The sequence below is a fragment of the Rhinoraja longicauda genome, chromosome 11 (genome assembly GCF_053455715.1).
Source record: "Rhinoraja longicauda isolate Sanriku21f chromosome 11, sRhiLon1.1, whole genome shotgun sequence".
Classification (NCBI taxonomy): domain Eukaryota; kingdom Metazoa; phylum Chordata; class Chondrichthyes; order Rajiformes; family Arhynchobatidae; genus Rhinoraja; species Rhinoraja longicauda.
In genome coordinates, this window is record NC_135963.1 from 11,397,525 (window position 1) to 11,469,613 (window position 72,089).

The 72,089-nt window shown below is 46.0% G+C and overlaps 1 protein-coding gene across 1 annotated transcript; it reads right to left on the reverse strand.

The window, feature by feature from the left end:
- Positions 1 to 7,315: 7,315 nt before the first annotated feature.
- f3a (coagulation factor III, tissue factor a) lies at positions 7,316 to 37,323 on the reverse strand. Its single transcript, XM_078407909.1, has 6 exons — positions 37,000 to 37,323; positions 32,168 to 32,279; positions 15,060 to 15,250; positions 12,270 to 12,451; positions 10,166 to 10,322; positions 7,316 to 8,176 (listed from the first exon to the last, which is right to left on the reverse strand). Exons 1-6 carry the CDS (start codon positions 37,097 to 37,099, stop codon positions 8,040 to 8,042), a joined length of 879 nt encoding a protein of 292 aa, XP_078264035.1. The 5' UTR covers positions 37,100 to 37,323; the 3' UTR covers positions 7,316 to 8,039.
- Between the last annotated feature and the right edge of the window lie 34,766 nt (positions 37,324 to 72,089).

A 72,089-nucleotide genomic window follows, 5' to 3' on the forward strand; every position in this document is an offset into this window, starting at 1 on the left:
GGAGGGCGTGCAGCGTAGGTTCACTAGGTTAATTCCCGGAATGGCGGGACTGTCGTATGTTGAAAGGCTGGAGCGATTGGGCTTGTATACACTGGAATTTAGAAGGATGAGGGGGGATCTTATTGAAACATATAAGATAATTAGGGGATTGGACACATTAGAGGCAGGAAACATGTTCCCAATGTTGGGGGAGTCCAGAACAAGGGGCCACAGTTTAAGAATAAGGGGTAGGCCATTTAGAACGGAGATGAGGAAGAACTTTTTCAGTCAGAGAGTGGTGAAAGTGTGGAATTCTCTGCCTCAGAAGGCAGTGGAGGCCAGTTTGTTGGATGCTTTCAAGAGAGAGCTGGATAGAGCTCTTAAGGATAGCGGAGTGAGGGGGTATGGGGAGAAGGCAGGAACGGGGTACTGATTGAGAGTGATCAGCCATGATCGCATTGAATGGCGGTGCTGGCTCGAAGGGCTGAATGGCCTACTCCTGCACCTATTGTCTATTGTCTATTGTCATGTTCCTCGTCCACAGCCTCCTCCCAGGGCACCGTCAGCTCAATGATGTAAACACGCCGACAGGAGTTGGACCAGAGGGAGAGGTCTGGTCGCAGGTTGGTAGCTGCGATTTCAACTGGGAAGGAAAGCCTCTGGCCTAGGTCAACCCGCATTTCCCAGTCTCTGGCTGCGATCGGTGGGCATGAGTTGAGAGGTGAGGTGGTAGTCTTCCGTTTCTCTCCTTCCCGGATGAATGATTGGATTTGCGGGAATGTTAACTGGGCATTGATAGGCATGGCGTTGGTGGGAACTCTTTTGCACTCTAATGCAGCTGCCAAACACCTCAGCACCTGGTTTGTGTCGCCAGGTGTATCTGCCTTGTGTTAGGCTAACACAAAAGTAACGCTAAATCTTCGTAGGCTAATTGGCTTGGTATAATTGTAAATTGTGTAGGATAGTGTGGGGGGGGGGGGGGGGGTGGCTGGTCGGCACGGACTCAGTGGGATGAATGGCCTCTTTCTGTGCTGTATCCCTAAACAAAACTAAACTAAACTAAATAGATTGCAGTATTCCATATTAAAGCAGAGACTATACACAGAGACTATACACAGAGACTATACACAGAGACTATACACAGAGACTATACTCCATTTGCTTCCAAGAGCTGTGAGGATCCTTGAACAAAAGGGCGGTCACGGTGGTGCAGCGGTAGAGTTGCTGCCTCACAGCGCCGGGTTCGATCCCGACTACGGGCGCCGTTTGTACGGAGTTTGTACGTTCTCTCCCTGCGTGACCTGCGTGGGTTTTCTCCGAGAACTTCGGTTTCCTCCCACACTCCAAAGACGTACAGGTATGTAGGTTAATTGGCTTGGTGTATGTGTAAATTGTCCCTCGTGTGTGTAGGGGCATCGCTGTGTGGGGCATCGCTGGTCGGTGCGGACTCGGTGGGCCGAAGGGCCTGTTTCCACGCTGTATCTCTAAACTAAACTAAACTAAATTGAAACCACCCAGAGAGTTGTGAATCTGTGGAATTCTCTGCCACAGAAGGCAGTGGAGGCCAATTCACTGGATGTTTTCAAGAGAGAGTTAGATTTAGCTCTAAGGGCTAACGGAATCAAGGGATATGGGGAGAAAGCAGGAACGGGGTACTGATTTAGGATGATCAGCCATGATCATATTGAATGCTTCGAATGGCCTACTCCTGCACCTACTTTCTACGTTTCTATGTCTAAAACCCCTGAATTTAGAAGGATGAGAGGAGATCTTATCGAAACATATAAGATTATTAAGGGGTTGGACACGTTAGAGGCAGGAAACATGTTCCCAATGTTGGTGGAGTCCAGAACAAGGGGCCACAGTTTAAGAATAAGGGGTAGGCCACTTAGAACTGAGATGAGGAAAAACTTTTTCAGTCAGAGAGTTGTGAATCTGTGGAATTCTCTGCCTCAGAAGGCAGTGGAGGCCAATTCTCTGAATGCATTCAAGAGAGAGCTAGATAGAGCTCTTAAGGATAGCGGAGTCAGGGAGTATGGGAAGAAGGCAGGAACGGGGGTACTGATTGAGAATGATCAGCCATGATCATATTGAATGGCGGTGCTGGCTCGAAGGGGCCGAACGGCCTCCTCCTGCACCTATTGTCTATTGTTATTTGTGGAATGCACGACCAGAGATGTGATGGCTGTTCACTGCAGGCAACTGTATGCCCCCCGCTGAGAAGCGGTCTCCCCTGTCAGAGGGCATTGTGCACGGGTATATAGGGCAAGCATTCGCCGGTGAAGTGTGCCCGTGGAGATACCTGGTGCTATCTTCAGCCTAGTCAGCTGTGGGCAACAATCTTTGTGCACTTGCACATTGTGAACCCGGTCACGCATCATTTCAACGGCACTGGTAACGAACAAGAACTGGTGCAGTTCTCACACAGTGCTGTAGCACTGGCAGTGTGCTACTGAAATACTGTTGGGAAGGTTGTCGTGGCAGAACCATCTCATTAGCCGTTACTTATCTCCGTACAAAAACATTCCCACAGTGTGTCACCACACCACATTCCCCGAGGGATCAGTTATAATCTTTAAAGCTGTGATAACCAGCAGTCCCTCTCGACATATGAAAGGGAGACAGTCACAGTGTGCTGAGGGGCTCTTTGTCAGGACAGGTTTAAGTCGCATAGCTGACGATGCACTCTGACCATGGGAATGCGCTGTGCTGGCAAAGCTGTGTTCTTTCTCAGCGCGAGTGAGCATGTTTCCTCTTGAGCACCAGATTCTCTTAAAGAATAGGCTTTTCATCAGGAAATGAATCCAACTTCAAAGGTTGGCTTTCATGGAGTCATTCAGTGTGAAAACGGGCCCATCGGCCCAACTTGCACACACCTACCAGCATGTCCAATTTACACTGGTCCCACCAGCCTGCATTTGGCCCATATCTCTCTAAACCTGTCCTATCCATGTACCTGTCTAAATGTTTCTTAAACATTGCGATAGAACCTGCCTCAACTGCGTCCTGCGGCATAGAAACATAGAAAGTAGGTGCAGGAGTAGGCCATTCGGCCCTTCGAGCCTGCACCGCCATTCAATATGATCGTAGCTGATCATCCAACTCAGTATCCCGTACCTGCCTTCTCTCCATACCCCCTGATCCCTTTAGCCACAAGGGCCACATCTAACTCCCTCATAAATATAGCCAATGAACTGGCCTCAACTACCTTCTGTGGCAGAGAATTCCACAGATTCATCACTCTGTGTGAAAAAAAACGTTCTCATCTCGGTCCTAAAAGACTTCCCCCTTATCCTTAAACTGTGACCCCTTGTTCTGGACTTCCCCAACATCGGGAACAATCTTCCTGCATCTAGCCTGTCCAACCCCTTAAGAATTTTGTACGTTTCTATAAGATCCCCCCTCAATCTTCTAAATTCCAGCGAGTACAAGCCGAGTCTATCCAGTCTTTCTTCATATGAAAGTCCTGCCATCCTAGGAATCAATCTGGTGAACCTTCTCTGTACTCCCTCTATGGCAAGAATGTCTTTCCTCAGATTAGGGGACCAAAACTGTACGCAATACTCCAGGTGTGGTCTCACCAATGCCCTGTACAACTCGTCCGTTCTATATACACCAACCATCCTTTGTGTGAAAGAATTACCCCTCAAGTTTCTATTTCAGTTTAGTTAAGGTTAGAGATACAGCGCGGAGACAGGCTCTTTGGCCCACCGGGTCCGCACTGACCACCGATCCTCGCACATTAACACGATCCTACACACACTAGAGACATTTAAAAAAATCATTTTTACACCAAGCCAATTAACCTACAAACCTGTACATCTTTGGAGTGTGGAGGAAACCGAAGATCTCGGCGGCGCAGTGGTAGAGTTGCTGCCTTCCAACGCCGGATTCGCGGGTTCGATCCCGACTACGGGTGCTGTCTGTACGGAGTTTGTACGTTCTCCCTGCGATCGCGTGGGTTTTCTCCGAGGTCTTCGGTTTCCTCCCCACAGGATAGTGTTAATGTTTGGGGATTGCTGGTTGGCGCGGACCCATCTGCCCTCATTTGGCCCATATCCCTCTCAACCTTTCCTGTCCATGTACCTGTCCAAGTGTCTTTTATATGGTGTTATTGTATCTGCCTCAACTACCTCCTCTGGCATCACATTCCACATACCCTTCACCCTCTGTGTGAAAAAGTTGCCTCTTAGGTTTCTATTAAATCTTCCTCCTCTCACCTCCAACCTGTCCTTTTTATCCATAAACTATCTTATGTCCTCTGGTTCTTGATTCTCCTACTCTGGGCAAAAGACTGCACAACTACACGAGCTATTCCCCTCTTGATCTTAAAACATCTCTGGAAGATTACCCCTCATCTGCCTGCACTCCGAGGAATAAAGACCTATCCTGCCCAACCTATCCCCAAAGCTCAGGCCCTCAGTATCCTGGCAGCATCATTATATTGTCTGCTCTCTTTCCAGCTTCACAACGTGTTTCCTATACCAAGGAGACCAAAACTGAACACAATTCTCCAAATGCGGCCTCACCAACGTCTTGTACAATTGTATCATATCACCCCAGCTTCTATTCTCAATACCCTGACTTATGAAGGCCAATGTGCTGAAAGCCTACTTGCCACTCGTCCCTTGCTACCCAAACCACCCCAACCCCGGGCACTTTCCCCTGCAACCGCACGAGATGCAACACCTGTCCCTTTACCTCCCCCTCAACTCCATCCAAGTACCCAAACAGTCTTTCCAGGTGAGACAAAGGTTCACCTGCACCTCCTCCAACCTCATCTATTGCATCCGCTGCTCTAGATGTCAACTTATTTACATCGGCGAAACCAAGCGCAGGCTCGGCGATCGCTTCGCTGAACACCTGCGCTCGGTCCGCATTGACCAAACTGATCTCCCGGTGGCCGAGCACTTCAACTCCCCCTCCCATTCCCAGTCTGACCTTTCTGTCATGGGCCTCCTCCAGTGCCATAGTGAGACCCATCGAACTTCTCCAACTTTAGTTAGTTCCTCTGTCCCTCCCTTCCCCATCTCCTTCCCAGATCTCCCTCTATCTTCCTGTCTCCACCTATATCCTTCCTTTGTCCCGCCCCCCTGACATCAGTCTGAGGAAGGGTCTCGACCCGAAACGTCACCCATTCCTTCTCTCCCTAGATGCTGCCTGACCTGCTGAGTTACTCCAGCATTTTGTGAATAAATACCTTCGATTTGTACCAGCATCTGCAGTTATTTTCTTATAGCCTTCTTGCCACGCTATCTTACCTGTAATTTCACTTCCAAAGAACTATGCATCTGTACTAACGGGGCCCACTGCTCTACAACAAACTCCCAGACCCCTGCCGTTCACTATGAAGATCCCGCCCTGGTTTGACTTCCCAAAATGCAACACCTCACACTTATCTGCATTCAACTCCATTGGCCATAATCTTTGATAACCATCTTTGCTATCGGCAATGCCAACTGCTTTAGTGTCATCAACAAATTTACTAATCCTGCCTTCCACATTCTCATCAAAATCGTTGATGTAAAACCACAGAGAGCAATGGGCCCAGCACTGATTCCTGAAGCACATCATTCACGGGACTCCAGTCAGAAAAACAGCTTTCCACCATCACAATAGACAATAGGTGCAGGAGGAGGCCATTCGGCCCTTCGAGCCAGCACTGCCATTCAATGTGATCATGGCTGATCATTCTCAATCAGTACCCTGTTCCTGCCTTCTCCCCATACCCCCTGACTCCGCTATCCTTAAGAGCCTTCTGCTTCCTTCCATGAAGCCAATTTTCTATCCAGTGGACTAGCTCCGACTGAATCCCATGCAACCTAACCTTCCAGAGCAGCCGACCATGCAGAAACGTATCAAATGCCTTGCCTTGCTCCAATCCATATAAACAACATCTACAGCTCTGGCCTCATCAACCTTTTTGGTTACACCTTCAAAAATCTCAATCATACTCCCGAGACACGATCACCCAAGAGACCGCAAAACCATGCTGACGATCTCTAATCAGCCCCTGTCTAGCTAAATGCATATATATTTTCTATATCTTATTCCTCAGAATATCTTATCCCTCAGGGCGGCACGGTGGCGCAGCGGTAGAGTTGCTGCCTTACAGCGAATGCAGCGCCGGAGACCCGGGTTCGATCCCGACTACGAGTGCTGTCTGTACGGAGTTTGTACGTTCTCCCCATGACCTGTGTGGGTTTTCTCCGAGATCTCCGTTTTCCTCTCACACTCCAATGACGTACAGGTTTCTAGGTTAATTGGCTTGGTAAATGTAAAAATTGTCCCTGGTGGGTGGATGATAGTGTTAACGTGCGGGGATCGCTGGTCGGCGCGGACCCGGTGGGCTGAAGGGCCTGTTTCCGCATTTTATCTCTAAACTAAAACCAGAAATGAACACAATAGTCTATATTCAGCCTCACCAGCGTCTGACTTTACTGCAACATGACCACCCAACTTCTCTGCTCATGTTTCTATACTCAACTACTGCACTCATACATCTATACTTATGGTTTTCCTCACGGTAAAAACAGAGGAGAAATACTCATGGAGGATCTTACCCATCTCTTGCAGTTTCACACAAGAAATGACCAAGATCATTTAATTTAGGAATCATTGTTCCAGACCTCTTGTGGCGTCTTTCCAATGGCAATATGTTATGCACCATGTAAATGGTTTGAAAATAAGCAGAGTTCTCATTTTATATTTGCTTAGATGTTTATAAAAGTACACAACTGTCATGTGAATCAGAAAGAGAAAAAAAATGGTATCTTCAGTAGAAGAGAGGGCAAGAGGGAGAGAGGAAAATGCCATGGATGTGTGCTCAGAAGCACTGTGATACTAAGTTACCGACAGAACTCTTTCACACAAACGTTAGTGAGTGTATGGAACGAGCTGCCAGAGGAAGTAGCTGAAGTAGTCTTGCCACTGAAGGCTGTGGAGGCCAAGTCAATGGATATTTTTAAGGCAGAGATAGATATATTCTTGATTAGTACGGGTGTCAGGGGTTATGGGGAGAAGGCAGGAGAATGGGGTTAAGAGGGAAAGATAGATCAGCTGTGATTGAATGGCGGAGTAAACTTGATGGACCAAATGGCCTAATTCTGCTCCTATCACTTATGACCTTATCAGGCAGAAACAATTAGACAGGTACATGGAGAAGAAAGGTTTGGAGGGATAAGGGCCAAGCGCAGGCAGGTGGGACTAGTGTAGAAGGGACATGTTGGTCGGTGTGGACAAGTTGGGCCGAAGGGCCTGTTTCCCCACTGTATGTATATACACACACACACTGAACTTTTATTTCTCGTTTATTATATTGTTTACAGTGTATTATGTTTACATATTCTGTTGTGCTGCTGCACGTAAGAATTTCATTGTTCTATCTGGGACATATGGCAATAAAACACTGTACCCAAATTAGCAGTACCCAAATTTAAAGCCGACCTCAGTGGATACTGTTTGTACAAATCCCTTCCAGCAAAGAGGTAACAATTTAAAGTAAGACTCAGTACATTTTCATTTTTTCACCATCACCATCATTTATTCAGTACCGTCAGTTTTTTTTTCATTAAAAAAGTTAAAAAATACTCATACAAAAGATAAAATCCCCTTTTGAAAGATATTTAAGATAAATAAACACCAATATACAAAAGATTCCTTAAGGTGCCCCATCATTGCGAAGAAAAATAATTAAGATTTAGTTATTAAATACATTTACAACATCTGTAGTTTCACATCATTACAGTACAACCCAGAAACCAACAGAGAATAATATATGAAAGTGCCTTATCAATCATTGAGAGTTTCCTTATTAGTGCTTTAGAAGATTACACAAACCGTTCTGCATGTGTTTAGTATTAGTACCTGGATAAATCCTAGGGAGTTTCACAGAAACAAATCTTTCTCTTTCTCCGTGCAGTCAGGAAGGGTCAGCCGGTAAGATGTGAATGCACAAAGAACCATTTTGCTTCCTGCCATCAGTGGAGGAACGCCCTGCCCAGCGAGTCTCCTGGAACAACGGCCGGTCTGCTCAAAGACCCACGTCCTCCACGTTCGGCCTAAGCCGTCAGAGGATTGGCTTCAGCGAGGTTATGGGGAGTCTTTCGACGGCACATACACACCGTTATCCCGATCACCACCACTACGGCCAGCAGGAATCCCAGCCCTATCAAAGCGTACGCACCGATGCCGATATCTAGATGGGGGGAGAGAGAGGGGTACAGGTGTCAGAGGTTGTGGGGAGAAGGCAGGAGAATGGGGTTAGGGGGGAGAGACAGATCAGCCATGATTGAATGGCGGGGTAGACTTGATGGGCCGAACGGCCTAATTCTACTCCTATCCCTGATGACCTTATGAAAATAATCCATACGATAACTGAGAGAGAAGGAAGTGAACTGTGAACTCTGGCAACTACAACAAAATACAGGAGAAACACGCAATGAATCCATTTATAATTGAATAGTGGGAATGGCATTTCAGGTTCTAACAAAAGGATTTTTTGGTTTAGTTCAGAGAGACAGCGCGGAAACAGGCCCTTCGGCCCACCGAGTCCGCGCTGGCCTGCGATCCCCCCCCGTACACTAACACTATCCTACACACTGGGGACAGTTTACAATTTTTCCCGAAGCCAATTAGCCTGCAAACCTGTATGTCTTTGGAGTGCGGGAGGAGACCGGAGCACCCGGAGAAAACCCACGCAGTCATAGGGAAAGTGTGCAAACTCCGTACAGACAGCAGCCGAGGGCAGGATCAAACCCGGGTCTCTGTTGGTGTATGGCAGCAACTCTACCGCTGCACCACTGTGCTTCCCTATTGACCATAATATTAACTTTCATGAATCCTGGCCTCCCAGTAATCTGGCTTTCATTAAGTAAATGGAGATACCCTTTCACAAAATTAACCCGGTGAATGCTGGTTTTGTATTTAGATATATGCACAGGAGTCACTTTGGCATTGATATATTCATTGGTTATTAGTCTAGGGTCTGAGGTTTATTAGTACTGCAACCACCATGCTACAGCCACTCTCACTACTGAAGCAGAGTTTCTATTTACCAAAGATTCTTCAGCACTACAAACAGTGAAAGGCCTGGATAGACTGGATGTGGAGAGGATGTTTTCACTGGCGGGAGAGTCTAGGACCAGAGGTCACAGCCTCAGAATTCAAGGAGGTTCCTTTAGGAAGGAGATGGAGAGGAATTTATTTACTCAGAGGGTGGTGAATATGTGGAATTAATAGACAATAGGTGCAGGAGTAGGCCATTCGGCCCTTCGAGCCAGCACCGCCATTCAATGTCTGATCATGGCTGATCATTCTCAATCAGTACCCCGTTCCTGCCTTCTCCCCATACCCCCTGACTCCGCTATCCTTAAGAGCTCTATCGAGCTCTCACTTGAATGCATTCGGAGAATTGGCCTCCACTGCCTTCTGAGGCAGAGAATTCCACAGATTCACAACCTCTCTGACTGACTTCTTGATTAGTACAGGTGTCAAGGGTGATGGGGAGAAGGCAGGAGAATGGGGTTAGGAGGGAGAGATAGGTCAGCCACGATTGAATGGCGGAGTAGACTCGATGGGCCGAATGGCCTAATTCTGCTCCTATCACTTATGACCCAATGGCCATCTCTCAATGCCCTGATTACTACCACCTAGATTAATGAAATCAGAGGGTACTTGGCAATGAAGCGGTCTAAAAGCTGCTGTGTGGGGTGGGAGAAACTCCTAGGAAACCACACAGGGTAACAGGAGCTCCCGGTGAGCCACGGCCATCAACAGTAGGCCTGCATCGCCTGTCACGGGGGTCGAGATTGACCTCCGCTAAACTGAATAATCTGTCATGCTGAAGGAGATTATATATTTGTTTAAACCTATTATTTTTTCCCGTCATGTGCCATGCTGATTCCAGCTAATACAAAGCAGGTGAATGGGATTGTGAAAATCTAAAAGCTGCTGTGAAGAGATTTTGATTTCCCCTGTAGGTCAAAGGGGGACCTCACAGAGTCAGAGTCAGAAGAAGGGTCTCGGCCCAAAGTTCCTTTCTACACTTCAAAAGTACTTAATTGGCCACAAAGACAATGTTTAACAGCACCTTTTCAGGGGAAATTTGTATTGCAAGTGCAATCATTATTTCATTACGCAGAAAAGACGGTTTTCTGACTAAAGACAATCTCAATGAGAAACATACCTTCAAAAGGAGAATTCCCTTCAGAGGATGAGCATTTGGACGCACTTTCTTGGCCATACTTAAAAGGTGATATGATATGGGGTTGAATGGAGAAACAGTAATTAACGCCAGAGTCAGCATCCATTAACACCACTTGCTCTTTTGTAATATTAGTTTTCTGTTAAAGAAAGAAATATTATTTATGAGTACATACTTCCTCATCCATTTTCCAATATATTGGAATTTATCCATTATCATTCATTTTCCAACATGTTGGAATTTATCCATTATCATCCATTTTCCAACATGTTGGAATTTATCCATTATCATTCATTTTCCAATATATTGGAATTTATCCATTATCATCAATTTTCCAATATATTGGAATATATGCATTATCATCCATTTTCCAACATATTGGAATAGATGCATTATCATCCATTTTCCAATATATTTTTCCAATATATTGTTAATGGGATTGAATACGAGTCAAATATGGGCAAATGGGACCATATAAATGGAATAATTTACACGTAACGTGAATGATGGTTTACTTTTTTATTTGCAGTAACTTGTCAGACAAGGACCACATTTTTGTGCCTTCCTCTCCCCTGACTCTCCGTCTGAAGAAGGGTCTCGACCTGAAACGACACCCATTCCTTCTATCCAGAGATGCTGCCCGTCCCGCTGAGTTACTCCAGCATTTTGTGTCTATCTTCTAGTCAATCAAGATACTGCTTTACAGATGCAAAGCATGCAGCATTTTATATCATTTTTTCATAGCATAAATGCACGTTTGGTCATGTTCACTTGTTTATAAAGTTAACTATTGTGATCCAGCATTCTTAGTTTAGTTTAGTTTAGAGATGCAGCGCGGAAACAGACCCTTTGGCCCAGAGTCCGCACCGACCAGCGATTCCCGCACACTAACACTATCCTACACACACCGGGGACAATTTACACTTATACTAAGCCAATTAATCTACAAACCTGTACGTCTTTGGAGTGTGGGAGGAAACCAAAACCAAAGATCTCGGAGAAATCGCACGCGGCCACGGGGAGAACGTAGAAACTCCTTACAGACAGCACCATTAGTCGGGATCGAACCCGGGTCTCTGGCGCTGCAAGCGCTGTAAGGCAGCAACTCTACCGCTGAGCCTCCGCGGCCACCCATTCTGTAATTTCCCCCTCAAAAACATGTCCCTATCACCAAAAGGTCGAGTTAACCGGACATGTTAAGCCTAGCGCAGAATGGAAATTTCACTAGAGAAAAGTTTGATTCCCACAGAATGAAGTGCTGCCCGTGTTCATGGCAATATGGAAGAACAGTGAGGCTGCCTGTAGAGTATTGTGTTCAGTTCTGGGCACCATATTATAGGAATGATGTTGTCAAGCAGGAAAAGGTACAAAGAAGATTTACGAGGATGTTGCCAGGATTCAAGGGTGTGAGCTATAGGGAGAGGTTGAGTAGGCTGGGTCTCTATTCCTTGGAGCGCAGGAGGATGACGGGATAATATCTCACAAAGGTGTATAAAATCATGAGAGGAACAGATCGTGTAGATGGACAGTCTCTTGCCCAGAGGAGAACTGAGGACCAGAGGACATAGATTTAAGGTGAATGAGAAAAACTTGAATCGGAATCTAAGGGGTAATTTTTTCACACAAATGGTGGTGGGTGTCTGGAACAAGCTGCCAGAGGAGGTAGTTGAGGCTGGGACTATCGTGACTTTTAAGAAACAGTTACATGGTTAGGACAGGTTTGGAGGGATATGGGCCAAACGCAGGCAGGCGGGACTAGTGTAGCTGGGACATGTCGGCTGGTGTGGGTAAGTTAGGCTGAAGGTCCCGTTTCCACGCTATGACTCTAACAGTACAGTTCTCTCCACAATTCCCACCCTAGCTTTAGCTCGACATCTATGCCAGCATGCTCGAGTTGGGCTGAAGGGCCTGTTTCCATGATGTATGACTCTTACGACCTGAAACCTTTACCCTGTCTTTCTCTCAGAATCCACGCTGCCTGGCCTGTTAAGGATTCCCAGCATCTGCAGTAATTTCTGGCCATTTTAAATAATGATGCCACTATTTGGTCCTCGATCTATCGGTGGAGTATTTTCCAAATCTTTACCTTGCCACTTGTGCGATCCTTCCAATAAAACACTTTGTACTCGAGCTCAGACCCATAGATATCCCGTAGTGTTTTTCGAGTGTGATTTGAAAATCGGATGTATGTGAATGGATCGTCTATTTTCAGTTGAATTTTCGTAGCACTCTTCCGAGTGACTTTGAAGGCCGCTTGCCCGATCTTGGCTAGAGTACAAACAGAAGCCAATGTTTTAAATAGAAACAAGGCGAGAATACTCTTTTATTGGTTTTATAATGTGTCCTAAAATAATATCGCATATTTGCACACGATTATACATTTAAACAATACTGATATCAGTGTCACACACTGATTTTTTTTCCCTTTCCTCTTCGGTAGACACTTCACTGAAACTCTCAAACCTTGTGTTTTCCACCATCAATGGCTTAACTGCACACACTTAAACCTCCACACTGGCTTCAAGTCCAACATTCAAATGTATAAACTTTGAAGAAAAAGCCCCCAGAGATCCTAATTTCCAGGCAATATTGTCCTATTATTATTAGAGTAGGGGGTTTCGAGATACAGCGTGGAAACAGGCCCTCTGGTCCACCAAGACCACTGGCCATCGGTCACCCGTTCACACTAGTTCCATATTATCCCACTTTCACACCTACTCCCTGCACACTAGGAGCAATTTGCAGAGGCCAATCAAGTTTACAGCGGTACAAAGCTGCACGTTTTTGGGATGTGGGAGGAAAGCAGAGCACCTGTGCAGGTGACAGGGAGAAAGCCCACAGGGTCACATGCAGAACCTGCAAACTCCACACACACACAGCACCCGAGGTCAGGATCGAACCCGGGTCTCTGGCGAGTTCTACCAGCCGCACCACCATGCGCCCTCATTGGATAAGAAGCAATTCTTCTTTATAGACAATAGGTGCAGGAGGAGGCCATTCGGCCCTTCGAGCCAGCACCGCCATTCAATGTGATCACGGCTGATCATTCTCAATCAGTACCCCGTTCCTGCCTTCTCCCCATAACCCCTGACTCCGCTATCCTTAAGAGCTCTATCTAGCTCTCTCTTGAATGCATTCAGAGAATTGGCCTCCACTGCCTTCTGAGGCAGAGAATTCCACACATTCGATATGTAAAATTGCCAGCTGTTAACTTTCTTTGGTCATTCCTTTCTGCAGGAGTTTAGAAAACAGAACAATTGATCATTCAGTCACCCAAGCACGTTCAACCATTCAATGGCCAGTCGGGGCATCAGCTGCAAAGTGGACAACTTTCCTCCAAGTTTAGTCACCTCTTCTATTTCCTAATGTGGATCTGGTCAAACGTTGTTCCCATAATTCTACTTTCACAGTGCAATGTGAATGCAGGTGATGGCTGACATTGTTGAAGGACTCATGATGAGAGAGTTTAAAAGTGCTGCAGTAACTCAGCGGGTCAGGCAGCGTCTCTGGACAACCCGGAAAGGTGACATTTAGCGTTGTGACCCTTCGCCTGACTGATTGTGTGTGGGGGGGGGGGGGGAAGGGGGGAGGGGGGTAGTAGAAAACTGGAAGGGACGAGAGGCAGGACAAACATGGCAGGTAAAAGGTGGACACGGGTGAGGGATGGTTGGAACAAAGGCTGGAGTTAAAAGCAGAAGGTGTGAGACAGGGTTGAAGAGTAGCGAATTGTGAAGCCGGAGGAAGGAATGGCAGGTGGAGGGGGAAGTGGAAAAAATGATCGGGTGGGAGAGATAGGTGGGGCACAGGCGAGGGGACGAGGGGGAGAAAGGTGGGGGTGGGGCTGTGGGGGAGGAAGAAAAAAGTGTATGACACTGATATCAGTATTGTTTGCTGTAACATTAGTTTAGTTTATTGTCACGTGTGCTGGAGGTACAATGAAAAGCTTATGTTGCGCGGTAACCAGCCAGCGGAAAGCCAATACACGTGCAGGAAGGAAATGCTAGTTTAAACCGAAGGTAGACACAAAATGCTGGAGTAACTCAGCGGGACAGGCAGCATCTCTGGAGGGAAGGAATGGGTGACGTTTCAGCTTGAGGCCCTTCTTCAGACTGCAAGACGATACATGATTTCAATCGAGCCATCCAGGGTGAACAGATACAGGATAATAGACAATAGACAATAGGTGCAGGAGGAGGCCATTCGGCCCTTCGAGCCAGCACCGCCATTCAATGTGATCATGGCTGATCATTCTCAATCAGTACCCCGTTCCTGCCTTCTCCCCATACCCCCTGACTCAGCTATCCTTAAGAGCTCTATCTAGCTCTCTCTTGAATGCATTCAGAGACTTGGCCTCCACTGCCTTCTGAGGCAGAGAATTCCACAGATTCACAACTCTCTGACTGAAAAGGTTTTTCCTCATCTCAGTTCTAAATGTCCTACCCCTTATTCTTAAACTGTGGCCCCTTGTTCTGGACTCCCCCATCATTGGGAACATGTTTCCTGCCTCTAACGTGTCCAACCCCTTAATAATCTTATACGTTTCGATAAGATTTGCTCTCATCCTTCTAAATTCCAGTGTATACAAGCCTGGTCGCTCCAGTCTTTCAACATATGACAGTCCCGCCATTCCGGGAATTAACCTAGTAAACCTATGCTGCACGCCCTCAATAGCAAGAATATCCTTCCTCAAATTTGGAGACCAAAACTGCACACAGTACTCCAGGTGCGGTCTCACAGCTCTATAAAGGGAATAATGTGAATGACGTTTAGTGCAAGACAAAGCCAGTAGGGGGTTGTTAAAGGTTACCTAAAATTGGGGAATTCCCTGTTCTAGTGAGAGAGCTCCCCACACTCCAGGATTGTTGACAACACTTACTGTCCTGTAGGAGCTGGATTGGAGGTGATTTGGCGATGAGGGGGTCTTCGTTCTCCTCTGTGTCTCCGGCACGGTAGCTCTGTATCTCTGCAGTGTAGGTGTCAGTCACATTCTGCATCAGGCTGGTCAGGTCACAGCTTGTTGACTCTCTCTCGGTGCATTCAGGCTTTTTCTTCCAGTTGGATTTAATGCTGCAAATAAAATCGTCCACTCAATATTACAAAGAAAATAAGCATTCGGTTCCCACCTCAAACAGAATTTAACGTGGGGTTTATTGTTCAAAGTAAACACCTCCCTCGTTTAAGGGGAGAGCATTAGAGCAAACAGTCCACAACAGCATCTCATATTTCGCCTGGGCAGTTTGCAGCCCAGTGGTATGAACATCGACTTCTCCCACTTTAGATAGTTCCTCTGTCCCTCTCTTCCCCTCCTCCTTCCCAGATCTCCCTCTATCTTCCTGTCTCCACCTATAACCTTCCTTTGCCCCGCCCCCCTGACATCAGTCTGAAGAAGGGTCTCGACCCGAAACGTCACCCATTCCTTCTCTCCTGAGATGCTGCCTGACCTGCTGAGTTACTCCAGCATTTTGTGAATAAATACCTTCGATTTGTACTAGCGTCTGCAGTTATTTTCTTATATTAAACAGTCCACAGGGATCAGTTTAGTTTAGTTTGGTTTAGAGATACAGCCCTCGAGTCCAATACCGCATCAAGTTCATGAGCAAGTGGCTGTGGGTTGAAGCTGAGACAGGCAAACTGCTTATGGGGGGGCATGGAGAGAAGTGGAAACAATTAGGGTGATTCAGCGCGATGTCTACACCTTCTCACATCAAATCAATCGCGATCAGGATTAACCAGCTGATCGGGAAGGCTGGCTCTGTCCTGGGGCCGGAGTTGGATTCACGGGAGGTGGTCTTGGAGGGGAGGATGCTCCTCAAACTGCGGACAATACGGCTCACCCCCTCCATGACACACTGGTCAACCCGAGGAGCACCTTCAGCAACAGACTGGTTCCACCAAGATGCAGCACAGAACGCCACAGGAGATCCTTCTTCCCTGTGGCTATCAAACTGTACAACCCCCCCCACCCCCTTCTGTCGTGGGGTAGACTGACTCCCCTCCCCCACTCCCAAATCTTTGCACATCCCCAATCCTTTCCACTCATCACTTTAATTTCATGTTTCATGTATCTTGTGTTTTATGACTGTCGGCAGATCAATTTCCCTCCTGGGATAAATGACGTTCTATCGTATCGTATCGCATAGTCTTTCCCGTTGGGATGGGTAACAGTGGGTACACGGATAGACTGTTGCTAGCACTGAACTTGGGCCTTTTTCCCCCAGACCCTTGCTGGGGAGGGAATGTCCTGGCATGTCTGAGGTAATGAATTGCAGAAATAAGCATAACAGGAAGAGATCATTTTTGTTACCGGATCCCTGTGGGTGACAACAAACCTCGAAATGAAACAATCAGAACACGGTAGCGCAGCGGTAGAGTTGCTGCTTTACAGCGAATGCAGCGCCGGAGACTCAGGTTCGATCCTGACTACGGGTGCTGCACTGTAAGGAGTTTGTACGTTCTCCCCGTGACCTGCGTGGGTTTTCTCCGAGATCTTCGGTTTCCTCCCACACTCCAAAGACGTACAGGTATGTAGGTTAATTGGCTGGGTAGATGTAAAAAAATTGTCCCTAGTGGGTGTAGGATAGTGTTAATGTACGGGGATCACTGGGCGGCACGGACTTGGAGGGCCGAAAAGGCCTGTTTCCGGCTGTATATATATGATATATGATAAGAACTCTAATGATAAACATTCCTCAGAAATCAAGGAATGCTTACTAAAAAATGAGGTTCCAAACTTCAACCAGTTAAGATTCGGGACTCACAATTTCTCAGTGTTACTAAGAAATTCGACATGCTTCTATTTTTTTGCTGAGATAAATGTTCTTTCAGCATAAAATGGTTTAACTGGTGGAAAAGATTAGACACAGAATGCTGGAGTAACTCAGCGGATCAGGCAGCATCTCTGGGGAGAAGGAATGGGTGACGTTTCGGGATGAGACCCATCTTCAGACTGAGAGTCAGGGGAGAGGGAGACACAGAGATAAGGAAGTGTATGGTGTGAAAATGAGACCGAAGGAGATGAGGAGCAAGGAATATGTAGAATAGATCATTGTTAGCTAGGATAAGGTGACAACGAAAGCATACAGAGATAACATTTAATCAGGGGGACAGCCAGACTGGTCGGAGAACTCGGAAGGGGGAGCAATGGAGAGAGAGAGGGAAAGCAAGGGTTATTTGAAGTTAGAGAAGTTAAAGATTAGTTCTCGAAACAGTTGGCCACCATTTTACTTCTAAGGGTTGGAGCCTTATCTGAATGAATTGAGATAAACTTGGCGAGTACTACAAAGCAGATTTTACCTAATGGACATTGTCAATTCTACTTTTAGTTTTCGATATTAGAGGTTGTTAGAGTTCAACAGGTATGAGTATTGGTTTATTCCTGTCACCTGAACCAAGCTGCAGTGAAATTCTTTGTTTTGGCTGCAGTCCAGGCAAATTAATACAAACATGATTGTAATGATACCTTATTCAAGTACAATAGGTTCGTACAAAGAGAAAAAGGTCAATGCAAGGGGAAAATACATAGTTAATGGCACGACACTTATCAGCAGAACTGCTGATTAATTCTTCTTCCCATGCTACTAACTATAGAACCTTCATCAAAGATGGAAAAGGGCTATTTTACTTCATGTTCCAAAGTATTTGGAGTATTAAAGCTGGAACAGTTTGCTAATATAACCTGATAGCAGCGAGTAAAATGAACTGTTCCTTCTCAATCTTGTATAGTGTACACGTTCATTTTTCCCAATAGTTACATAGCACAGAGGATGTCCATGTCAGAAACGACGTTCAATTAATCATACTTACTGTTACATTACCAGAGCCTCACATTTAAAACATCCATCTAAATCAACAATCCAATTGTTCTTTGAGAGTTCATTTCCAAAGGTGAATAATTCACTCCAAGCTATTGTCAAATGGACAGAGAACAGGAGGGGAGTGGCGGCTGTCACTGTATGTCTTGGGGAGGTTGTTAGATTCTCACTAATGCACTGGAGGAGGTTGGCTATGATGAAAAGTAATCTCTGATTCTTTGATGTGCTTTGCAAGACCTCGTTAGGATCCGAGGATGTTGCCAGGACTAGAGGGTGTGAGCTGTAGGGAGAGATTGAGTCAGCTGGGACTCTATTCCTTAGAGCGCAGGAGGATGAGGGGTGATCTCACATAAGGTGTATAAAATCGTGAGAGGAATACATCAGGTAGATGCACAGAGCCTCTTGCCCAGAGTAGGTGAATCAAATGTAGTTGAGGCTGGGACTATCCCAACGTTTAAGAAACAGTTAAACAAATACATGGATAGGACGGGTTTAGAGGGATATGGACCAAATGCGGGCAGGTGGGACTAGTGTAGCTGGGACATGTTGGCCAGTGTGGGCAGGTTGGGCTGAAGGGCCTGTTTCCACGCTGTATCACTCTATGACTCTAATCCATGATACTTGTGCAAATCCCCTCAATGTATGCAATGGGAGGCAACTAATTATTGACTGGAGAAACACGGGAAAGGAATACAAGCCAGGGTCTTTTCTCCCAATGTCTATATCACAATCAATTAAAACTGAGATTTACTGTCTGAAGCTCACTTAGCACAAAGGGCTGTATGAGTGAAGTGTGAAAGGTTTGCTATTGTTCTGTAAAGAAATTCAACCCTTTAGAAGTCACTTAAAGATAAGGATTTGGAGTTTTAAAGTGGAGACGTTGGAAAACCTGCAACTAAATGAGTGGAGAGGTCAAAGGTGAATAGGGTTTATCCTGGTCAGAAGATAGACACAAAATGCTGGAGGTCAAAACCCTTCTTCAGACTGAGAGTCAGAGCATGTGTAAGAAAATAACTGCAGATGCTGGTACAAATCGAAGGTATTTATTCACAAAATGCTGGAGTAACTCAGCAGGTCAGGCAGCATCTCAGGAGAGAAGGAATGGGTGACGTTTCGGGTCGAGACCCTTCTTCAGACTAGTCTGGGGAAAGGGAAATTGAGAGATATTAACAGTAATGTAGAGAGATATTGAACAAATGAATGAATGGCAATTGTCAGTGTGAGACTAATCTCAAATTGGAGGAACAGCATCTCATATTTCGCTTGGGCAGCTTCTTCTTCTTCTTTCGTGTCCATCAGCCACGTTTCAAATGTTGACATCGCTGTCATCGTCCGTCCTGAAAAGGGCGCAAGCCTCCGGCGACAATCAGTGGGAGCCATCACTTGTTGCAATAGATGATGGTGGTAGCAGAATTAGCTCAGGACACTTCCAAGTTTCCAGCCCCGCGACGTGGACGCTTCTACTATGGGGCCGCTTGGGCAACTTACAACCCAGTGGTATGATTTTTGATTTCTCTAACTTCAAGTAACCCCTGCATTTCCCTCTCTCTTCATCCCTCCCCCATCCAGGTCACACCAGCTTCCCGTTCTCACCCAGCAAACAGCTAACAGTGGCCTGTTTCCGTTATCATCGTCACTTTTTTGCATATCTTTCATTCATTTGTTCTACATCTCTCTACATCACTGTCCATATCTCTCGTTTCCCTTCCCCCTGACTCTCAGTCTGAAGAAGGGTCTCGACCCGAAACGTCGCCCGTTCCTTCTCTCTAGAGATGCTGCCTGTCCCGCTGAGTTACTCCAGCATTTTGTGCCTATCTTTGGTTTAAACCAGCATCTGCAGTTCCTTCCTACACATTAGGAAAGTCAAGCTAGGAGGTAACTAAGACATAGATGCTAGTTTGTAGCCAAACTTGCATTAAGAAACACAATTAAGTCTTGGTAAACCAGCATAGAACTCACATTAACTCAAAATTGACCAAAATTATCATCCCATGAGGAAGCAGAGGACTTGTTAATAAAGTAACTTTTAAAACTGGCTGTTAGTGAAAGATTCTTTGAAAGGATCCATTCATACACAAACAAGTTGAACCCAAGGTCACAATTTTCTAATCTGCGTTCTCCACAGAGCTCGTCATAAAACCGGCCACAAATGCCCTCAACAGCAGATAAGAGATCATTAAAAGAGGAACTTCTCAAGGTCCTGGTAAACTCGGAATTTTTCTTTCCCAAAACAACTAGTCGTGGGAGTGATTTTCCTGTTATGAGAAGCTTGTGAAGGCCTGCAGATGAGATGGATCATCTGTGGAGCTGGGAACATAGGTCCTCGAGTGATCGCTGCGATGAGCTGCGCTCTGAATCAATGTTCAAGAGAAAGATGTCCATTTAATGCATTCAATGGTTCTTTCTTGTCACATTGTGCACCGAGGTTCAGTGACATTCCTTTTTACGCAAGCATTTCAGTGAAACAATCTTGGGCACAATCACACACGAGTGTAAGAGTGCAAGCAGAGGAGACGATACTGAGATAGTACACAAAAGTCGCCACATTTCCGGCATTATTTTGCATGCAGTTTCCAGGTACAGTTACAATAAAATGTTGCAGTTTTGTAAGATCAATAAGGTACAAGAGTCAAGAATGTTTTATTGCCATATGTTCCAGACAGAACGATAACAGAGGTGACGTCAGTGTGAGATATTGGTATAATTTTGAATAATATAATTTCTTTGCAGTTATTGTGATGTTATATAAAATGTAATGCTTTATGCTTTATGGTATACTTGTTGTAGTGTTTAGTCAGTTTTAATGATTGGTCTTTTAATTTTCCTTCTTGTAGAATCTATGTCTCATGTATGTGTTATTCATGTCGTTGTGTGTTGTCAGATTCTCTGTGCTACTGCAGGTAAGATTCTCATTGTACCTGTACCTCCGCTACCCTTGCTCTTGACAATAAACTCGACTTGGCCTCACTTGCATTCTAGATTGTGCAGTCCTAGGAGTTTAGTTTAGAGTTTAGCAGTGCAGCGCGGAAACCGGCCCTTTCGGCCCACCGAGTCTGCGCCGGCCGGCGATCCCCGTTACACCAGCACTGTCTACACACTAGGGACAGTTTACAATTTTACCGTAGCCAAATAACCTACAAACCTGCACATCTTTGGACTGTGGGAGGAAACCAGAGCACCCAGAGAAAACAGGGAGGTCACAGGGAGAACGTACAAACTCCATACAGACAGCAGCCGGAGTCAGGATTGAACCTGGGTCTCTGGCGTTGTAACTCCACCGTGCTGCCCTGAGTCATGACTAGTTTTCGGTTACAGCCAAACTCATGGGTTTTGGGGAAACGACTAATATATGTATAATTTTTACGCCCCTCATAATTCTGATTAGCTTTATCTAAGCCCCACTTAGCATCCTCTGTTCAAAGTAAAATAAATCCAGCCTGTCCTCATAACTGAGACACTCATCCCAGTCCACATCCTGCTGCATCTGCTCTCCCTCTCACGTGTAATCAACTTTGTATAAGGTGGTAATTCTGAACTTTATTTGTTGTTCATTATGGTACTTACAGACTACTAAGTTCACATATCTGTTGTGCTGCTGCAAGTAAGAATTTCATTGCTCTGTTTCAGCACACATTACAATAAAACACTCTTGACTGTGGGCTCATTTAGCCCGTGTGCGTCACGGAATGTGAATCACAGCTGCACTATCACTTGCTTTAGCTCCAGACAGGAGATTTGTGGCCAATGGTCTGGTTGGAACAGTGGAGGCCCATCTAGTCACTCTGGCTGGGGGGCTGTCCTTGCAGAGGTAATCAGAGTTCGCGCCTGGACTCTGTGAAGTGGATGGTTAGGAAAAATTGCTGCAGGATCTTGATCTACTGGCCAGGTATGCTGAGGAATAATTGATGGAATGGAATACAGAGAAATGTCAGGTGTCGCACTTTGGGAAGTCTAACATGGGCAGGACTTACACAGTGAATGTTAGGGCTCTGGGCAGTGTTGTAGAGCAAAGGGATCTAGAAGTGCAGATACATAGTTCCCTGAAAGTGGCAGCATCAGAGATAGATCGGGGTGGTCAAAAGGGCTTTTCGCACATTGGATAGGACAGGTTTGGAGGGATATGGGCTAAAGGCAGGCAGTGGGACTAGTGTAGCTGGGACATGTTGGCCGATGTGGCAAGTCGGGTCGAAGGGCCTGTTTCCACGCTGCATGACTCCATGACTAAATACTTTGTGACATGCAATCTCTGTTGAATTCATTATTCAAAGTCGCTCTCAGGCTAATTATTGAGACCAGTGAAAGACACAACTGCTGGATCTTACTCGCACCCCGATATTTCCTTTTCCAGATTGGTTTACCATCGCAGATAATTGTGGTGATGAACCATTAAATATTAGCTTGAAAAAAATGCTCTAAATGTTTCCTTTAGCATTTCTCAAAAAACACTGGTTGCCCCTGGTAACCCTGCCCAACTAATAGAAAGAATGGCCCAGTGTTTACTCATTCAAATCTGTTCATTTCGAAAGAATTGCTTCTATTAATCCCTTACTAACATATTTAGTTTCTGTTCCTGTTTGATTTATAATTGCAGAAGCAATATTAGTAAAATCTATTTGTGCAGCAGTCGCCTATGGTTAGATCATTGAAAAACGAAGATTTTTTAATGTGGAGATTGAGAGGCTCTTGATTAGTAAGTGCGTCAATGGTTGCGGGGAGAAGACAGGGGGATTAGGTTGAGAGGGAGAGATAGATCAGCCATGATCGAATGGTGGAGCAGACTCGATGGGCTGAATGGCCTAATATTTCATGATTTTATAGACGGACACAAAACGTTGGCATAACTCAACGGGTCAGGCAACATCTCTGGAGAAAAGGAATAGGTGACGTCACACTTCTGATCCCATGATCTAAGTAGAGAACCTTTTAAAAGGTCAGAGAATTGAGGGCTCTGGGGAGCTGGCACAGAAGAGGAGATGAGGCCTGGGGCTGAGATCTAAATGTAGACCAAGCTCGAAGGGCCGTGTGGCCTCCTCCTATTTGTTCTTACGTATGGTGAGATGTTGTCCCTTGCACTTTCTTTCAGTTGCCACACAGTTAAGAACAATTACAAATGAACAAACCACGTCATCCGTACATCTGACCCAAGTTATAATTGATTTTTGAGATACAGGTCACCTTGGTTCTCAGGTGTAGTGATTGTAGATTAAAATAGTTTCCCATTAATTCTGCTGCTCCACTCCTGCAGAAGGTATGCTGAAGATTAAGTGTTACATTACAGCCAGAAATGTTGAGAAAGGTCTTGGGGCATTGGCTCAGCTTTATTTGACACCAGGCTTCCTTGAGATTGGTAATAGAACAGAACCTGCTGTAAAGGACCAGGGTCTGCATGCAGCCAAGAAGCAAAGAGAAAAATGGAGATTAATTTCCTTGCAAAGCCAAATTTGAAAAGGGCGTTCCACAGTCTCTGTCAATTGATGAAGTTAAAGGCGTAATTGAGTTTGGACAGGGCCAGGAGCTGCACCTTCCTAGATTTTCATGGTGTTACCACACAAATGGGGTGGCACAGTAGCGCAGCGGTAGAGTTGCTGCTTTACGGTGCCAGAGACCCAGGTTCGATCCCAACTACGAGTGCTGTCCGTACGGAGTTTGTATGTTCTCCCGCATGAGTTTTCTCCGGGTGCTCCGGTTTCGTCCCACATTCCAGAGACGCACAGGTTTGGAGGTTAATTGGCTTCAGTAAAATTGCAAATTGTCTCTAGTTTGTCGGATAGTGCTAGTGTATGGGGTGATCGCTGGTCAGTAGACAATAGACAATAGGTGCAGGAGGAGGCCATTCGGCCCTTCGAGCCAGCACCGCCATTCAATGTGATCATGGCTGATCATTCTCAATCAGTACCCCGTTCCTGCCTTCTCCCCATACCCCCTGACTCCGCTATCCTTAAGAGCTCTATCCAGCTCTCTCTTGAATGCATTCGTTTGAGGTCGGTGCGGACTTGGTGGGACGAAGAGCCTGATTCTGCGCTGTATGTCTAAAGTCTGAAGGGGAACATTAACAGTTTATGCACCCGAGGCTAGACTCCCAAAATGGACACCTCTTTCCGAACGCTATCACAGGAAGACATTACTAGGCAGAGCGGGGAAGAGCTGCAAGGATGTGCTGAAAGCCTCCTTGAAGAAATGGAACGACCCAATTACTCCTGGACACCAAGAAACAAGCAACTGCAGATGCTGGCTTACACAAAACAAAAACACACACACAAAGTGCTGGGTTGTAACTCAGTGGGCCAGGCAGCATCTCTGGAGAAGGTGACGAAAGGGTCTCTACCCGAAACGTCACCAATCCATCTCCCCCAGCGATGCTGCCTGACCCTCTGAGTCACTCCAGCACGTTGTGTCTTTTATTTTACTCCTGGGAATCCTCACGTGATATCAGTTCTGCAAGGCATTTGCTGATGAAAGAGTTCTGGTCTCGTACATCAAGGTAATTATTTACAACAATTAGAACATCACTCTGTTCTGGCCCAAGTCAATATGATATTTTGGACCATTTATACTTTATTATTACTATATCACAGTGCCACTATTCCAACGCCAAACACTTTGATTCATGGATCTATGCAGACAAAAAAGTAAAAGATGCGACAGGCAAAATTCATGTACAGGCAATTAGACTGCAGACTATTGCACTGCCGTTAATCCACTTCACATAAATTCAATAGCTGTTAAAAATAGCCAATACCCAACGTAACAAAAGCACATTCAGCCTTTCAAAAGTACTACCCTCTTGAATGCCATTGGGACAACACCGTGGTGTCAGATCTACAGCTGGAATAGTTTTAAAACACTCCTCGAAGGGAAAGTTTCTAAAAGAGCAGACGCGTTTACTTACGACACGACAATCTATTGAAAAGCCTTTGAAACCACTCCTAGTTTGAACTCTGCTCTATTGCTTTGACGGCACAGCCACAATGCAATCTGGGCTCAGGCTTAGTTTGAATAAAAGAAGATCAAGTTGACAGAGAGGGCAGGGGTGGGGGGTGGGGGTGGGTGGGGGCCTTCGAGAGGGAAGGTGCTTTCTGGACAGAGAGGAAGAATTAATGACGAGGAAAAAAGTGTGAGGGACTGCACACTACTCGGCTGCACAGAATTCATCTCCATTTTCACCTTTGAAACAGGTCTACAATAAAACCAATCTCAAGGAAAGATAATCGGAGGGAAGGAGTTTAAAGGAGACTTACGAAGCGATTTTCGTATCTGCTTCTACCCACTTCCTCAGGCAGCACCTGGCCTTTCCCAAACTCATTAAAGACTTTGACTTCACCAGGTAGAGTCATGGAGTCTTACAACATGAACACAGGCCCTTCGGCCCAACTTGCCCACACCGGCAAACTTGTCCAATCTATTCTAATCCCATCTGCCTGCATTTGGCCCATATCCCTCTCAACCTGTCCTATCCGCGTACCTGTCTAAATGTTTCTTAGACGTTGCGATAGTACCTGCCTCAACTAGCTCCTCCGGCAGCTCGTTCCATACACCTATCAACCGTTGCATGAAAAAGTTACCCCTCAGGTTACTATTAAATCTTTCCCCCCTCACCTTAAACCCATGTCTTCTGGTTCTCGATTCCCCTGCTCTGGGCAATAGACTCTGTTCGTCTACCCGATCTATTCCTCTCATGATTTTGTACACCCTCTATAAGATCACCCCTCATCCTCCTGCTGCCCAAAGAATAGCGACCCAGCCTACTCAACCTCCCCCACTGCTCAGGCCCCCGAGCCCTGTCAACATCCTCGTAAATCTTCTCTGCACCCTTTCCAGCTTAACAACATCGTTCCTATAACATGGTGCCCTAAACTGAACATAATGTGGCCTCACCAACGTCTTATATAACTGCCACATGACCTCCCACCTTCTATACTCAAGCTTTGACTGATGAAGGCCAATGTGCCAAAAGCCTTCTTGACCACCCTAATGAACAACTAGACCAAGTGGACCCAAACCTCTCGTGAATCCTCCCCTCCCCCCTTTCCCCCCTCCCTCCCCCTTCCCCCCACTCCATCCCCCTCAACCCACCTTATCCTCCCTCCTCCCCTCTCCCTCTCTCCCCCCTCCCTCTCTCCCCCCTCCCTCCCTAGAAGATAGATTTAAACTTTAAAATGTGAATAACTTAAAAAATATAACACTGATTTCAATGACACTTCTTCCGTTAGCAACGAAGGGACGACGGTGAGTAAGGCGGGCCTAACATTGTCACGCTATCGTGTACCGTTTTGGCTGTAGTTCAGGAACAAACAAACAAATAAACGAGAGTTTTTAGTATATAGATGTACAACACTCCCCAGAGCCCTACCGTTCAGTGTAGGTCCTGCCCATGTTAGTGTTCCCAAAATGCAACACCTCACATTTCTCTGCATAATATTCCGTCAACCATTCCCCAGCCCACTTGCCCAACCGATCAAGATCCTGCTGCAAATTCTGACAACCATCTTCATGATCTACAAATACCACCCACTTTAGTCTCATCTGAAAACCATTCACATCCAAATCATTGATATAGATGACAAACAGCAATGGGCCCAGCACCGAACCCTGAGGCACACCACTAGTCACAGGCTTCCAGTCCGAGAAGCAACCTTCCACCATCACCCTCTGCTTCCTTCCATGAAGCCCATTTTCAATCCATTCAGCTATCTCTCCTTGAATCCCATGGGACCCAAGCTGCCAGAGCAGCCTACCATGCAGTACCTTGTCAAATGCCTTACTGAAATCCACGTATACAACATCTACAGCTCTGCTTTCTTTGACCCTTTTGGTCACATCCTCAAACATCTACCACATTACCTGTCCTTTTTCTTCCCGTTACCTCTGTAAAGAATCCAATAAAATTGGTCAACCATGACATTATTTAATTCCCCACGATGTCTAATCTATTTTATTTCTTATAGCTGGATGCTTTTTCATCACTTCTTGAATTGAATTGAATGAATACATTTTATTGGCCAAGTATGTATACAGACAATGAATTTGCCTTGGTGCTTTGCTCGCAAGTAACAACACGACATACAGTAAACAATTAAAAATAAAACATAAAACATTAAAACGTTAAGAATAAAACATTATAGTTTTAGGCAAAGGTTATTTTCTTTAGGCAGAGATTCCATTACATTTCCTACCGATGATGTTTAAGCTAACTGATTTGCACTGTAGATCCCTGGACTTGTTTTGGTTCCTTTTTAAAGACATGTCTCTCTATATTTATTGCCTTTTTAAAGACATATCTCTCTATATCTCTTGTTTCCCATTGCCCTGACTCTCAGTCTGAAGAAGGGTCTTGACCTGAAGCATCACCAATACCTTTACTCCAGAGATACTGCCTGTCCCGCTGAGTTACTCCAGCCTTTTGTGCCTATCTTCGGTTTAAACCAGCATCTGCAGTTCCTTCCTACACTTAAAGACAGCACACCGTTGTTTATACCCCTGGCTCCATTCCCTTTTCTAATGAAATACGACATACGGCTAACAATCCCTTTGCTGTCTCAAGCACAACATTATTCTCAACACAAATGAATGTTGGAATTTGTGGCCAAATTCAGGTCAGGTCAAGGGAAGATGAGACGAAGTTGCAAAATGCACCACTTCAACCACATTTCCAGGGTTGCATCCAATTCTGTTTTGCCAGCGAACAGTTCAACAGCCGAAGCACAAAAGCAGAAGCAGGCCATAGAAAACCATCTACGTTTGTCCAACCCCTCCGTTATATCTAATACCCTCTCAACCAGCCAGCGATCTGCTAAACCTCTTCCGCACCCCCTCCAAAGCCACCACATCCTTCCTGGAATGGGACGACCAAACAGCACACAACACCTCAGAAGGCAGTGGAGGCCAATTCCCTGGATGCTTTCAAGAGAGAGTTAGATAGAGCTCTTAATGATAGCGGAGTCAAGGGGTACGGGGAGAGGGCAGGAACGGGGTATTAATTGTGGATGATCAGCCATGATCACGGTGAATGGCGGTGCTGGCTTGAAGGGCCGAATGGCCTACTCCTGCACCTATTGTCTATAACAGTGAGGTATAAGCAAAGTTTTATAAAGCTGCAATATGACTGCCCTGACTGATGAAGGCAAGCATACTAACCACCTTCTTTACCACAAAGGTATTTATTCACAAAATGCTGGAGTAACTCAGCAGGTCAGGCAGCATCTCCGCAGGGAAAGGATCGGTGATGTTTGGGGCTGGGACCCTTTTTCACTCAGAAGAAGGGTCCCGACCTGAATCGTTACCTATCCTTTTCCTCCAGAGATGCTGCCTAGCCCACTGAGTTACCCCAGCACCTCGTGTCCATCTTTATGTAACCTATAATTTGGTGTCCCTGGGACACTGAGTTTGACCTAGAACATCTGGTAATTAGTCAAGAATAATGAGGACTTTGGAAAAAAATTCCAGAGCCATGCGTAAATACTCAATGGCAGCTACTTATGTGTCAGGTTTGACTCATGTTATTTAAGGAACTTAAAGGGCAGGACGGTGGTGCAGCGGTAGAGTTGCTGCCTTACAGCGCCAGAGACCCGGGTTCTATCCTGACTACGGCCACTGTCTTTATAGAGCTTGTGTGTTCTCTCCCGAAACCTGTGTGGGTTTTCTCTGGGTGCTCCTGTTTCAATAGACAATAGACAATAGGTGCAGGAGTAGGCCATTCAGCCCTTCGAGCCAGCACCGCCATTCAATGCGATCATGGCTGATCACTCTCAATCAGTACCCCGTTCCTGCCTTCTCCCCATACCCCCTGACTCCGCTATCCTTAAGAGCTCTATCCAGCTCTCTCTTGAAAGCATCCAACGAACTGGCCTCTACTGCCTTCTGAGGCAGAGAATTCCACACCTTCACCACTCTCTGACTGAAAAAGTTCTTCCTCATCTCCGTTCTAAATGGCCTACCCCTTATTCTTAAACTGTGGCCCCTTGTTCTGGACTCCCCCAACATTGGGAACATGTTTCCTGCCTCTAATGTGTCCAATCCCCTAATTATCTTATATGTTTCAATAAGATCCCCCCTCATCCTTCTAAATTCCAGTGTATACAAGCCCAATCGCTCCAGCCTTTCAACATACGACAGTCCCGCCATTCCGGGAATTAACCTAGTGAACCTACGCTGCACGCCCTCCATAGCAAGAATATCCTTCCTCAAATTTGGAGACCAAAACTGCACACAGTACTCCAGGTGCGGTCTCACCAGGGACCGGTGCGGTCTCTCCTCCCACACTCCAAAGACGTACAGGTTTGTAGGTTAATTGGCTTCGGTAAAATTGTAAATTGTCCCCAGTGTGTGTCGGAAAGGATAGTGTTAGAGTACGGGGATCGCTGGTCGGCACGGACTGGGTGGGCCGAAGGGCCCGTTTCCAGGCTGTATCTCTAAACTAAGCTAAACGTTTTCAAAGCTGACCACAAAACTTCCTAGGTTTGCTAAATACAGAGGCTAAAAGGAAGACCCGATTCAGATGTCATGCAAATATTTCTGGTTAGCGCTTTGTAAAATTTGTCTCGAATTTATGTAATATCGTAGCTTCCCCATGGCAGTTCAGTGATAATGGACTATAGAAAGTGCCATTGAGCCTCTTGGCTTCATTAAGCAGTGTTAGTCATTTCATATGCACAAGCCCTTTTGATTTCCAAAGGGCTTTTGAATAGGAATTTACTGTCAGTAACCGTCTGGGGGGAAAATGCAGCATCCCGTTCAGAGCATTCAGACCTGTATGTTCAGGATATGCAAATGATCATCTCGAAAACCAGTGGGGTGAATTGTTAATGAGCAGCCTCAAGTCTGAACAGGGCTGTTTGTCAGGCGATTTAATTCAATGTCTGATCAGTCACAGAATGTACAGAAGGCTTCCAGAGAGAGGCAGCAGGGGCAAACAGGCAATGCCCCACCTTTAGTTTTTCCAAATCTCCAGCAGTAACGACAGCATGGAAGGCTTTAGACTTTAGAGATGGAGCACGGAATCAGGCCCTTCGGCCCACCGAGCCCATGGGCCAACCAACGATCACCCCGCCGCACACTAGCACTATCCTACACACTTGGAACAATTTACATTTTTTGCCAAAGCCAATTAACCGTCAAACCTGCACGTCTTTTTAGTGTGGAGGAAACTGGAGAAAACCGACAAGGTCACAGGGAGAACGTACAAACCCTGTACAGGCTGCACCCATGGTCAGGATCGAACCCGGGTCTCTGGCGCTGTAAGGCAGCAACTCTACCGCTGCGCCACCGTGCTGCCCCCCCAACTACCTCCGGGACTGTAGAGGTTTATTGTAAGTGTTAAGAAGATCACAGAGCAGTAATTAAGAAATCACTCCATTAAAAATTCACCTGCACTGAAATAAACAGTCATTCATAGACTCAAGGAACCGCAGATACTGGGATCTTGAGCAAAAAAACACAAAGTGCTGGAGGAACTCAATGGGTCATGCAGCATTTCTGGAGAAGCTCTTTCGGGTCTGTACCCTTCGTCCGACTCGACCCAACCCAAAATATCGCCTACCCATCTTCTCCAGAGTTCCAGCTTTATCCGCTGAGTTACTGCAGTGCTTAAGTGTTTTTAGCTCAATAAACGGGTTTTTGCCATGGATAGTGGGCGTCTGTTATGTCAATGTTCCAACTCATCCATGTTTTCAATGTCGAAATTCTCAAAAATGATTTGAGTCTGCACAACTTGTGGAGAAACATAGCAAGTCAAACACTGAATTCCTTCGTCCCGTGCTTAGCTGTGTGCGTGTGCATGAGTGTGAGTGCACGAGTGTGCAATACGTGGACATTGCTCAATAACTTAACTGAGTCTATGAAAGCAGTTCTGAACTACAAGGTGTGTACAATGTCAACTTCAGCCAAGACTGCGTCATAACATCCTGTTTGTCTTTAACTTTGAATGCAGTAAGTGATAAGACATGGAGATTACTAGTGGCATGAAATAATGGAAGTCATGTGATACACACAACTGATTGTCAAACGTGGCTGGGTATCTATCTATATCAAGTCTATATAAACCGTACAGGTGTCAGGGGTTACGGGGAGAAGGCAGGAGAATGGGGATGAGAGGGAAAGGTAGATCAGCCATGATTGAATGGTAGAGTAAACTGGATGGGCCGAATGGCCTAATTCTGCTCCTAGATCTTACAAACGTATAAAGTTAAAGCCCAACTAAACTCTGTAGTGCAACCATTTGACAACCTGAATCCATGTTGAATTTTAAGGTAGCTCCTCAGGACTTGTACTGACCATGACTTTGATTACCAAGTCTGGTTGAAGTGTTTCAGCACTTAAGCTACAGAGAGAGGTTGAACAGGTTGGGTCTTTATTCTTTGGAGCGTAGAAGGTTGAGGGGGGACTTGATAGAGGTTTTTTAAATTATAAGAGGGACGGACAGAGTTGACGTGGGTAGGCTTTTCCCCTTGAGAGTGGGGAAGATTCCAACAAGGGGATATAACTTTAGAATTGAGGGACAAAAGTTTAGGGGTAACATGAGGGGTAATTTCTTTACTCAGAGGGTGGGTGGCTGTATGGAATGGGCTTCCGGTGGAAGTGGTGGAGGCAGGCTCGATTTTATTATTTAAGAGTAAATTGGATAGGTATATGGATGGGAGGGGATTGGAGGGTTATGGTCTGAGAGCAGGTAGATGAGACTAGGTCAGAGAGAGTGGTCGGCATGGACTGGTAGGGCCGAACGGGCCTGTTTCCGTGCTGTAGTTGTTATATGTTATATGGTTATATTTCATTAGATGCTTTCTCTACCCCTCCTCTACTGACCCTCTCCACCTCCAGTACACTCTGTCAGGTTATACAACAGATCCCCTCCCACCTGACACCAGGGTCTGTTCATTGACTCCATGAGGAAACCTCCTTCTAACCATTATTTCAGGGATGAATCTCAGAGAGTTTGCACTGGATCCCAGGACTGCACACTGCATGAAAACATTGCAAGTACGATTTTCTTCCATTCCGTTTGGGACGGTTCACTTGTCCCAATGTCGGCACGTCAACATCAATAGGTTTGCCTACATAACATGATAGTTTGCAAATCACTCAACACACGTTTCTGCCTTTGATTTAACCACTCTCTGCTGCTCAGGGAACTGACTTTGGTCCACGAGCTCTCGTCTCCCTTTACAGATGATTTACTTACCCACTGACTCTCACAGTGTATATCATGTTTTCCGAAGTTTTCTCCCATTCTAGTGATGTGAAGAAATTGAACGATTTCCACTTTATATTTGTGACGGGTTTCAACAAGGCGCCTGAAGATTTGAAAAGAAGACAATTTTCTAGTCGGCCATTCAACGCGTTAAACACTGGTCTTACAAGAGCTTTACAGCGCCAGAGACCCAGGTTCGATCCTGACCACGGGTGCTGTATGTACGGAGTTTCTACGTTCGCCCCGTGACCTGCGTGGGTTTTCTCCGGATGCTCCTGTTTCCTCCCACACTCCAAAGACGTGCAGGTTTGTAGGATAATTGGCTTGGTATCATTGTAAATTGTCCCTAGTGTGTGTAGGATAGTGTTAGTTCGTGAGGTCAGCCCGGACTCGATGGGTCGAAGTTCCTGTTTCCACGTTGTATCTCTAAACTAAACCTAAAAACCTCAACTGTTATCCCACGGCACTCTCCGCGGCCCCTCCAGTTGCCCCTCATGTCCGCCTGCTTGTATCTTGCTGAAAACGTGGCAAATTTGACTGAAATGAACTTCCAACCCCATGTACTGAGTATTGCTCAACAATCTCACAGCATGATTTGGCAACGTCTCTGCCCAAGACTGCCAAAAAATGCAGAGTTGTAAACACAGCCCGAACCATCACATCGACCAAACGTTCCCATCTGTACGCCCCATCTATACTTTCACTGCGTTGGGAAAGTAGCCAACATAATCAAAGACTTGTCCCACCCCTGGTCATTCCTTCTTCTCCCTGCTGCTGTGAGGCAGAAAGTACAGAAGCTTGAAAGCGCATACCACCAGCCTCATGAACAGCTCCTTGCCTTCTGTTATCGTGCTTCTGAATGGCCCTTACATAAGCTAGGGTGCTATCCGATTCACCTCTACCCCATTTGCAGGTATTGAACTTTGTGGGACTGATGCGCTACAATGCTGAGAACTATATTCTGCACTCTTGTACCTTCCCCTTTGCTCTACCTATTGTACTCGTTTGACTGATTGTATCCATGCATGGTATATATGATCTATTTGGATAGCGTGCAAAGTGAAGCTTGCCATTGCGCTTTGCCGAATGCCTGTGCCGAACATGATACCAAGTTAAACTAATCTCCTCTGGCTGCACGTGAGCCGATCTAAAATCCTCTTAACACCACTGTGGAAATGCTGAGAACTGTGGAACAGCATCCCTCTCCCCATCAGAACTGCCCCCTCCATCGACTCCTTTAAGTCCAGGCTCAAAACCTATTTCTACTCCCTAGCGTTTGAGGCTCATTGAGGAGGCACTGTGAACTGTTTTGTATGTGCTGTTATGTTTGCGTGCTACTGTATGTTTCATTTTTTCCTTAGTACCTAATCAGATGTACAGCACTTTGGTCAACGTGGGTTGTTTTTAAATGTGCTATACAAATAAAATTGACTTGACTTGACTTGACTGTCATATCTACCGTTGCCAGTGCATTCTGGGGCACCGGCCACTCTCTGTACACAAAAACTTGTCCCGCACATTTTCTTTCAGGTTTTCCCCTCTCACCTTGGACATTTCCACCCTGGGAAGAAGTTTCCAACTGTCTACTCTGTCCATACCTCTCATCATTTTTATCAACTTCTATCGTGTCTCCCCTCAGCCTCCGATGCTCCAGAGAGAACAATCCAGGTTTGTCCAACCTCTCCTTATAGCGAGTACCCTCTGATCCAGGCAGCATCCATGGAATGACATCAACTGATGGTCCCCCCAAGTCACACACTTCTAACTTATTTTCCGCTGAGCGAGTAGGGAAAGCAAAGCAGGCTATTCACTGGACACTGACGAACAGGTAAGTGTTGCAAAGTGTGGACAGTCACACAATCCAGGAGTATCTCAGCGGACCAGGCTGCGTCTCTGGAGAAAAGGAATAGGTGACATTTCTGGTCAAGACTGTGGAATTCTCTGCCTCAGAAGGCAGTGGAGGCCAATTCTCTGAATGCATTCAAGACAGAGCTAGATGGAGCTCTTAAGGATACTGGAGTCAGGGGGTATGGGGAGAAGGCAGGAGCAGGGTACGGATTAAAAATGATCAGCCATGATCACATTGAATGGCGGTGCTGGCTCGAAGGGCCGAATGGCCTCCTCCTGCACCTATTGTCTATTGACTGGGTCTGATGAAGGGACTCGACCCAGAAACGTCACCTATTCCTTTTCTCCAGAGACCGGCTGAGTTACTCTAGCCTTTTGTGTCTGTCTAAACCAGCACCTGCAGTTCCTTCTTACGCATGTTGCAAAGTTTATCTGGCGCTATGTATAAATTTGCATACAATAGGCCTGCCTCGCCAACGATTAAACAAATTATAACCAAGCGATGCAGACTGAAAATGCCGTAAATTTATTACTGTTCCTTCATTATCTTAGTCCCTCTGTGACTGTGGTGTGGAGACACCATCACAGCGGGGGTTCACCACCGCCTTCTCTAGGGAACCACAATTAATTGCTGGCCAATTATGCCTATACCTAGATGAAAGTGATATAATTATAGATGGAGTATTACTATTCTCTGATGTAGCTGGTGCATCTGTCAGAGCCTGTAAATTAAGTTGCACTTCCATCTAAAGAGTGCACAAACATTGGCTGAATTTAATGGGAATATTTAATGGGAATATTTAATGGACGAACATAATCAAAGACTTAAGATGGACACAAAATGCTGGAGTAACTCAGCGGGTCAGGCAGCATCTCTGGAGAAAGGAATTGGTGTCGTTTCGGGTCAAGACCCTTCTTCAGACTGAGAGTCAGGGGAGAGGGAAAAGAGAGATATGGAGAGATATGTCTTTAAAAAGGCAATAAAAATAGAGATATGTCTTAAAAAAGCCAATAAAACAAGTCCAGGCATCTACAAATCAGTCCGCTTAAACATCGTCAGTAGGAAATGTAATGGAATCTTTGCCTAAAGAAGTGATGAAAATGCCTCCAGCTATAAGAAGTAAAATAGATTAGCCATCGTGGGGAATTAAATAATGTCATAGTTGATCAATTTTATTGGATTCTTTACAGAAGTAACAGGAAGAAAAGGCACAGGTAATGTGGTAGATGTTTGAATAGGAATAGGTGACGTTTTGGGTCGAGACTCTTCTTCAGCTCAAACTCTTGTCCCATCCCGGCCATTCCTTCTTTCTGCTCCCATTGGGAAGATTCACAATATACAGAAGCTTGAAAGCGCACACAACCAAACTCTTTACTTTAGACTTTGGAGATACGACGCAGAAACAGACCCTTCGGCCCACCGTGTCCGCGCCAACCAGCGGTCACCCCGTACACTAACACTACCCGACACACTGGGGACAATTTACAATTTTACCGAAGCCAATTAACCTACGGACCTGTACGTCTTTGGAGTGTGGGAGGAAACCGGAGCACCCAGAGAAAACCCCTTAGTCAGGATGGAACCCGGGACTCTGGCGCTGTAAGGCAGCAACTCTACCGCTGCGCCACCGTGCCACCCCTATTCTCAAGAACACCATCTTCCCCATTGTTATCAGGTTGTGAAGATCAGATGGGGTACTGTCCAATTCACTTCTACCCCATTGCGGACATTGGACTTTGTCTATGAAACTGATGCGCTACAATGCTGAGAACTATATTCTGCACTCTGTATCTTCCCTTTGCCCTGTCTATTGAACTGATAAGAGTTTGACTTGATTGCATTTATGTGTAGTATTACCTGATTTAATTGGATCGCATGCAAAACAAAGCTTTTCACTGTACCTCGGTGCACATGACAAGAAGAAACGTGAACCTGAACTACTGCAGACATCCCACAGGGAAGGCTGGGTCTTTCTTGTAAACCCTCCACACCAGTCCGGGTATTTATTCACAAAAATGCTGGAGTAACTCAGCAGGTCAGGCAGCATCTCAGGAGAGAAGGAATGGAGAAGGGTCTCAGACTGAAGAAGGGTCTCGACCCGAAACGTCACCCATTCCTTCTCTCCTGAGACGCTGCCTGACCTGCTGAGTTACTCCAGCATTTTGTGAATAAATACCTTCGATTTGTACCTTCGATTTGTACCAGCATCTGCAGTTATTTTCTTATATAACTGTGACAAATAAATTTGACTTGACTTGACTTGACTTGATATACATCAGTCCGGGAATCGCTAAGAGAAGTCAGAAATACGATCGATCGACCAACCAGTTTTTTTTAAAAAAAGTTCGCAAACGATTGAATGAGATATTCGTTTTGTTTCATAGATACATGGACAATGGGTGCAGGAGTATTCGAGCCAGCATCGCCATTCAATGTGATCACGGCTGATCATCCACAATCAGTACCCCGTTTCGCGTCCCAAGTTCACTCTCTTTTCGTTTCAGTCAACGAAATTCAAGATAGATTGCTGCACAGCGATCGGATAGTTGTTACATTTGCAGTTGTTTTCCCCTTCCTTGTTTACCTTACATTGGCGATTAAACGAGATTACGACAAAGAGCATCGAATTAACTATCCGCGCTATTTATTCACAAGATGCTGGAGTAACTCGGCAGGTCAGGCAGCATCTCAGGAGAGAAGGAATGGGTGAGGTTTCGGGTCGAGACCCTTCCTCAGACTGAAGAAGGGTCCCGACCCGAAACCTCACCCATTCCTTCTCTCCTGAGATGAGCATGCCTGACCTGCTGAGTTAGACTGAAGAAGGGTCTCGACCCGAAACCTCACCCATTCCTTCTCTCCTGAGATGCTGCCTGACCTGCCGAGTTACTCCAGCATCTTGTGAATAAATACCTTCGATTTGTACCAGCATCTGCACTTATTTCCTTTAACTATCCGCGCTGTTCGGTCACATTACCTGAGGACAGCCTGCACTGAAGAAGACAAATGAGAACAAATCCCAAAGTTGTAGCAGCCGATCCCATGGTTAGTGTAAGGAACTGAGACGTCGCTGGCATGAACAAGGGCAGCGATTGATTCCCTCTCTGTGTGACTTTTTCTCTGGTGGTTAGGTGGCTGTGAAATTACAATGGTGTGTTGGGTTTCAACAAGCGTTCCCCTCCTCCTCGCCTGTTCCTCGCGGATACTAACCGTCCCATTGCAAGGCAGTGTTATTAAAGGCAGTGGCCAGAAATGCAGTGGGCAGCCCTCTGGTTACCGGGTAACCAATGGAAGGGAAGTTCCGCCACTCCTCACCCCTCCTCTGTCACACATTCCGTGAGCTGTTTGTTGGAGACTCGAGCCTGGAGTCCCTGCACTGAGCGCCGCCCCTCTTTACACCTGGACCTCTGCGAGGCTGTGTGATTCATTTCCTGGTGTCTCGCAGCAGCCACCGGCTTGGGAGGGGGGAAGGAGAGACCAGCAACGACCGAGGAAACTTTCCTTCCTTGCGGATCTCTTTACCAACTCGGGAAGATTGAAGATTGAGCGACTAGGCTTGTACACACTGGAATTTAGAAGGATGAGAGGAGATCTGATCGAAACGTATAAAACACTATTAAAGGGTTGGACACGTTAGAGGCGAGGAAACATGTGTTCCCAATGTTGGGGGAAGTCCCGGGAACAAGGGGCCACAGTTTAAGAATAAGCGGTAGGCCATTTAGAACTGAGATGAGGAAAAACCTTTTTTGGTCAGAGAGTTGTGAATCTGTGGAATTCTCTGCCTCAGAAGGCAGTGGAGGCCAGGTCTCTGAATGCATTCAAGAGAGAGCTAGATAGAGCTCTTAAGGATAGTGGAGTCAGGGGGTATGGGGAGAAGGCAGGAACGGTGTACTGATTGAGAATGATCAGGCATGATCACATTGGAATGGTGGTGCTGGCTCGAAGGGCCGAATGGCCTCCTCCTGCACCTATTGTCTATTGAAACACACCGTGGGAGCGAGTGCCGCCTGCTTTGTGATGTGCAGCCCCCTGAGGTGCCTTTGACCATCTTTCACAGTTGCTCATGTTAGCGATATGATGAGGAACCAAAACAGCACTTATACCCCAGCGGTATGAATATTGAAGATAGACACAAAACAAAAAGCTGGAGTAACTCAGCGGGACACCCAGAGAGTTGTGAATTTGTGGAATTCTCTGCCACAAAGGGCAGTGGAGGCCAAATCACTGGATGGATGTAAGAGAGAGTTAGATAGAGCTCTGGGAGCTGGTGGAGTCAGGGGATATGGGGAGAGGGTAGGCATGGGTTGCTGATTGTGGATGATCAGCCATGATCACTATGGATGGCGGTGCTGGCTCAAAGGGCCAAATGGCCTCTTCCTGCACCTATTTTCCATGTTTCTATGAAACCCTTATTAGTCCAATAATTTTGATTATTGGACTAAAAGGTTCACCCAGAGAGTTGTGAATTTGTGGATATTCTCTGCCACAGAGGGCAGTGGAGGCCAAATCACTGGATGGATTTAAGAGAGAGTTAGATAGAGCTCTCGGAGCTAGTGGAATCAAGGGGCATGGGGAGAAGAAAGCAGGAACAGGGTACTGATTGTGGATGATCACAATGAATGGCGGTGCTGGCTCGAAGGGCCGAATGGCCTCCTCCTGCACCTGTTTTCTATGTTTCTATGACAAGCAGCATTTCTGCAGAGAAGGACTGGGTGACGTTTCGGGTGGACTACTCTAACTTTAATTAACCATCTCTCTCCATCCCCTCCCCCTTCCCAGTTTTCCGACCAGCCTGACTGTCCCCCTGATTAAATTTAATCTGCCTATGCTTCGTTGTCGCCTTCTCCTAGCTAACAATGGTCTAGTCTACATTTTACTTGAGCCGCAACCCTTTTGATGTCTGGTTTTCACACCTTACACTTCCTTATTTCGGTGTGTTCCCTCTCCCCGACTCTCAGTCTGAAGAAGGTTCTCGACCCGAAACATCACCCATTCCTTCTCTCCAGAGATGCTGCCTGTCCCGCTGAGTTACTCCAGCAATTTGTGTCAATTGACAGAATCTGAGGCAGTTATCGTTTCCAAGTCCCAGCTTTAATCCCCTGTCCATATGTATTGTATTGTATTGCACTGTCTAATTGTATTGCACTGTATCGTATTGCACTGCACTGTCATCCCCTGTCTATATGTTTTGCGTTTGTATTGCACTATGGCCACCGGAGGCACTCTGTTTCGTCCCATTCGTTGCATGATCTGTAAGGAGTGGAATGAGAAATAAACTTTTATCATCATTTATCATCATAGTGTCGTTCATTTACAGATTACTGTGTTTACATACCTGTTGTGCTGCTGCAAGTAAGAATTTCATTGTTCGTTTCAGGACATCTATATATTACGAAAACTCTGTGTTTGTTTGTCCCGTCCCCCCCCCCCGCGGATGATCAAGCCTTATTTTTGTGCCCCCAACACACGATGGCGTGACAATTTTAGGACCACCTTACTCACCTTTGTGCTGGGGTCACCATTATGCAGGTTTCATTCAAATTGGTCTTATATTTAAAGTTTAAAAATTACCTTTTAAACTTACGCTGGCCGCGTTCAGCATTCAACGTCACAATGGGACCCGCCCGAGCGACGGGAGTGGCGGCCAATGGGGGGGGGACTGCTGAGCCGACGAGCTGCCGCTGACTTTAGTAAATGCTCTCTCCCCCACCCCCCCCCCCCCACCCCCGCCGGGAGGACCGGCACCCGTCCCGGCGTGCCCCACGCCTGACCTTCCACCCGTGGTGCAGCGTGGCGGCAGAGGGTCCAATAAGATGGCCTTAGCCGCCATTCGCCGAGAGGTTTGTGTGTGTGTGTGTGTGTGTGTGTAGTCCCCATTCCCGCTTGGCCCCAGCGCCCCGGACCATCACCGATTATATAAGGGGGGGTTTGAGGGGGGATGGAGTGGGTGTGTGGGAGGAGAAGGAGGGGAACGGTTGGGGTGGGGGAAGGGGGGAGGAGAAGGGTGGGAGGGGGGAGTGCCGGAGAGACCCTAAGAGTGGAAGTGGGGGGGGGGATGAGGGGAGGAGGGGGGATGGAGTGGGTGAGTAGGGGAGGAGGAGGGGGAGATAAGGGGGGTTGAGGGGGGATGGAGTGGGTGAATGGGGGGGAGGGGGGAGTCGGGGAGGGGTGCTAGACTAATGCAAGAGAGACTTTGGGGGTTGAGGAGGGGTGGAGTGGGTGAAGGAGGGGAGGGGGGATAAGGAGAGTTGATGGATGGAGTGGGTGAGGGGGAGGGGAGGAGGGGGGTTGAAGGGGGATGGAATGGGTGAGTGGGGGGGGGGGGGGGAAGGTGGGGGAGGAGAGGGTGCTGGACCAATGCGGGAGAGGTTTGGGCCCAACAGGTCCACTTGGTCTAGAATGACAATAAAACACTCTTGACTCTTGATAACGCAAAGATGTCTTTTGATGTATCATAGGTATGGATTTCCCTCTCACTTTTTAATTTGCACCCTTTAATCCTCTGGTGGCCCATTTTCAAGTGCAATAGGTAATAAGTGCAAAAGGGAAAGGAAAAAAGTGTGCAGAGTATATTTGCTAGCATTGTGGCGGATCAGCCCCGGCATTGAGTGGAGGTCCATAGACAGGTGGGTTTTTACTCTCACAGAATGAACATGTTTCTCTTACACGCCGACCTCCACTTAAGCTAATATTAGATGTGCAAGTGATAATGGGCAGGGAGGCGCCCTTTCCATTGCTTGGTTTACCTTTGACGTGTAATTGCAGAGTTTATTTACAGTAGTTGGGCGACTGTCTCGGCTAACAAGGAAACTCTGATCATAATATATGGCAGCATTAATGTCCCAAGCAGTACAGATTAATACATTGCATTAATAAGTGGTGGTAAATAACTCTAGGCACAATTGTTTTATCCATTACGTTGTTGTATTTTTGTTTGGTGAAGGAAGGAACTGCAGATGCTGGAAGACAGACGCAAAGAGCTGAAGTAACAGCGGGTCTGAAGAAGGGTCTCGACTGGAAACGTCACCTATTCCTTTTCTCCAGAGATGCTGCCTGTCCCGCTGATTTACTCCAGCTTTTTGAGTCATTTTATTGGTGTTTTGCGTCACGATTTTTTGCTCAGGGTTTTCTGTAAAGAATGTGTTTTCTTTAAACGGAAGTGTTTCAAAGAATGACGCATGGGAACGATTCCCTGCCTATCTATCGTGCCACCACCAAAGAGGGTCAAAGAGGTTCAAGAATAATATACAGGTTCCAAGGGGTTCAAGAATAATATACATATTTCAGTGTTTAATATATGAATAATATACATATTGCAGTGTTTAATATATGAATAATATACATATTGCAGTGTTTAATATATGAATAATATACATATTGCAGTGTTTAATATATGAATAATATACATATTGCAGTGTTTAATATATGAATAATATACATATTGCAGTGTTTCAACCAATACAGACCAACACTGCTGACAAGCTGAACAATTAGGATCCATTCCAGCAACTTTGTCCAGGATTTAAAATATAAAATGTTGGGATAAATATCCACAAGGAAAATACAGGTGCGCCTGGAAAAGATTTTCTCCGGCCTTACGTTCTTAGCAAAAACTGCAAAACGTGTTTCAATGGGGTCAGATCGCATCTCTGGAAAAAAAATAATGGACTGAAGAAGGGTCTCGACCCCATTCCTTATTTCCTTCTCCCCAGAGATGCTGCCTGACCCTCCGAGTTACCCCAGCACTTTTTATTTCTCCATCTGCGGTGTAAACCAGCACCTGCGGTTCCTTCCGGCTTGGCCCTGGGACTTTCCATCGCCCGGTGGGGGCTTCAAAAAGTTGGGAGCCTCGATCGCCTCGTGGCACCACGGGAGAAGAATGAGGAGGAGATAAGACTTTGCCTTCCATCACAGTGAGGGTGTGCCTAGAGCAATCACTGTGATGGCTGTTTTGTGTAAAAAATTATATCTGTGTGCCTTGTGCTTTTTAATGTCTACTGCCGGACCCTGACGTGAGAGGACGCTGGCGTTGTGTATTCGCCGCTTTTCCATCAGGATAGTTTGTCTGTTTGTTTCTATGTTAATTGTTTTTGTAAAGCGCTTTGAGCATGTGATAAGGCGCTATATAAAATAAATGGATTATTATTATTATTATTATTATAAAATATGTTTTAAAATAACTTGCAATTGTAATTGCATACGAAGCGGAAATCGTTTTACAAATGCATTTGCAACACCAGTGAACGGTAACCGTGTGAATTCCCCCAAAGTGAGTCAGCGGGAGAAGCATTCTGATTCTGTCACATTGCAACTCTGACGCTGGGTCAGACTGATCGTGACTGCAAACATGATTATAAGAAATGTGGAGAGAATGGGCGAGTCTGTCACCACCCCCACTTGACTGCACCACGATGATTTGTGGCAACCGAGGACGCTTGTAACCAAGGGCATGTTTCCAACCATCTGTCACCTCTACAGGGGTCCCTCAACAGTCCAGTTCAGTTCTTGCATGAGTTTACAATAAAACATCATTAGTCTGACCGAACAGAAAATAAACGATGGAGACGCAAGAGACGGCAGGAGCTGGAATCGTCAGCAAAACACCGAGTGCTGGAGGATCTCAATGGACCAGACAGCATCTGTGGTGGGAATAACAATAGACAATAGACAATAGGTGCAGGAGTAGGCCATTCGACCCTTCGAGTCAGCACCGCCATTCAATGTGATCATGGCTGATCATCAACAATCAGTATCCCGTTCCTGCCCTCCCCCCATACCCCCTGACTCTGCTATCTTTAAGAGCTCTATCTAACTCTCTCTTGAAAGCATCCAGAGAATTGGCCTCCACTGCCTACTGAGGCAGAGAATTCCACAGATTTAAAACTCTCTGACTGAAAACATTTTTCCTCATCTCCGTTCTAAATGGCCTACCCCTTATTCTTAAACCGTGGCCCCTGGTTCTGGACTCCCCCAACATTGGCAACATGTTTCCTGCCTCTAACGTGCCCAATCCCTTCATAATCTTATTTTTTTCAATAAGATCCCCTTTCATCCTTCTAAATTCCAGTGTATACAAGCCCAGTCACTCCAGATTTTCAACATAGGACAATCCCGCCATTCCAGGAATTAACCTAGTGAACCTACGCTGCAGTCCCTCAATAGCAAGAATGTCCTTCCTCAAATGGGCAATAGACAATAGCCAATAGGTGCAGGAGTAGGCCATTCGGCCCTTCGAGCCAGCACCACCATTCAATGTGATCATGGCTGATCATTCTCAATCAGTACCCCGTTCCTGCCTTCTCCCCATACCCCCTGACTCAGCTATCCTTAAGAGCTCTATCTAGCTCTCTCTTGAATGCATTCAGAGAATTGGCCTCCACTGCCTTCTGAGGCAGAGAATTCCACTGATTTACAACTCTCTGACTGAAAAAGTTTTTCCTCATTTCCATTCTAAATGGCCTACCCCTTATTCTTAAACTGTGGCCCCTGGTTCTGGACTCCCCCAACATTGGGAACATGTTTTCTGCCTCTAACGTGTCCAACCCCTTAATAATCTTATATGTTTCGATAAGATCCCCTCTCATCCTTCTAAATTCCAGTCTATACAAGCCTAGCCGCTCCAGTCTTTCAACATATGACAGTCCCGCCATTCCGGGAATTAACCTAGTAAACCTATGCTGCACGCCCTCAATAGCAAGAATATCCTTCCTCAAATTTGGAGACCAAAACTGCACACAGTACTCCAAGTGCAGTCTCACTTGCAGTACAACTGCAGAAGGACCTCTTTGCTCCTATACTCAACTCCTCTTGTAATGAAGGCCAACATTCCATCGGCTTTCTTCACTGCCTGCTGCACCTGCATGCTTCCTTTCAGTGACTGATGCACTAAGACACCCAGATCTCGTTGTACGTCCCCTTTTTCTAACTTGACACCATGCAGATAATAACCTGCCTTCCTATTCTTACCACCAAAGTGGATAACCTCACACTTATCCACATTAAACTGCATCTGCCATGCATCCGCCCACTCACACAACCTGTCCAAGTCACCCTGCAACCTCATAGCATCTTCCTCACAGTTCACACTACCACCCAGCTTTGTATCATCTGCAAATTTGCTAATGTTACATTTAATCCCTTCATCCAAGTCATTAATGTATATTGTAAATAGCTGCGGTCCCAGCACCGAGCCTTGCGGTACCCCACTAGTCACTGCCTGCCATTCTGAAAGGGACCCATTTATCCCCACTCTTTGCTTTCTATCTGCCAACCAATTTTCTATCCATGTCAGTACCCTACCCCCAATACCATGTGCTCTAATTTTGCCCACTAATCTCCTATGTGGGACCTTGTCGAAGGCTTTCTGAAAGTCGAGGTACACCACATCCACTGCCTCTCCCCTGTCAATTTTCCTAGTTACATTCTCAAAAAATTCCAGAAGATTAGTCAAGCATGATTTCCCCTTCGTAAATCCATGCTGATTCGGAACATTCCTGTTACTGCTATCCAAATGCTCCGTAATTTTGTCTTTTATAATTGACTCCAGCATCTTCCCCACCACTGATGTCAGACTAACTGGTCTATAATTTCCTGTTTTCCCTCTCCCTCCTTTCTTAAAAAGTGGGATAACATTAGCTATCCTCCAATCCACAGGAACTGATCCTGAATCTATAGAACATTGGAAAAGGTCATAAGTGATAGGAGCAGAATTAGGCCATTCGGCCCATCAAGTCTCCTCCGCCATTCAATCATGGCTGATCTATCTCTCCATCCTTATCCCATTCTCCTGCCTTCTCCCCATAACCCCTGACATCTGTACTAATTAAAAATCTATCTATCTGCCTTAAAAATATCCACTGACTTGGCCACCACAGCGTCCTGTGGCAAATAATTCCACAGATTCACCACCCTCTGACTAATGAAATTCCTTCTCATCTCCTTCCTAAAGGAACGTCCTTTAATTCCTAGGCTATGGCCTCTTCTAGACTCTCCCACCAGTGGAAACTTCCTCTCCTCATCCACTCTATCCAAGCCTTTCACTGTTCTGTATGTTTCAATGAGGGTCCCCCACATTCTTCTAAACTCCAGCGAGTACAGGCCCAGTGCCATCAAATGCTCATCATATGTTAACCCATTACTTCCTGGGATCATTCTTGTAAACCTCCTCTGGACCCTCTCCAGAGCCAGTACATCCTTCCTGAGATATGGTGCCCAAAACTGCTCTGCTAAGTGATTCCAGCATCTTCCACCTTTCTTTCGTGCCTCAATGTTCAGTTGGGGCTGTTACATTTGAGCTCAGAACCACCTGTACTGAGTCAAAAAGAAGCTGCAGCATTTAATATTTGAGTTGTTATTGCCACCTTTTCCTCATTTACAATCAACGTCCCGCCATTGACAAAAACACAAGTCAGAACCTTTTTTTCCAGAACCTTAAATGGCCAGAATGGAAATGTAAAATATTAGAGGGCAACACTGTTAGGTGAAAGGGGCAAGTTTTTTATACAGAGGGTAGTGAGTGTCTGGAATGTGCTGCCAGGTGTGGTAGTGGTGGCAGATACAATTGTGGCATTGAAGAGACTTTTGGATAGGCACATGGAGATGGAGGGATATGGATTATGTGCAGGCAGGTAAGAGTTGGTCTTGGCATCATATTCGGCACAGTCATCTGTTCCTGTATTGCACTGTTCCACTATGCTCTCTGGCATGTCCTGAAAGGCTGTGTAAGTGGTGATGCGTGAATGCGAGGCTTTCTCTTTTAATGCCTCTGACAGACATAGTCATTTCCATGGAAATACTGACATATTTAGGTTGTCTCCTCTTACCATCTGAATAATCTGATACAGATGTTTTCTTCAACCATTTCAAGCAATAAAGCGTAATATAAGGATTTAATCACTTCTACCTCCCACAGAAGGCACTCAGTTATGTAATTGAATTTGAAACTAATTGATTACACATAAGTCTAAATTTATATCTTCCCTCACAAATCAGAGCTATTTTAGAAAGGCTGTTGGGGTGTTAGCAAACGTCCTTTTAAGGCGCCAACATGTTGTAGGATTCCTGAGTGGGACGTCTCTCTCTGAATGAATGAAAGGGCTGATTTCCTGTCAGCTGCCTGATCACACCAACAGAGCAGGGATGCAGCTGCCAAGTCCTGAGCCAGATGTTATCCTAATTTCACATCCACTCCCCACGAACTAGGAGAAGTTTGCAGAGCCCAATTAACCCAACAGCCCTTTGCCCAACGTCGAGATAAGAACACAAAACAGAGAATGATTTGCGTATAGGAGCAAGGAGGTCCTTCTGCAGTTGTGCAGGGCCCCGGTGAGACCACACCTGGAGTATTGTGTGCAGTTTCGTGCAGGAAGGACATTCTTTCTATTGGGGGAGTGCAGCGTAGGTTCACCAGGTTAATTCCCGGGTTGGCTGGAATGACATATGATGAAAGAATGGATCAACTGGGCTTGTATTCACTTTAATTTAGGATGAGAGGGGATCTTATAGAAACATATTAAATTCTTAAGGGATTGGACAGGCTAGATGCAGGAAATATGTTCCCGATGTGGGAAGAGTCCAGAACCAGGGGTCGCAGTTTAGGAATAAGGGGTAGGCCATTGAGGACTGAGATGAGGAAAACATTTTACACCCAGTGAGTTGTGAATCTGTGGAATTACCTGCCACAGAAGGCAATGGAGGCCAATTCACTGGATGTATTCAAGAGAGAGTTAGATATAGCTTTTAAGGCTAACGATATCAAGGGAAATGGGGAGATAACAGGAACAAGGTATTGATTGTGGATGATCAGGCACGATCATATTGAATGGCGGTGCTGGCTCGAAGGGCCGAATGGCATACTCCTGCACCTCTTTTCTATGCTTTTATGTTTCTATGTTTTAAAAACTGGAAGCACTCAAAAGGTTAGGTAGCTTCTGTGGAGACAGAAAAACACTTAGCAGTTGCTAGATGAAGCATCACTGGAAATGTTGACCATTTCTCTTTCTGCAGATGCTGTCCGGATTTCTGAGTGTGTGTAGCATTTTCCATTTTCCTTTCAGATTTCTGGTATCTGGAGTACTTTGATTGTTACTTACTTGTTACTTGTTACTTGTCGAGATAGGAATGAATTAATTAATTATTTAAAAAAATTTTTTTTTTTTTTAGAGATACAGAACATGGTATTTAAGTTATTGAACACGGTAATCCAAGTGTGTAAATTCCATGCGAGTTACAACTTACATCCATTAATGGAGACTCAAGAGACGACAGATGCTGAAATCTGGAACAAAAGAAATATTGCGGGAGGAACTCAGAGATTCAGGCAGCATTTGTGGAGGGATGTGGACACAGTCAATGGTTTGGATCGGGATTCTTCATCTATACTGGTTTTAAATTCTAAAGAGAAGCAGAAAGACCTGAGGTCTTCAAGAGTCGATAATATTTTATTATCATATGTCCCAAAATGGAACAATTAGATTCTTCCTTGCAGCAGCACAACAGAGAGGGGATCTGTTATAAGATTATTAAGGGGTTGGACACGTTAGAGGCAGGAAACATGTTCCCAATGTTGGGGGGAGTCCAGAACCAGGGGCCACAGTTTAAGAATAAGGGGTAGGCCATTTAGTACGGAGATGAGGAAAAACGTTTTTCAGTCAGAGAGTTGTAAATCTATAGAATTCTCTACCTCAGAAGGCAGTGGAGGCCAATTCTCTGGATGCTTTCAAGAGAGAGCTCTTCAAGATAGCGGAGTCAGGGGGTATGGGGAGAAGGCAGGAACGGGGTACTGATTGTGAATGATCAGCCATGATCACATTGAATGGTGTCTCGAAGGGCCGAATGGCCTACTCCTGCACCTATTGTCTATTGTCTACATGTAAATATTGTATTCTGTAAAACCCGTAATAAACGGCATTATAAAGTTCAGTATATATATATATATATATATATATATATATGTAAGTATGTATGTTTATATATGTGTGTGTGTGTGTATATATGTATATATATCTATATATATATATATACATATATACACACACACACACATATATAAACATACATACTTACATACTTACATATACACACAGACACCTGTATATATAAAAACAAATAAACAAACAATAACAGTGCAAAGACAAAAATAATGCTCCCAAGATTCAGAGCTTATTTGGAGATAGCAGTGGTTAATCGCCTGATGGCTATAGGGAAGAAGCTCTTCTTGACCTTGAAAATACTGATTTCAGGCTGCTATACCTTCTTCCGATGACAGGACTGAGATGAGAGTGTGGCCAGGGTGGCGTGGGTCTCTGATGATGCTGGCTGTTGGAGATCCCTTTGATGGTGGGGAGGTCAGTACCTGTGATGGACTGTGCAATGTTTATCACTTTTTTGCAATCTGCTTCATTCCTGGGCGTTCGAGTTGCTAGATACATCTTGTATTACACATCTTGTATTCCAGAATACAATCTCTTTTCCTCAGCTCATGACTGAACATGCACGCAGCAAGCACGTTCAATGGTGAGCTGAGGACAAGAGATTGTATTCTGGAATACAAGATAGGATGTGTATCTGGAATAGCGATCCTGGAAAAGAGACTGCCAGATATAACCACCAGTTGGAGGGGGAAGGGGTAGAGTAATACGGAACATGAGAGATGTGTAGGGTGTAGAGGTCACGTATGACCAAAACCAGTAGAGAGCCAGAATTCACAATATACCCATTCACCCAGAGCATGAGGGAAGATAAAGTGGCATGATCAGCCATGATCATATTGAATGGCGGTGCTGGCTTGAAGGGCCAAATGGCTTACTCCATTTATTTTAGACAATAGACAATAGATGCAGGAGGAGGCCATTCAGCCCTTCGAGCCAGCACCACCATTCAATGTGATCATGGCTGATCATTCTCAATCAGTATACCGTTCCTGCCATCTCCCCAAACCCTCTGACTCCGCTATCCTTAAGAGCTCTATCTAGCTCTCTCTTGAATGCATTCACAGAATTGGCCTCCACTGCCTTCTGAGGCAGAGAATTCCACAGATTTACAACTCTCTGACTGAAAAGGTTTTTCCTCATCTCCGTTCTAAATGGCCTACCCCTTATTCTTAAACTGTGGCCCCTGGTTCTGGACTCTCCCAACATTGGGAACATGTTTCCTGCCTCTAACGTGTCCAACCCCTTAATAATCTTATATGTTTTGATAAGATCCCCTCTCATCCTTCTAAATTCCAGTGTATACAAGCCTAGTATCCAGTCTTTCAACATACGACAGTCCCGCCATTCCGGGAATTAACCTAGCAAACCTACACTGCACACCCTCAATAGCAAGAATATCCTTCCTCAAATTTGGAGACCAAAACAGCACACAGTACTCCAGGTGCGGTCTCACTAGGGCCCTGTACAACTGCAGAAGGACCTCTTTGCTCCTGTACTCAACTCCTCTTGTTATGAAGGCCAATCCAAGAGGAGTTGAGTATAGGAGCTCAATTTGCAGTGCCAATGTGAATTGGCTTTTGTCATGATGACGAATCATGATGATGATATGCAAATATGGTGATGTGTGTATCAGGTGATCGGAGAGCAGGAGAGTGCGCTTGCTGTGTGTGCTAAAGGCTGCAAGACCTAGAAACAATAAACAGTCAAACGAAGCAATGTAATCACCACGGATTGTGTCTGCTTCATTATTACACATCTGAGACGGATATGTGACATTGGCGACGAGGATATTTTGGATATTCTGGATATTTTGGATTCTGAATCCGAGACTACCTGCTGGAAAAAAAAAAGTTAGAAAAAGGTTGTTATGGCTGTTGCTGGAGCTGATTTCTTAGCACTTCGTGGTTCCACACTTTGATCCGACGGGTGATGCGAGTACTGTCAGCTTGAAATGGAAAGCTTGGCTGGAGGAATTCGAGGCCTTCGCCAACAGTCGCGGGCTCTTTCTTGATGAGAGTACGCCGGCGCAGAAGGCACAGCGGAGAGCGTTGCTTCTCTTCACTGCGGGGCCAGCAGTTCGAGAAATTTTTAAAACACTCCCTGACACCGGTATGAAGGATGACTATAAGAAAGCCGTTGATGCATTGAACAGTCATTATGTGGTGGTATGGCGAGTCCGAAAACTTGTTGGTTGCAGAAGAAGTTTATTGCAGCCGCAATATTCGAATACAGAGTTAAACAACAAGGTAAAGGACAACCATCAAAAACTTACTGTCTTCTTCGAAGACTTCGCCGAACTGAACATTTCGGGCGCCAAAAGCGCACATGACCACGCTGGCCAATCAGCGATGTCGCTCCCTGGACCAATCCCCATGGTCGCGTTCCCACGTGACCTCGCTGGCCAATCCGAGGGTTCGACGACCTGGACCATTCTCTATGGTCGCTACATGACCCCCCCCAGAACCCGAGGTGCGGAACCTAGCAGGGAGCCGGATTTCGCGACCATAACGAGTACGGAGAGGGACAGCCTGAACCACAGGAGCCGGGGGTTCCGGACTTGGCGGAACAGCCGGAACGGGAGGTCCTGGAGGAACTACCGGGACGGGGGGTCCTGGAGGAGCTGTCGGAACGGGGGGTCCTGGAGGAACTGTCGGAACGGGGGGTCCTGGACTGAGCGGAACTAACGGAGGTCGGCCTCTCCTAGGGGTTTGACCGACCAGGACTGGTTGATCCGGATCCAAATGTGCAGGTTTGAGCCGGGACACCGAGACGAGCTCACTCTTGCCGCACATGTCTAAGGTGAAGGTAGCCGTTCCCTTACGCAAAATCCGGAATGGCCCTTGATAGACCCTCTGCAACGGGGCGCGATGGGAATCTTTTCGCAGAAAAACAAACTCACAGTCCTTCAGGGAAGGCGGTTCATGTACCATGGGACACCCATGACGTGAAGTCGGAACTGGAGCCAGGGAGCCCACCCGTTCCCGGAGAGATGCTAACACTGATGGGACTGTAGGCAGCTGGTCTGAAAGGTCCGGAAACAAATCTCCGGGTACTCGAAGTGTCGAGCCATATACTAGCTCCGCGGACGACGCACCGAGATCTAGCTTAGGAGCAGTCCGGATGCCCAAAAGAACCCAAGGGAGCTGGTCTATCCAGTCCGGGCCTTCAAGCCTTGCACTGAGGGATGCCTTAAGTTGACGGTGGAACCTTTCTACGAGTCCATTTGCCTGGGGGTGATATGCAGTAGTGGGTTGTAACTTGGAACCGTACAGTTCTGCGAGCGCAGCCCAGAGGGACGAAGTGAACTGTGTCCCTCTGTCAGTGGTAATAACTGCCGGGACCCCGAAACGAGCTACCCAATGAAGGGCCAAAGTCCTAGCACAAGACGCTGACGAAATATCAGACAATGGGAAAGCCTCTGGCCACCGGGTGAACCGATCCACCACCGTGAGGAGGTGGGTGTAGCCCCGGGAGGAAGGCAAAGGCCCGACCAAATCCACGTGGATGTGAAAAAAACGAACCGCTGGGACCTCGAAATCCTGTACGGGGTCTGGACATGGCGCTGGACTTTAGCGGTCTGACAGGGAACGCAGGAACGCGCCCAACCCGCTACCTGTTTCCGTAGGCCATGCCAGACAAACCGAGCTGCTACCAAGGCAGAGGTGGAGCGGATGGACGGGTGCGCCAGCCCATGAATGGCATCGAAAACCCGGCGCTGAAGGGAGGGCGGTACTACCGGCCTGGGACGGGGAAGAGAAACATCGCACCAGACTTTTGTGCCTTCCGACCCACAAGCTACCTGGGCCAACTTCAATCCCGAAGTGGTGGACCGGTATGCCGAAACGGTATCCGCTAGAAGCTGTGCCTCCGCAAGCTCCTGGGGATCCACTTCGCAGTCCACCGCCGAAACAGGGGGAAAAGCAGGTCTAGACAGGGCGTCAGCAACGGCATTAAGCTTACCCGCGACATGACGGACATCGGTGGTGAATTCGGAGATAGCAGTCAGGTGCCGCTGCTGGCGGGCCGACCATGGGTCAGACAATTTAGAAAAAGCAAATGTTAAGGGTTTATGGTCCGTAAAGGCCACAAATGGGCGGCCCTCAAGGAAGTACCTGAAATGACGAACAGCTAAATAGAGAGCCAGAAGCTCTCGGTCAAATGCGCTATACTTCAGCTCGGCCGAATTTAGTTGCCGGCTGAAAAACGCCAAAGGCTGCCAACGGCCACCGACCTGCTGCTCCAGAACCCCGCCCACCGCCACGTCAGAGGCGTCAACCGTCAGGGCCGTGGGGGCGGAGGGGCTCGGGTGGACCAACATGGTGGCGTCTGCCAAGGCTGCCTTAGCTGCTGTAAAAGCCGACTCTGCGGCCGGGGACCATATCAACTCTACCGGTTTTCCTGCAAGGCATTGGAAAAGCGGGCGCATGACTCGTGCAGCTGCCGGAACGAACCTATGGTAGAAATTAACCATGCCTACGAACTCCTGTAGCCCTTTTACTGTGGTGGGCCTGGGAAATGCCCGGATAGCCTCCACCTTCTCGGGCAAAGGGGAGGCGCCGGCAGGGGTAATTCTGTGCCCTAGAAAATCAAGGGCAGGGAGGCCGAATTGACACTTGGAGGATTGGATAATGAGCCCGTGGTCCTGGAGCCGCTGGAACACGGTCCGCAAGTGGGCCTGGTGTTCCTGCACTGAGGGGCTGGCGACCAGGATGTCGTCTAAATAAATAAACAAAAAGGGTAAACCCCGGCCCACGCGGTCCATCAGTCGTTGGAAAGCCTGTGCCGCGTTCTTTAAACCGAAAGGCATACGCAACCATTCAAACAACCCGAACGGAGTAATCGTTGCAGTTTTCTGTATGTCCTCCGGTCGCACCGGGATCTGGTGGTATCCTCGCACCAAATCAATTTTGGAGAACACCACCGCTCCTTCCAGCCCAGATGAAAAGTCCTGTAGCTGCGGTATGGGGTAGCGATCAGCCGTGGTGACAGCATTGAGACGCCGATAATCGCCACATGGTCTCCACCCCCCAGATGCCTTGGAGACCATATGTAACGGCGAGGCCCACGGGCTGTCAGACTGACGAACAATTCCCATTTCCTCCATCTTCCTGAACTCCGCCCGTGCCACCACCAGTTTGTCTGGCGGTAGTCTCCTGGCCTGAGCGAAAACGGGAGGGCCTTCGGTGCGGATGTGATGGACCACGCCGTGCTTGGCCGAAGACGTGTCAAAACGTTGAATGAGCAGCTCTGGAAACTCCGCCAGGATCTCAGCATACGAGTCAGGGGCCGCGACGACGGCCTGGACAGTAGGGCTGGGCGGGGAGGCGATTGTCGGAGCGACGTGCTCATCTCCGGCGGAGGGTCGGAGGTCGTTACCGCGGACATCAGGGACCAGTGAAAAAGCCCAGAGAAAATCTGTGCCCAGGATCGCTTGTCTGACGTCGGCTATGATGAATGGCCATTCGTACGTGCGGAGGCCTAACACAAGGGACATCTTCCGTATACCGAAAGTGCGAATTGGGCTGCCGTTAACCGCGATGAGGGTGGGACCTGTCTTACCCGATCTGGTTTCGAGGTCGGTCGGCGGCACTATACTGACGATGGCTCCCGTGTCCACCAAAAATTCTGTGTCCGTGAATCGATCATGGACATAGAGGCGCCGGTTCTGGCCAATCGTAACTGCCCCTATGTACGATCGGCCGAGGCATTTCCCGCGAAGGTACAAGGCGAGCGGCAGTTGCGGGATTCGCTACCCCATCGTAGGTGATAATAGCACCAGCCGCGCTTGTGTGGATCTTTTTGGCGGGCTTTCGGAGAATTGGCGGGAGACGTGGCGCCATCTTGACGTCGCTGTGGCGTGGTCACTGATGTCGAGACCTTGTTGATCGAACCGCTTGCCTTGTTTTTAGCCGCTATGAGCGCGTCCGCTTTCGCTGCATATGCTTCGGGGTCCTTAAAAGAACAATCCGTGAGCAGCATTCGGACATCCTCAGGAAGCTTCTCGCGGAATGCATGTTCGAACATAGGGCAATCCGTATGCTCACCGGCTAGCATCATCATTTCGGCCATGAGGACGGAAGGCAGTCGGTCTCCAAGATCCGGTAGGTGCAGGAGTCTTGCAGCACCACCCTGCTTATTAAACCCGAAGATTCGCAGTAACACTTTCTTCATGGCCTCGTACTTGCTTTCCGCAGGTGGATTAACGATGAACCGCATCACGCGCGTGGTCGTCTCCGACGATAGAGCGCTGACGAGGTAGTAGTACATCGTGGAGTCGTCCGATATCTTCTTTATATGAAACTGAGCTTCGGTGTGGATAAACCAAGATTGCGGTGCGTGCGTCCAAAACAACGGAAGGTGAACGCTGGACGCGCTTAACTCCGGTGTGCCCGGCGCGGCCATCGACAACCAGGCGTCGGGTCCCTGCATAGTCGGTGATCGTCCAGATCACGTCGGGGTCACCAATATGGCGAGTCCGAAAACTTGTTGGTTGTAGAAGAAGTTTATTGCAGCCGCAATATTCGAATACAGAGTTAAACAAGGTAAAGGACAACCATCAAAAACTTACTGTCTTCTTCGAAGACTTCGCCGAACTGAACATTTCGGGCGCCAAAAGCGCACATGACCACGCTGGCCAATCAGCGATGTCGCTCCCTGGACCAATCCCCATGGTCGCGTTCCCACGTGACCTCGCTGGCCAATCTGAGGGTTCGACGACCTGGACCATTCTCTATGGTCGCTACAGTGGTACCGAATGCTACATTTCAACGCCATTTATTCTGCAAAACAACCCAGGAAGAGGGCGAAACTGTTGATCAATTTGTGACGAGACTCAGACAGGTGTCTGTAGGTTGCAAATATGTGGCTGCTGATGTGGAGAACCAGATATTGGATCAGGTTGTCCAGCATTGCAGGTCAGACAAGCTCAGGAGAAGGCTGCTAGAAAAAGGCGGTGAGTTAAACTTAAATGATGCTTTGTCGATTGCGGCAGCACTGGAAGCTGTTGAGGGACAGTTTCACAGCATGAAATTAAAAGATTCCAAGACTGGGCTAGTTAATTGGTTGTCCCGCGGGAGACAAAGAAGTAAGCCTGAACGTGAGATTGAATGTTACAGGTGTGGCAACATGGGTCACGTAGGGAAAGATGCATGTTGTCCAGCAAAAGGTAGAACGTGTAGGAAATGTGGAGGCAAAGATCATTTTGCAAAGAAATGCAAAAGTAAGGCCAGGGACAATACAAGGGATTACAAAAGTGAATCTTCCAAGGCAAGGGAGATAGTGAAGTCCAGTGACAAATTAGACAGATCGTGGCAGAAAAAGAAGAGTTATGTCCGTCACGTAGAAGATGAGTTCGGAAGTGATGAGGATGGTGAGCATGCTATTAAAAGGGATTATCAGTTTGCATTGAATGATAGCCATCTGGAAAAAGTTGCAGTGACCATCGGAGGTATTACAGTGCCAGTGATTGTAGATTCTGGTAGCGACTGCAACGTAATTGACAGATCACTGTGGGAATGCTTGAAACAGCAGAAAATCAAGTGCATGTCAAGGAGGTGTAGTAGGAAGTTATATCCATACACTGCAACTGAACCGTTGCAGACCATTGGATGTTTCACGGCTGACGTAGAAGTCGGGGATAGAAAAGCTGTTGCAGAATTCGTGGTGATAGAGGAGAAAGGAGAACCCCTGCTCAGCAGAAATACAGCTGGAGAGCTGGGAGTGCTTCACATCGGAGTGCATGTCAATTCAGTGCAGTCATATGAGGACATGAAGCAGGAATTTCACTCAGTATTCCAAGGAGTTGGAAAATTGAAAGGTCGGCAAGTGAAGTTAGCTGTTGATAGAACTGTTAAGCCAATAGCACAACCAGTGCGGAGAACGCCATTTGGACTTCGTGGAAAAGTAGAAGCTAAAATCAAGGAGTTGATTGATCAGGACATTATCGAGCCAGTTGAACATTCAACACCATGGCTGAGTCCAGTAGTGATAGTGCCAAAACCCAATAATGATATCAGACTGTGCGTGGACATGAGGAGAGCCAATGAAGCAATAATCAGAGAAAGACACCCAATTCCGACGATCGAGGAAGTCCTACAAGAGTTATCAACTAGTAAAGTGTTCTCCAAAATTGATCTCAAGTGGGGATATCATCAATTGGAATTACATCCAGAATCAAGAGAGGTGACAACATTTGTCACTCACTGCGGATTGTACCGGTACAAAAGATTGATGTTTGGAATCAATGCTGCCCCTGAGATCTATCAGTATGAAATCCACAGAGTGATTCAAGGGGTACCTGGAGCAGCAAACATATCAGATGACATCATCGTCCATGCATCAATTCGTGAAGAGCATGACAGGAGATTGAAGCTAGTGTTGACTAGACTTCAAAAAGCAGGTCTCACTGTGAATGAGGACAAGTGCAAGTTTGGTGTCTCTGAGATGGATTTCATGGGACACAGACTCACAAGTGAAGGGCTGAACCCGGCAAAGGCTAAAGTGAAAGATGTTGCAGATGCACGTGAACCTCAGAATGCAACCGAGATGAGGAGCTTTCTAGGACTAGTCAATTACTGTGCAAAGTTTATCCCAAATTTTGCTACACTGGCAGATCCGCTGAGAAAGTTGACCAGGAAAGACATACCGTTCCATTTTGGAAATGAACAGAGACAGGCTTTCAATACCTTGAAACAGTGCCTAATGAGTGCAGAAACCCTTGGATATTATGATCTAGCTGCACCAACAAAAGTCATAGCAGATGCTAGTCCAGTTGGTTTGGGAGCAGTGCTGGTACAGACACATGCTGATGGACCCAGAATCATAGCATATGCCAGTCGATCTTTAACCAGCGTGGAAAGAAGGTATTCTCAAACGGAGAAAGAAGCACTGGGACTAGTGTGGGCCTGTGAAAGGTTCCATGCTTACTTGTACGGTATTGAATTTGAACTTGTTACTGATCACAAGCCGCTGGAAGTGATCTATTCAACAAGGTCCAAGCCCTGTGCCAGAATAGAACGCTGGGTGCTGAGACTCCAACAGTACAAGTACAAAGTAGTCCACATTGCTGGAAAAGCAAATATTGTGGACCCGCTGTCGAGACTGTTGAAGGATGAACAGCTAGGAGTAACATCCACTTTAGGGATGGAAGCAGAAAACTTTGTGCGCTTTGTTGCAATTCAGTCAACGCCAAGAGCCGTGGCAACAAGGGAAGTCGAAAGGGAATCAGAACATGATCCTGAACTTAATGATATCAGAAAGCGTATTTATAGTAGGCAATGGGACCAATGCCCTTACAAAGCATATGTTCCCATAAAAGATGAATTTTGTGTGATTGGTCAGTGTGTTCTTAGAGGTAACAGATTGGTGATCCCGCAGGCACTACGAGCAAGGATCGTGTCATTAGCTCATGAGGGACATTTAGGCATCGTTGGTACCAAACAAAATTTGCGGAGCAAAGTGTGGTGGCCAGGTTATGACAGAGACGCCGAAAAATTTGTCAGGACCTGCCACGGATGCCAAATCACAAGCAGGAGCAACCCACCAGAACCAATTAGAAGTACGAAATTGCCAACAGGACCATGGGTCGACGTAGCTGTTGACTTTCTAGGACCACTTCCAACAGGTGAATCAATTATGGTAGTGGTAGACTACTACAGCAGATACTATGAATATGCGGTGATGAAGTCAATTACGGCAGAAAAGACTGTACAGGCATTGGCAGAGATTTTCGCCAGACATGGGTTGCCTGTTACATTGTACTCCGACAATGGACCACAGTTTGTGTCAGAGACGTTTGCTGAGTACATGAGAACCACCGGTATTCATCATCATAGAGTGACTCCTAAATGGCCACAGGCTAATGGAGAAGTCGAGAGACAAAATCAGTCCATAGAGAAGAGGATACGAATCGCCCATGCCGAAGGGAAAAATTGGAAGGAGGCACTGCTAGCATACGTAGCTGTATATCGGGCGATCACTCACTCAACAAAAGTCATAGCAGATGCTAGTCCAGTTGGTTTGATGCTAGTCCAGAAGCCTTGTTTGGAAGGAAAATTCGCACTAAAATGCCAGAAGTACGAGAGATCATGGAAGACCAGGAGCTGAGAGACCGTGATGCCAAAAAGAAAGGTGTGCCGACTTGAAACGAGGAGCCAGGCACTCAGAAATAATGCCTGGTGATGACGTACTTGTGAGGCGAGATGATGGTGGTAAGATGGACACTCCTTACCATTGCGAGCCATACAATGTTGTATCGAGGAGCGGTAGCAGGGTGACAGTCAAGTCTCCAGAAGGTGTTATGTACAAGAGGAATATATCGAATGTAAAAAAGTACATGTCGAGAGACAGTCGAATCGAGGGCCAAAGTCCACCGAGAGTTACCGATTCAGAGGGACCAGAAGACATTCCTGAGGTGGTGACCAGAGTTCCAGAGGCAGCAGACTGCGATGCAGGTGTTGAGCAGAGACAGTATCTGGATGACAACACCTTAGCAGATTCAACAGACTTTGATGTTCTTGTGCCAGCTGGTAGACCACAACGTGAAAGGAGAGTTCCCAAAAGATACGACGATTTTGTGTCATAGACTATAGTTATAGTTTTGTTTAGTAATTATATGATATTTGTTTAGAGGCAAAAGAAACTTACAAGTTATTATTTGTATATTTGTATTAAGGAAAAATAACATAATAAGTAAAGAATTGTTTAATTGGGGGAAAAGAACACAGTAATTTAAAGTTTAATTCTGGTAAAGGAGGGATGTCATGATGACGAATCATGATGATGATATGCAAATATGGTGATGTGTGTATCAGGTGGCCGGAGAGCAGGAGAGTGTGCTTGCTGTGTGTGCTAAAGGCTGCAAGGCCTAGAAACAATAAACAGTCAAACGAAGCAATGTAATCACCACGGATTGTGTCTGCTTCATTATTACACATCTGAGACGGATATGTGACAGCTTTCCTCACTTCCTGATGTACCTGCATGCTTCCTTTCAGTGACTGATGCACTAGGACACCCAGATCTCGTTGTACGTCCCCTTTTCCTAACTTAACACAATTCAGATCATAATCTGCCTTCCTATTCTTACCACCAAAGTGGATAACCTCACACTTATCCACATTAAACTGCAACTGCCATGCATCCGCCCACTCACACAACCTGTCCAAGTCACCCTGCAACCTCATAGCATCTTCCTCACAGTTCACACTGCCACCCAGCTTTGTATTATCTGGAAATTTGCTAATGGTACTTTTAATCCCTTCATCCGTCATTAATGCATATTGTAAATAGCTGCGGTCCCAGCACCGAGCCTTGCGGTACCCCACTAGTCACTGCCTGCCATTCTGAAAGGGACCCATTTATCCCCACTCTTTGCTTTCTGTCTGTCAACTAATTTTCTATCCATGTCAGTACCCTACCCCCAATACCATGTGCTCTAATTTTGCCCACTAATCTCCTATTTCTATGTTCCTATGTTTCTATGAAATCTCTATAACTCTATGTCTGTTACTATGAAACAAAACACATTTTAAAGATATGGAGGTTGTCCGTGCCTCTGTGATGCTTCATGTCAGGAATATCAGAGTTACTTTTAATGCAAGTCATGAAATAAATTATTGGAATTATCTTCACCTCGTGCCCTATTGGCCACATTGAAACTTTAATTAGGCTTGTGGTCACGTATTGAACTGTTCATGAAAACTTGCTGAATATTCCTCATTAATTCTTTGGATCTTATGGATGATTTAGATTTAGATTTAGAGATACAGCGTGGAAACCGGCCCTTCGGCCCACCAGGTCCGCGCCGCCCAGCGATCCCTGCAGATTAACACTATCCTACACACACTAGGGACAATTTAAAAAAAAACATTTGCCCAGCCAATTAACCTACATACCTGTACGTCTTTGGAGTGTGGGAGGAAACCGAAGATCTCGGAGAAAACCCACATAGGTCACGGGGAGAACGTACAAACTCCGTACAGACGGCGCCCGTAGTCAGGATCGAACCTGAGTCTCTGGCGCTGCATTCGCTGTAAGGCAGCAACTCTACCGCTGCGCCACCGTGCCGCCCACCAATATTACCACCAATATTATTGGTATGTGGCATACGTAGACTGGACCATGTTATTAATTCATTTTCTAACTTTGCAGTGCCAATGTGAATCTTGAGCCTTACTTTGTACCTTAATACCTACAGTGTGCTCAGCCTGACCAATGTTGTTTTAAATAATCAGCGACCACATAGACTGTACATGCTTGAATTTCCAACTCAGACGCACGAGGGGGGGGAGGGGGACAATATTTCCTCAGATTTCTTCCAGTTTTCCGATACATAGTGATCATGCAACGCTCAGAATGAGTAAAGGCCACTGGTTCCCTAAATCACTAGTTGGAGTCACATGAAGCCTCCTTTACTCAGTCATTCCCTGCAAATTCCAGGGTGTATCCTATCTGATCCAGGTGCCTAAATATCTTCACAGCAATGACTTTCTCTCTTGCATATTACTGACTTCTGCATTAGTCAGAGATTCTCAAACCCGATGGACTGTGCCCCCGGTCTTTCATTTGTGACGTTGGATTGAAGAATGTCTTTAGCCTGCCAATTTGTGGTTCTCCATATTATAACAATCCACCATTTCTCTTAAAGAATCTAATAAGAGCATTTAAATATTCCATCTGCTTCTCAAATAACTAAAATATTTATTTGGCTTCCGCTCCTTGTAAAATGACTTCACTTGCTCACCCATTTTTAACATCTTTAAAGATTCATTACTGAGGCTTTGTAATACCCTCGGTAATCATTTCCTCTTAATTAAAGCCAGGTTTAAAAAAACCTGTTTACATTTTTAGTGATCTGTTTGTTCATCTAGTATGCCCTGTGTTGCTCAAGTGTATTCACTTTCCATAAGTCTCAATAAAACACTTCTTAATAACTTAATTATTAAATTAAGTTTCCTCCCACATTCCAAAGACGTGTAGGTTTGTCAGTTAATTGGCTTCTGTAAATTGGGCCTAGTGTGTAGGATGTGGAAGTGGGATAACATGGAACTAGTAAGCGGGTGATCAACAGTTGGCGTGGAATCAGTGGGCCGAAGGGCCTGTTTCCACGCTGTATCTCTAAACTGTTGTGGTTTTCTCCCAGTTTAATCTCCCTAAAAATATTTTCACAGCTGCATCTGCATTACTGCATTTCACAGAGTCGTACAGGGGAACAGGCCATTCAGCACACCCTATCCATGCTGAGCCAGATAGCCTTCAGGGCTCGTCCAACTTGCCTGCATTTGGCCCATATCCCTCCAAACTGTTCCTACCCATATATTTATTCAAATGTCTTGTTATATTTAATCTTTATTACAATCGTTGGGTCAAGAATATTTTGCATGTTCACCCATGTTTTCCCAGGCTTTCATTGAGCTGAAGAGCATTTTAATACCAGCTGCTATAGTTGGGCTGCAGCCTTTGAAGGAAGCAGCCTGATATTATCTCCATGAAATTGCGATTCCCTATCAGCCTCACTTAATCCTTCTGCCTGGGATTTCTAATGGTTATTAAATTGTAACTCTCCTCAGCTGCCTTACTTGCCAAACGATTAGCTGTCTTCTTGCGAACTTGTATTAACAGTTGAATATCTTTATTTGCTTTGTTGACCTAATGACTGGAAATTTACATCCAAGCAACATCTGTGACCTCCCGCGATGATATCAGATCCATCTTAGAAACATAGAAACATAGAGAATAGATGCAGGAGTCGGCCATTCGGCCCTTCAAGCCAGCACCGACATTCAATATGATCATGGCTGATCATCCAGAATCAGTACCCCGTTCCTGCTTTCTCCTCATATCTCTTAAATTCCGTTAGCCCAAAGAGCTAAATCTAACTCTCTCTTGAAAACATCCAGTGAATTGGCCTCCACTGCCTTCAATGGCAGAGAATTCCGCAGATTCACAACTCTCTGGGTGAAAACGTTTTTCCTCATCTTAGTCCTAAATGGCCTACCCGTTATTCTTCACTCGTTAGCTGCACCCTTATCATCTGTATGTCCCGAGCCATGTTCTTCATGTGATGGATCAGTTTCTGTAATATTAAGAAAATAAATACTTTCCATGTCCTAAGACTCATATCAGACTGCACTAGTCCCATTTGCCCTCGTTTGACTCATATCAGACTAAACCTTTTCTATCCATGGACCTATCTAAATGTCTTTTAAATGTTGTACTTTACAGCATTGAAACCACTTTAACCTCGACCACTTTCTCTGGCAGATCGTCCCATATACGTACCATCTGTGTGTGAAACAAATTGCCCTTCAGGTCCCTTTTAACATTTCCCCCTCTCACTTTCAACCTACGTCCTCTGGTTTTTGATTCCCCTTCCCTTGGACAATGATCGTGTGCATTCACCCTATCTATGCCCCTTGTGATTTTATACACTTCTATAAGGCCACTCCTCGTTCTCCTATGCTTTGAGGAATGAAGTGCTAGCCTGCCCAACCTCTCCCTATACCTTGCACCCTGGCAACATTCCCCTAAATCTTCTTTGCACTCTTTCCGACTTAATGATGTCTTTCTTCAAAAGAAAACCTGAACTGCTGTGACCCCCCCCCCCCTAGGGCTCTCTTAAGAAGGACAAGCACAGTGTAAGGGAACTCCACCGTTTGCAGCTTACCCTCCACCAGATTTGGAAATGAATTGCTGCTCCTTCGTTGTCCTCTCCTTTGGCATCCCCTTCCACGTTTATCCCCTCTTCTGGCTTCACAATTTGCATCTCTCCTATCCTTATCTCAAACCTTTTGTCTTTTCATCTCTGGCCTTTGTCCACCCATCTCCCTCCCCCTTCACCTGTATCCACCCATCACTCGCCAGTGCCAACAGTGGCATCTGTCTTGATGTGTCCAATATTCACAAAGACTTGCACGAAGCTCTTTCACTAATATATGAAGGCTTAGGCTGTTTGTCTATCATTTAGTTGTCCTCAGATGAGAGGTTTTAAGTAAATGAATGGGACATAAAAAAACAATGTATTCTCAATTCACTCTAAATTCACTTTTAGGGTGGCATGTTGGCACAGCAGTAGAGTTGCTGCCTTACAGCGCTTGCAGCACCAGAGACCTGGGTTCGATCCCGACTATGGGTGCTGTCTGTATGGAGTTTGTACGTTCCCCCCGTGACTGCGTGGGTTTTCTCCGAGATCTTTGGTTTCCTCCAATACTCCAAAGATGTACAGGTTTGTAGGTTAATTGGCTTGGTATAAATGTAAATTGTCCCTAGTGTGTGTAGGATTATGCTAATGTGCGGGGATCGTTGGTCGGCTTGGACTGGGTGGGCCGAAGCACCTGTTTCCACACTGTATCTCTAAACTACCTAGAAATGGGTGACCATCGGAACACAGCTACCAGCCTTGGAGGGCATCTACAACACACGATGCCTCAGAAAAGCCACCAGCATCCACAAAGACTCTTCACACCCCTACAACAGTCTGTTCGAACTTCTACCATCGGGCAGACGATACAAGGCCTTCTACGCCCGCACCTCCAGACTCAGGAACAGCTTCATCCCCAGGGCCATAGCTGCTATGAACCGGTCCTGCTGAGCCGGATGGTCACATCGCACAGTGAACCGGCACAGATCTACTTGCACTTTATTCAGTTTTAAAACTGTTCTAATTTGTTTCATTGGGTTGTTTAAATGAATACTGACTAGCTAATTAATTTATTGCATCGTATGGGAGGCGCATTCCCAATCTCGTTGTACCCCTGTACAATGACAATAAAGATGTATTGTATTGTATTGTAAATACTCAGTGGGTACAAGCAACAGCAGGAGGAGAAACATTTAAAGTACTTTGAAAAACACCGTGTGATAAAGCACAGCTTCAATGCCATAGCCATTGTAGGGAAAAGAATAAAGAACTGGTAAATACGGATTGTGCTAATGTGGTGACAGGGAACCACAGGCAAAGCCTAACAGTAGAGACATGGAATGCCGCAGTGACCACACCTACTTCATTCAGGAACTTCATTGATTATGTTACAGGCTGCACCCATCGTTTTAACAGAAAATTGGATCTACTGTCGACGAAGTTGGACTTGGGGATAATTATCTCAATCTGTTTGTTACCTAATTTGTGAGCCTTCTGAGTTCCATTCTGTAATCAAGACCTCGTTTTACTCTTAGTCACGTTTCTGTGTAATATTGTCATCTGAGAGCATAAAAGCCGCACCAAAGTCACACTCGGCAGATGAGCTCGGACAAGGTGGTCTCCTGGTGCGCACCACTTTTAATAAGTCGCCCATTATTTAGAACACGTGGCCTTTCCATTTTGCTCCTACACGTATCCGATTCGCCGACGACACCACTATTTTAGTTTAGTTTAGTTTAGTTTTGAGATACAGCACGGAAACAAGCCCTTCGGCCCACCGAGTCCGTGCTGACCTGCGATCAACCCACGCACTAGCACTATTCTACACACGAGGGACAATTTACAATCTTTACTGAAGCCAATTAACCTACAAACCTGTATGTCTTTGGAGTGTTGGAGAAACCGGAACACCCAGGGGAAAACCCATGTAGTCATGAGAGGAACATACAAACTCCGCAAAGACATCACCCGTAGTCAGGATCGAAACCGGGTCTCTGGCGTTGTAAGGCAGCAGCTCTACCGCTGCGCCACCGTGCCAAATCACCAGTGGTAATGATGTCGCACTCACGACAGGACAGTTCCTTCATTCGCTTATGAGTCAATGTAGCTGTAGCCTGGAAAGTCACACAAATGTATTCAGCATCTGCAGGTTGATGTGCTTGCTTCAAGACAAATACTAGCATTTATGCCATCTGAGGACAGGCCAAAGTGCTTATCAGTCAATGAAGTGCATTTTGAAGTGTTGACACTGTTGTATTTTTGGCAGGAGTCAATTTACGTGCAGCCAAACCCCAGAATCAGATTTTGCACGTTGTTTCAATTATGGGTTTTTTTAGGGCTGAAGATTGTCCAAGACAGTTCCCACCAAGTTCTGCGGAACTAATTATCCGTCTCATTTTATCTGGCAGTGAAATTGAGTTATTTACGGTTGTACCACAGGGTTAGAGCAGTTTTGTTGCAGCTGTCTGGCTACAGGTATGTTATTATTGGAGCCAACGACATTTTGTTTAGGGGAAGAAATCTGCCAGGATCGGTCCCATCCAAGTTGGGGTCACTGACATAACAGTTGTGCAGAAACAAAGGTCCATACCCATCAATCTGAAGGCTATTGAGGGCGTGCAGCGTAGGTTTACTAGGTTAATTCCCGGAATGGCGGGACTGTCATATGTTGAAAGACTGGAGCGACTAGGCTTGTATACACTGGAATTTAGAAGGATGAGAGGGGATCTTATCGAAACATATAAGATTATTAAGGTGTTGGACACATTAGAGGCAGGAAACATGTTCCCAGATGTGATAGAATCGGAGGGGCAAGAGGTGGGGGTGTTGCATTGCTTGTCAGGGAGGATATCACAGCAGTGCTTTGGCAGGACAGACTAGAAGGCTCGATTAAGGAGGCTGTTTGGGTGGAACTCAGAAATGAGAAAGGTTTAGCAACACTTATAGGGGTGTATTATAGACCGCCAAATAGGGAACGAGAATTGGAAGATCAAATATGTAAGGAGATAGCAGATATTAGTAGTAAGCACAGAGTGGTGATTGTGGGTGATTTCAATTTTCCGTATATAGACTGGGAATCACATTCTGTTAAAGGGCTGGATGGTTTGGAGTTTGTAAAATGTGTGCAGGATAGTTTTTTGCAGCAATACGTAGAGGTGCCTACCAGAGAAGGGGCAGTGTTGGACCTCCTGTTAGGAAATGAGATGGGTCAGGTGACGGAGGTATGTGTTGAGGAGCACTTTGGGTCTAGTGATCATAATGCCATTAGTTTTAATATCATTATGGAGAAGGTCAAATCTGGACCAAGGGTTGAGATTTTGGATTGGAGAAAGGCTAATTTTGAGGAGATGAGAAAGGATTTAAAAGGAGTGAAATGGAAATTGTTGTTTTATGAAAAGGATATAATAGAGAAATGGAGGATATTTAAAGGTGAAATTTTGAGAGTACAGAGTCTTTATGTCCCTGTTCGGTGGAAAGGAAAGAATAATAATTTGAAAGAGCCATGGTTTTCCAGGGAAATTGGACACTTGGTTCGGAAAAAGAGGGAGATATACAATAAATATAAGCGGCAGGGAGTAAATGAGGTTCTTGAGGAATATAAAGAATGTAAAAGGAATCTTAAAAAGGAAATTAGAAAAGCGAAAAAAAGATATGAGGCTGCTTTGGCAAGTAATGTAAAAGTAAACCCCAAGGGGTTCTACAGATATGTCAATAGCAAAAGGATAGTGAGGGATAAAATTGGTCCATTAGAGAGTCAGAGTGGACAGCTATGTGCTGAGCCGGAAGAAATGGGGGAGATATTAAACAATTTCTTTTCTTCGGTATTTACCGAGGAGAAAGATATTGAATTATGTGAGGTAAGCGAAACAAGTAGAGTAGTGATGGAAATTAGGAGGATTAAAGAAGAGGAGGTACGGACACTTTTGAAGAATATAAAAGTGGATAAGTCTCCAGGTCCTGATAGGATATTCCCTAGGACATTGAGGGAAGTTAGTGCAGAAATAGCAGGGGCTATGACGGAAATATTTCAAACGTCATTAGAAACAGGGATGGTGCCGGAAGATTGGCGCATTGCGCATGTTGTGCCTTTGTTTAAAAAAGGTTCTAAAAGTAAACCTAGCAATTATAGACCTATTAGTTTGACGTCTGTGGTGGGAAAATTAATGGAAAAGATACTTAGGGACAATATATATAATTATTTGGATAATCAAGGCCTGATTAGAAACAGTCAACATGGATTTGTGCCTGGAAGGTCATGTTTGACTAATCTTCTTGAATTTTTTGAAGAGGTTACCAGGGAAATTGATAAGGGCAAGGCTGTGGATGTTGTCTATATGGACTTCAGTAAGGCATTTGACAAGGTTCCACATGGAAGGTTGATTAAGAAGGTTAAATTGTTGGGTATTAATAGTGAGGTTGCAAGATGGATTCAACAATGGCTGAATGGGAGATACCAGAGGGTAACGGTTGACAATTGTATGTCAGGTTGGAGGCCAGTGTCTAGTGGAGTGCCCCAAGGATCTGTGTTGGGTCCACTGTTGTTTGTCATTTACATTAATGATCTGGATGATGGTGTGGCAAATTGGATTAGTAAATATGCAGATGATACTAAGATAGGTGGAGTAGTTGATAGTGAGGTAGATTTTCAAAGTCTACAGAGAGACTTGGGTCTTTTGGAAGGGTGGGCTGAAAGATGGCAGATGGAGTTTAATGCTGATAAGTGTGAGGTGCTGCATTTTGGTAGGACAAATCAAAATAGGACGTACAGGGTAAATGGTAGGGAATTGAGGAATGCAGTGGAACAGAGGGATCTGGGAATAACTGTGCATTGTTCCCTGAAGGTGGAATCTCATGTGGATAGGGTGGTGAAGAAGGCGTTTGGTATGCTTGCCTTTATAAATCAGAGCATCGAGTATAGAAGTTGGGATGTAATGTTGAAATTGTACAGGGCATTGGTGAGGCCGAATCTGGAGTATGGTGTGCAGTTCTGGTCGCCAAATTATAGGAAGGATGTCGACAAAATGGAGAGGGTACAGAGGAGATTTACTAGAATGTTGCCTGGGTTTCAGCACTTAGGCTACAGAGAGAGGTTGAACAGGTTGGGTCTTTATTCTTTGGAGCGTAGAAGGTTGAGGGGGGACTTGATAGAGGTTTTTAAAATTTTGAGAGGGACGGACAGAGTTGACGTGGGTAGGCTTTTCCCTTTGAGAGTGGGGAAGATTCCAACAAGGGGACATAGCTTCAGAATTGAGGGACAAAGGTTTAGGGGTAACATGAGGGGGAACTTCTTTACTCAGAGGGTTGTGGCTGTATGGAATGGGCTTCCGGTGGAAGTGGTGGAGGCTGGCTCGATTTTATTATTTAAGAGTAAATTGGATAGGTATATGGATAGGAGGGGATTGGAGGGTTATGGTCTGAGTGCAGGTAGATGAGACTAGGTCAGGGAGAATGGTCGGCGTGGACTGGTAGGGCCGGACAGGCCTGTTTCCATGCTGTAGTTGTTATATGTTATATGTAATGTTGGGGGAGTCCAGAACCAGGGGCTACAGTTTAAGAATAAGGGGTAGGCCATTTAGAACAGAGATGAGGAAGAACGTTTTCAGTCAGAGAGTTGTGAATCTGTGGAATTCTCTGCCTCAGAGGGCAGTGGAGGCCAATTCTCTGAATACATTCAAGAGAGAGCTCGATAGAGCTCTTAAGGATAGCGGAGTCAGGGGGTATGGGGAGAAAGCAGGAACGGGGTACTGATTGAGAATGATCAGCCATGATCACATTGAATGGCGGTGCTGGCTCGAAGGGCCGAATGGCCTACTCCTGCACCTATTGTCTATTGTCTATTGTCTATTGTCTATTGAGACGACAGAATAAGGTGCATCCTAAGACTTTCATGTGTCGCATATTATCCTGTTATGTTTTTAGGCACGGCCAATTTATTTTGTAAGGATCCTGAATGGAATCTTCTTCAATGACCCTGCCCAATTTTTAATTGTGTTATTCTGAAAAAGAAAAAAAAGAAAAAAAAACCCCCAGTTGGACCCGCAAGCTGAACATCAAAGGCTGAACATCAAAGATAGATGCAAAGTGCTGGAGTAACTCAGCGGGTCAGGCAGCATCTCTGGAGAAAATGGATGGGAACTGTTTCAAGTCGGGACCCTTGTTCAGACCTGAAATGTCGCTCATCCTCTTTCTCCAGAGATGCTGCCAGACCCGTTGAGTTACTCCAGCACTTTGCGTCTATCTTCGGTATGAACCAGCATCTGCAGTTCCTTCCTACCCACAATGTTAATCCCATCTTGAGTCCTGGACTAAGCATGTGACTTTACAGCTCTAAAGGAAGACTGAATCTTTATTCAGATGAAGAAAAAGAGAGCCTTTGGAATAATCCAACATCTGTAGTTCTTTGTTTCTACATAGTGGCAGAACATGGTTGTGGCAGGAATCGAGGCAAATTTGAACTTAATGCATTTAGGTTAAGAAAAGAGTTCCCCGTGAATTATGGCAATTTGGTCCAAGGCCTTGGGTATTCATGAGAGACACATTCAACTCAACTAAGTGCTGCTTTGTGTGAGAAGCAGAGAAAACTGAGAAATAAGAATAAGTGGGAAGCAATTCTTGAATTTCAAATGGCACAGTGTCGGGGACTTTGTCGAGCTGCTGCCTCACAGGTTGAGTCCAAAGAAGGGTCTCGACACGAAATATCACACATTCCTTTTCTCCAGAAATGCTGCCTGATCCGCTGCGTTACTCCAGCATTTTGTGCCTATCTTCGGTGTAAACCAGAATCACCAGTCCCTTCCTGTACACCCCTTTACAGTTTCAATGACAGGTTCAATCCTGACCTTTGATGCAAACCTTGTGGAACTTGAACATTTGTCTTGTAACCGCGTGAGTTTCCTTCAGTGGGGTCCAGCGGTTTGCCGTTTGGCCATGGTACATTTCTCTCAGCGTGCAAGTGAAAGGCAGGATTGCATGGGGTGGTGGGGGGTGTCGATGCCAATGTGGAAAGAATAAAATGGGATTACTGCAGGATCAGTTTAAGAAAATAACTGCAAATGCTGCTACAAATGGAAGGTATTTATTCACAAAATGCTGGAGTAACTCAGCAGGTCAGGCAGCATCTCAGGAGAGAAGGAATGGACAACGTTTCGGGTCAAGACCCGAAACGTCTGAAGAAGGGTCTGAAGAAGGGTCTCGACCCGAAACGTCGCCCATTCCTTCTCTCCTGAGATGCTGCCTGACCTGCTGAGTAACTCCAGCATTTTGTGAATAAATGCGTAGGATTAGTTTAAATAGGCGTTGATGGTTGGAGTAGATTCAGTGGGCTAAAGAATCTGTTTCCATGCTGTTTCCCTCGATGACTCAATGAACTCAAACCCAAGTTTGAAGTATATTTTTAGAGTTGCACGTTAGGTCGTACATTTGAATTGTTCATCACCATGGGTGATGGTCTGGGCTACGTCCACAATTCTCTGCAATTTTTTGTGGTCTCAGGTGGAACTGTTGCCAAACCATGCTGAGATGCATCCCAAAATGGGACTGACAAAAGTTTAAAACATCATAGAAGTTGTGCAGTACATTAGTTTAGTACTTCTAAACTTTTGACACATCCCACAGAAATGTGGATTGCTCAATATTGGCATTGTAGCTCTGAATACTCCGCAGGTGTTATATTGCGTTCTTAAAGCTGAGATCCCTGCAAATGATTAACTGGACAATGTACTGTATTCTTAACTCCCTGAACTGAGTGTTTAGTTTGACTGAAATACCAGGCAAGTCTTAGATTGTCCCAAATGGTACTATGTGACAATAGACAATAGGTGCAGGAGTAGGCCATTCGGCCCTTCGAGCCAGCACCGCCATTCAATGTGATCATGGCTGATCATTCTCAATCAGTACCCCGTTCCTGCCTTCTCCCCATACCCCCTGACTCCACTATCAAGAGCTCTATCTAGCTCTCTCTTGAATGCATTCAGAGAATTGGCCCCCACTGCCTTCTGAGGCAGGGAATTCCACAGACTTACAACTCTCTGACTGAAAAAGTTTTTCCTCATGTGATGTTTATCAATACCATGGTAACTCTGCCCAGGAGCAAAATAATACAATGTTTAATTTTCTCTGGAGTCCTACTGAGCAAAGTTATTAACAATCCGGTACTTGCAGGTTAAACAATCTGAGTTTAGAAATAAAAGGTAAAAAAGCCGATACAATTATGAAAATAAATCAGAAAGCACTTGCGGTTTTAGTTTTTTTAATTTTAATTTTTGTTTTAGAGATACAGCATGGAAACATGCCCTTTGACCAACTGAGTCCATGCCAACCATCTGGTGACACTAGTTCTATGTTATCTAGGGGTGCCAACTATCTCACTCCCAAGTAAGGGACAAGGTGACGTCACCGCCCCGCGCCCCATGTGATCTCACCCAGCCAGCGTCCACATGCTCCCGCTCCACCAATGGCGGCCGCCCGGGCCGGAGGGAAGGTCGCTACGCAAACTCCGTTAGGCGGCGCCCGGGCCTCCGGGCCTACACTGTCCGGACCTACACTGTCCAGATCTACAGTGTCCGGACCTACAGTGTCCGGGCCTACAGTGTCCGGGCCTACAGTGTCCGGGCCTACAGTGTCCATGCCTACACTGTCCAGACTTACACTGTGCGGGCCTACACTGTCCAAGCAAACACTGTCCGGACCTACACTGTCCAGACCTACACTCTCTGGGCCTACAGTGTCCGGGCCTACAGTGTCCAGGCCTACAGTGTCCGGGCCTACAGTGTCCAGGCCTACAGTGTCCAGGCCTAGAGCTCCACCAATGGCACCCGCCCGGGCCTAATAAGGGACAAAGGCGGTGCCATATGGGACAAACCAATTTAGCCCAATATAAGGGATGTCCCGGCTAATACGGGACAGTTGGCAACCTTAATGTTATCCCATTTTCTCATCCACTCCCTACACAATAGGAACAGTTTGCAGAGGCCAATTAACCTACAAATCCAAACGTCTTTGGGATGTGAGGGGAAACCGGTGCACCCAGAGGAAAGCCATGCGGTCACAGGGAGAACGCTCAAAACTCCACACCGGCAGCACCTGAAGTCGGAATCGAACCTGGGTCTCTAGCACTGTGAGGCAGCAGCTATGCCAGCTGCACCACTGTGTCATTCTTAACTAATAATGCCACGTGAATCCTATAGTATCTGTTGGGAATGGAGATGCATTGATTTAGGTAGACTTGTAGTGAAGTTCCTGACCGATAAAGGACTTACACTGGAAACTTTAACAGGTCACTTCAGATTCTGCCCGGCCCTGTGACATATCCCAGTGCCATTCAGTGCCAGTCTCTCAGTACCCTGTAGGCACAATCAGCTCATTGTTGACACTCTTGGCTCTCGTCACAAGCTTGCAAGGTTGGTGTGCCTCCTCAGAAACCTGATCACATCATCCTGGTTGACAATTCAGTGCTTTACCGAGTTTAATAAGACCTTCAACTGAGTCGCATGGCAGCAT

Excerpts from the sequence above, each read along its gene's own strand:
- f3a (XM_078407909.1), bottom strand. The coding sequence starts at position 37,099 with ATGCCAGCGACGTCTCAGTTCCTTACACTAACCATGGGATCGGCTGCT. Across the intron at positions 12,452-15,059 it reads AATCCAGCTCCTACAGGACA|CCAAGATCGGGCAAGCGGCC; the intron begins GTAAGTGTTGTC and ends TTTGTACTCTAG. Across the intron at positions 10,323-12,269 it reads AGGATCGCACAAGTGGCAAG|AAAACTAATATTACAAAAGA; the intron begins GTAAAGATTTGG and ends TTTCTTTAACAG.